At 37.8% G+C, this 70,903-nt stretch overlaps 8 protein-coding genes and 1 long non-coding RNA gene across 9 annotated transcripts in view; 6 read left to right on the plus strand and 3 right to left on the minus strand.

Moving 5' to 3' along the window:
- Positions 1–3,531: 3,531 nt before the first annotated feature.
- Positions 3,532–4,401, minus strand: LOC133738992 (uncharacterized). Its single transcript, XM_062166729.1, has one exon. The coding sequence runs from the start codon at positions 4,399–4,401 to the stop codon at positions 3,532–3,534; it is 870 nt and encodes a 289-aa protein (XP_062022713.1).
- An 18,435-nt stretch (positions 4,402–22,836) lies between these two features.
- Positions 22,837–24,430, plus strand: LOC133727162 (uncharacterized). The gene has a single exon (XM_062154785.1). It carries the CDS (start codon positions 23,409–23,411, stop codon positions 24,276–24,278), a length of 870 nt encoding a protein of 289 aa, XP_062010769.1. The 5' UTR covers positions 22,837–23,408; the 3' UTR covers positions 24,279–24,430.
- A 10,107-nt stretch (positions 24,431–34,537) lies between these two features.
- On the plus strand, positions 34,538–37,663 carry LOC133727163 (uncharacterized). Its single transcript, XM_062154786.1, has 10 exons — positions 34,538–34,733; positions 34,967–35,099; positions 35,539–35,642; positions 35,731–35,902; positions 36,041–36,181; positions 36,269–36,348; positions 36,432–36,485; positions 36,569–36,610; positions 36,705–36,746; positions 36,864–37,663. The coding sequence occupies exons 1-10, from the start codon at positions 34,642–34,644 to the stop codon at positions 37,444–37,446; spliced, it is 1,443 nt and encodes a 480-aa protein (XP_062010770.1). The 5' UTR covers positions 34,538–34,641; the 3' UTR covers positions 37,447–37,663.
- Positions 37,664–38,064: 401 nt separating this feature from the next.
- Positions 38,065–38,885, minus strand: LOC133727164 (small ribosomal subunit protein eS30z/eS30y/eS30x). The gene is made up of 3 exons (XM_062154787.1): positions 38,735–38,885; positions 38,491–38,628; positions 38,065–38,289 (listed from the first exon to the last, which is right to left on the minus strand). The coding sequence occupies exons 1-3, from the start codon at positions 38,736–38,738 to the stop codon at positions 38,243–38,245; spliced, it is 189 nt and encodes a 62-aa protein (XP_062010771.1). The 5' UTR covers positions 38,739–38,885; the 3' UTR covers positions 38,065–38,242.
- A 7,660-nt stretch (positions 38,886–46,545) lies between these two features.
- Positions 46,546–49,573, plus strand: LOC133715694 (lysine histidine transporter-like 8). The gene is made up of 4 exons (XM_062142303.1): positions 46,546–47,085; positions 47,227–47,791; positions 48,600–48,731; positions 48,812–49,573. The coding sequence occupies exons 1-4, from the start codon at positions 46,610–46,612 to the stop codon at positions 49,298–49,300; spliced, it is 1,662 nt and encodes a 553-aa protein (XP_061998287.1). The 5' UTR covers positions 46,546–46,609; the 3' UTR covers positions 49,301–49,573.
- Positions 49,574–50,657: 1,084 nt separating this feature from the next.
- LOC133715699 (protein S-acyltransferase 10) lies at positions 50,658–55,953 on the minus strand. The gene is made up of 11 exons (XM_062142316.1): positions 55,566–55,953; positions 55,250–55,364; positions 54,732–54,806; positions 54,542–54,613; positions 54,262–54,396; positions 53,538–53,571; positions 52,513–52,622; positions 51,898–51,984; positions 51,547–51,630; positions 51,381–51,446; positions 50,658–51,114 (listed from the first exon to the last, which is right to left on the minus strand). The coding sequence occupies exons 1-11, from the start codon at positions 55,657–55,659 to the stop codon at positions 50,940–50,942; spliced, it is 1,047 nt and encodes a 348-aa protein (XP_061998300.1). The 5' UTR covers positions 55,660–55,953; the 3' UTR covers positions 50,658–50,939.
- A 4,962-nt stretch (positions 55,954–60,915) lies between these two features.
- Positions 60,916–61,709, plus strand: LOC133724382 (uncharacterized). Its single transcript, XR_009853651.1, has 3 exons — positions 60,916–61,114; positions 61,208–61,457; positions 61,617–61,709. It is a non-coding gene; the product is annotated as an uncharacterized LOC133724382 (long non-coding RNA).
- Positions 61,710–62,358: 649 nt separating this feature from the next.
- LOC133727166 (GDSL esterase/lipase At5g55050-like) lies at positions 62,359–66,067 on the plus strand. The gene is made up of 5 exons (XM_062154788.1): positions 62,359–62,680; positions 62,901–63,055; positions 64,349–64,582; positions 64,665–64,914; positions 65,561–66,067. The coding sequence occupies exons 1-5, from the start codon at positions 62,425–62,427 to the stop codon at positions 65,782–65,784; spliced, it is 1,119 nt and encodes a 372-aa protein (XP_062010772.1). The 5' UTR covers positions 62,359–62,424; the 3' UTR covers positions 65,785–66,067.
- Positions 66,068–68,764: 2,697 nt separating this feature from the next.
- The window catches only part of LOC133739162 (GDSL esterase/lipase At5g18430-like), a 2,141-nt gene continuing 2 nt past the window's right edge, over positions 68,765–70,903 (plus strand). Inside the window, exons 1-4 of the mRNA XM_062166925.1 lie at positions 68,765–69,008; positions 70,131–70,282; positions 70,374–70,607; positions 70,774–70,903. The exon at positions 70,774–70,903 is cut by the window's right edge and continues 2 nt beyond it. Of these exons, the coding sequence (XP_062022909.1) occupies positions 68,765–69,008; positions 70,131–70,282; positions 70,374–70,607; positions 70,774–70,903 (760 nt within the window). The remainder of the gene's footprint in view (positions 69,009–70,130; positions 70,283–70,373; positions 70,608–70,773) is intronic.

The raw sequence follows: 70,903 nt of genomic DNA on the forward strand, positions 1-70,903 counted from the left end.
AGAGATGTTGTATTTTATAAGAGCATGTTCTATGCTGTTGCCGTGGATGGTACAACTATAGCTATTGATTCTTCTTTGGAGATGAAACTGATTGCGTCTCCGGTAGGTAAAAATTTGGAAATTACCACGACGACCATGTATTTGGTGGAATCACCGGGGGAGCTAGTTTTATGGCACGTTTACTTACTTGAAATGGAAAATAATCATGAATCGGAGATAAGTGGAATGAGAGAATAAAGGAATCAATACTTGATTTCTAAACTCATCTCCTCCCTTCGTAATCAAATTCCTGAGTATTTAGAAATCGATTCCTGATAAGGAGGTAGGACCACATCCATTCCGATTTCTCATGTGTTAGTAAATCCATGAATTCTTTTACCCGGAATCATTTCGATTCATTTATGTGTCAGTAAACGCATGAATGTTTTTACCCCGTAATTATTTTCTCCCATTCCAAGTAAGTAAACGTGCCATAATTAGTTAACAAATATATGATTATGACTTTTATACAGCAGCACGGTCCTCTTTTACGTTCATTCGGTGTTTACAAGTTGAACGCACCCGAAAAGCAATGGGTTCTCATGAGGAGCTTGAATGATGGAATATTATTTTTGGGTGATTCTGATGATGGTTGCTTTGCTGCTCCTGCTCAAGATTTTCCTGCTTGTCTTTCTCCCACAAATTTTTATTAAGCGGGTGTTAAATTCAAAGGAGTATGCAGGTATGTAGAACCCTCTGTCTTGCCTCATTTAGATGAATTTGAAGATGTTGCTGTAAAATCTCATGCCTCGTCATCAAATTGGCATGTGATCTCTTATAGAAGTTCCCGTTAATTACCTCCTGCGTAGATATGAAGCTGGATGCATATGTGCACAGATGAAGAAAATGAGTTTGAACTGTTTGCGAATAGAGTACTACTGATTTCAATCTGTTTTATGGTTCTAGCTTCTTTAGTATCCCTCATCTAGGAGATCGCTCAAATATGTACTGATTCTGTTGGCCTTGAATTTCTTTTGCAAGCGTGTTAGTCTTAATTCCTAATCTCCTGTTAACAAATGTAATTGATTGACTCCTTTTTTTTTTTTTTTAGAATAGTAACTGATTGAGTCTTAATTAATTTTTTAAGCTCTCTCATTCTCTCCAGACTCCACGGTCTCCACCACATGTTATTCCCACTCGTGGCAGGTCAATTAACTAGGTAGCTGACCCGTTGAACGCGACAATGCCTGCTTCATGGTCAATATTATTAGCTAGGTTTGTAGCCTCACATGTGATTATTCAGCTAGCTAGCTAGGGTTTATTATATAGTTCATGGCCTTATGGGGCGGCATACCATTATGCCTTGATGCAATTGATTGTTTGGTCTAGTCGTCTCTGCGTAAACAGCGTGGACCTGTCCCATGACTTGAGAGGATTAATATTTGTTTCACTTACGAAAAACATATGTTTATTATTGATCCCCGTATCGCCATATAATTAAGCACTTCTTGTATTTTTAGTATTTACAGTTTGGGAAATTGAGTAAGGATCAATATTGAAACTAGCTGGATGCAGCAGAAGAGAGAATATGATCTTAACTATTAGCTGCATGGGAGAAAGATATTTATTAGTTTATAGCCAGATTGATTTTTTGTTTTCTAGCTAGGTACATTCCAAAGACAATGTACTGGTCCATGGATGTTGATGAACCGGCAGTTAAATTAAGTTCTGCATTTGCAGGAGTTTCCGGCCCATAGGCTGTCGGAGACAGGAAGAATCGATCATGTTCCTCGTAGATAGAAATCGAATATGTGATGTATCCATGCCGTTCTGTATTCTGGCTACTTGCTTTCATTGAGTTGTTGTTTCATCGATCAGATAGAAAATTAATCAAGACATCCTTTGTCACATGAGTGTTACAAAAGAAGCTGTAGATTATTTTCTTACAAATACTTATATTACAATGCAATGATAACTTAAGATCAAAATAATAAAGATCAACAAGATGATAGACGTATATACGGTATAAAAATTGCAAATCATCTATCTTCCAGCAATAGCTGTAACCCGTCCACCCATCAAGCAGCTGGAGAAAAATTGCAATTTCCAATGCATGCATGTATATGGAGCAATACATATCTTCTGCCTTAATGCCTCCTTGTCTCTCCAAAGAACACCAACATCATCATGCATGACACAAATGTCAGACACTTCCATAATTCAGTGCCATATATATGGAAATAGTGCCAATTCGGAATAGATATACAAAGCATTGTTGTTGAAATTAAATTATGAGTTCCTGGCCTATAATTCATGGCCATTAATAGTACACAGCGCCTATCCAATAGTGCTCAGCATATACTCTCTGGGTTCTTTGAATTATGATGAAAGACACAGTCGACACTCCTGAGTCATGGATGATATGGATTCGATCATTGCAATAATATCGACAGTAGTATGAAAACTACGTCGTTGCACTCAGACAGCCATTCATCAAACATTTCTATATGTATACGTCAATGATTAAGATAAGATTATTTAGTTAGTGCAAAGAATTTTTATATAACTGATTAATAGGGATGGGATTAGTGATGAAATGATCATGCATGAACTCATCCATTAATCATCAAGCAAGTTTTTTTTTTATAAGAATCATCAAGCAAGTTGGGGAATCAAGAAAAGCCATACAATACAACAAGGCTAGCAATGCAGGCCGTTGTTCACGTTTTAAAGAATATATGCTGAGATAATGCATACCAATTATTGAATTCTCAAACCTAAGCCATTGATTATCTCATCTCATGCCAATTGGGACTTAGAAAAAGGGAAAATGAGGTCTTTTTCTCGTTTCTGTTGGCTAAAACCTAAGTTGCAGGGTACGTCTTCTCTAAAGAGAAGACGCCTCTTTAGAAAAGACGACTCATTGCGTGTATTAAAATCTTGAGTGACTTAAGAAAAAGACGATCAAGGCCGGCTAGCTTGAGTCATGTACGTCATGTTTTGTATAACACAGTACAAGATCAAGTATTTCAAGGAGACAGCAATGTCAAATTTAGGTCATTATTGTGGTCATTCGCTCAGAAGCTGATCACCTTCACAAAAAACTTAACCTTGTATTAATTATTTCAAGAAAAATGGAGATCACGATGTGCAAACTAGCTAGTTCGTTCTTGAACATGTATGGTACAACCCTATAAAGCGTGGGTTCCATGAGTCCATGACGTGCTAAAGTTAGTGAATACTATTTGTACGTGGAAGAATTTGAAATGAGGATTGAGTCAAATTCAATCTTATAACTATTGATCTTCTTTTGGATAGTGTTTTCTTATGGATACACATTAAAAGAAAATAACTTGGAAGATAATATAAGAGACATGAATATATGATTCAGAAACTAGGTTATCAATCATTCAATTGTATTAATTTCACTGTATAGCTATACATATCACAAGTTCTCTAAAAAAAATTGTAATATCAAAGGAAATCCTTATAATATGCGGATGCCTTGGATGATTTTGAGACAAAAGTGGTGGCCTTTGAGAATCCCACAAATCATTGTGAGATTATGTTCAATAGAGAAGCTCTTGTTTTGATCAAGCGCCTAAATACGCTTTCCAAACCACTCTCAAGACCTTCAATGCAGACTTCCAAAGCCTCCAATTTTTTATGTGCAATTTGAATCTTCTCAACTTCAGAAGATTTGCATAGTGAGGATAGAGCAGAATTCACACCATCCAACTCATGCCCTTTAATGTCTGCCTGAGATTCACATGCTACGACTCCTTTGTGCATCAACTTTGATACCAAAGACCACTTGTTTGACTTGGAAACTGGAACAGCCAAGAACACCAAGAGGGATTGGAAGATGGACATGTTCTTTGCACAAACTTGTCGAAGAACCCTAATCACTGCGGCGAGATGCTGATCTTGCTCTAGAAGTTGTGACGACCCAATCTTGATGTCTGCTTGTTTCAACTGTGAGATCAATTTCTTGGCATCCTTCTTCATTTTCTTGCTGAAGCTAGCGTAGTTGGCAATGCTAGTTTCAATGCTTGAGTCTCCCTTTCTTCTCCTAAGAGCAGACTGAAGAGCAAAGACATGTTCTTTGACTTGTAACATGAAATCCCTTGTGATCCCACATATGTCTAGAAGCTTCACTGATCCATCCAACAACTCATCCATGCATTTCTCTTGTTGGTGTTGAGAGAGTAGCTGTTGGGTTGATGCCATTTGGAGAAGATCATCAACACAATCATACAGCTCTTCAAGACCAGATAGACCTCCGCAGATTGAGTCTGATGTTGAAGCAGATGAAATTGACTCCCATGATTGGAGCCTGCTGAGCTCTTCTTCAACTCTAACAGTTGTTGGGTGAGACCTTGAAGGCAAGCTGATTGATCTGACATGGTACTTGGCAGCCATGGTCTTGCAACTGAACCTGTTTGATCAAATGCTCAAGTGAAGTTTGTAAGGCTTTTTGCTTTGTTTTTCACAAGAGCTGAATATTGAGTTGCTTGGTCTCAACATTTGCAGAGTTGGGTATATATAGGAACACACAGAGATCAAAGGAGAGAGAGAGAGATAGAGAGCATGTGGAGCCAGAGTGGGCATTTCTTGGGAGGACACATTGTCACTTATTGGGTAACACTGCAGCAATATATAATTGCTCTTTCTTTAACCCAAATGGTCTTGCATTGGGCATGAGGTGTCTGCAGAATCTTGTGAGAGCAAGTTCACCCGTAGTCAAGAAAAGTCGAGGCGTCGACCAGTCAAGTTACTGTTCACTATCACTGGACATGGGTTTCCACCCGTTTTCTTTCTTGACCAGTCAAGACTGTTCACTTTTACTGTTCATCCAATTTCATTGTTCAATTTTACTGTTCAATTTCACTGGAAAATAGAAAATATAAATTATTAATGGAAAATAGAAAATTACGTGGAGCGATCTGACCCATCCAATCCTCCACCGCTAAATCCCAGCCCTTGAAGCAAATTAAGTTTTGTGTATAAATAGCCCTTGATCTGATCAAGGCTCCAGATCACTCCAGAAGCAACCTGAAGCCTCGACCTGTGAATGGGGAGACTGCGACCCTACGCCGCGATCTGGCCGGTGCCCTACCGTCAGGCCACCTCCGGCTGCGCACGGCCACGGATCTTTTCCTATGGTCGTCGCCGTCACGTTTCCGGTCACTGTTCGCTCAATCGTCAGTTGTGGAGGGAGAATCGACGGTGAGAACATTGAAACTTTGCAGGCGGGTTCAGCGAATTCCGGCGACTCCGGCCACCGTTTGGGCTGCATGTGGTATGAAAATCGATCTTCTCGTCATCCTCTACATGTCTGTATGATTAGTTTTCGAATTCGATCAGGTTTTAATGATTTCCGTTTCTGGGTTGGTTTCGGCTCCGCCGTGTTCTTCAACGTCGGCGACTTCTCTGGCCTTTCTGGGCTTCATTTCTTGCTAGGCTGCACACATAGGCCAACAATTGAGAAGCTTGTTGAGCTTCTGGCCTGAGAATCACCAGTTCATCATCATCCTGGTCTCGGCAAGGAATTCTGGGAAGCAGAATGAGTTGCAGTCGATTCTCGAAGGTAGATTTTTGGGTTGTCTATCGCTGACGTCGGCCACGTCCGGCTTTGTCCAAGCTGGCGTCTCCTTCGACTGGTCATAATTTTAGTCAGGGCGTTGCCTTTTTTCTTGGCCTCGGTTAAGGAAAGCCAAACCTTGGCTGGGCAAAACTAAACCGGTGGAGGGATGATTTTCCCCTTGCCCGATCAACCCATCATCAATCCTTACTGGTGCCCGATCAAAACTACACCGGTGGACTTGCTCTGATGGGTAGCATTGGTTAGGGCAATAGCCTCAAGAGTCATTACCAACTTTGCCTCCCTCTCTGCCACATTAGCCCTTCATTATCATTTATTAAGTTGTGGCAGACCAATCCTCCAATAGCTGGCTTTGTCTGGATTGTCTCAGTTTTGAAGAGGTTATAGCTTCAACCCTAAAATTGCCTTTGTAGTAAACAAAAGGATCCAAAAGATATCATTGAGGTCTAGATCCATTGGGGACTATTATGAAAATGTAGCATATACCAACTACCAAGTATTCTCGGTGGTTAGAATGCAAGGATCAACATGGTCGATCATATTGCAAAATCAGTATCATTATTAAAAAGTGCACGACTGCTTTGTAGTACTCATGTCTCCATTTTAAATTTGCCAAAGGTGACCAAAATGTTTCATATGTAAAGGAGCTATGAGCCTATGTTGCTGCTTCTGAAGACGCGTGTCTGCGTTTGAGACAGGTGTTGCTCTATGCTTTGCTCTTTTCATCCGAGACATTTCACCAAATCATTGGAGTAGATTTCTTTCTCAAATTAATTAACTCTGTCATTTCACCAAATTATTGGAGCAGTATCTCCTATTGTAGGCATATGGATGTTCCTAGAAGGTTGGGACTCTGACTTCTCTCTGCTTGTTATGGAGTCATATTACTTTTTAAGGGAAATAAATTTATCAAAATTAAACTTTTCTTCTCAAATCAAATAAGGAAGTTACACATTGTACCAAAAAAAAAAAAGGAGTTACTCAACATTAATTCGAAAAAAAATCATATCAGATTAGTTTCTCAAAAATAAATATAAGAATTCGTAATCGTCTATCATGGCCTAAGAGTTAAGATTCAATTTGATATATCTTGTTTGCACATATACTCTTTTTTTTTTTAATTGAATCTTTCAAAGTCCATGTATGAAAAAGATTATTATTTTAAAATTTGGGGTGCATGAGTGATTTTATAATGTAGTATTTGTATTTATCTTGGATAATAAGTGGAACATTTATCATCCCGCTAAAACCAATAGGAGTTTCTCACGTTCCCACTACACATGTATAACAAATATTTAGCTGTTAGTGCATACAATATACCATTTAATTTAAACAATGAGCTAGAAATTCTAATATGATGGTATTTTTGGACCAATAGGCTAGGAAACCTGAGGATAAGAGATGAATGATCAATAGTATATGTTAACAAATTAAGTTTAATTAATACTTTAATAGTGCAATATGCTTTACTTTGGGTCTAACAATGCGGAGAGGATTCTACGCTAAAACAAACATATTCAACTATTAAAAAGACCTAGCTCTGCTAGGGTTTGTGAGTCGTCGTCCCTAGTGGACGTAGCTCTATACCTTCTCCTCTCCATGGATAAATCTGCAGGTCTTGGCCTGCTTTTCTTCTCTATGTTTCCTCTTGTTGGGGCTGGTGTTTTGCTGTGCTCGTGGATGGTGTGGACAGGTTTGTTTGCCGGTTTTGATCTGGTGGATGAACTGGTGTCTGTCGGCTGCTGGTGTCGATGTGAGGCTGATCGTGGTGGGGTTGTGATTGGCGGTAGCGGCGTTCGTCGGGGGGCGCCAGATCTGCGGTTCTGGAAGGCTGGGAACGAGGTCCTTCATTTGGATCTCAACTGCCTGGGTGTGCCTTGGTTGAGGCATAGTGGTCGTGGTGCAGAAGGGACTGAGGCTGTTGTGGTGCCGGGTTTGTCTTGCCGACAATGGATTTGGGTGGTGCACCTCACGTATCGGGTCTGGGACCGGGGCAAGAGTGTCCGGATTTGGGATCCGGGCGGGTCGGGGGCTTGGGCTCTGACCCACTCTTTTCGTTGGGATTTTGTTCAACAGTTGGAATGGCTTGGGGCCCCTACTTGCTACTGGTACTGGATTTGGGACCCAATGCTATGGTATTTGTTCGTGAAAGATCGTCTGCCAACATGGCCATGTTCTGACACCCTTGGCCGGCTTCGATCTTTAGGTGGGAGAGTGCCTTCATTCCGACGCCGAGTTGATTTTTGTCAATTTGTGCGTTGGGGTTCGATGGGTAGTCAAACCACCGACTACTCAATTCACTACACGGCTGCAATCCGTAGTGTAAAATTAGCTGGCGTTTCAACGTTGCTACCATTGCGATTTTCATATTTCTTTGTATTTCAGATGCAATTATTGCATCTTTTCCTTTCGTGTTGTTTATTTTCATTGTTGATGCATCTTTGCATCGTATCGTTGTAATCTTTCAATTTCAATAAAGGGCTGACCTCGTTTTACTCAAAAAAAAAAAAAATGCGGAGAGGATTCTATGCACCGACAGTGCACTTGCACTGACGAATATTTTAATATCAAAAAATAATCACAGTCATTCATTTACAGGCTCGGTTATCTATGTAATCTGAGCCGTCTATACATGTAAACTTTTTACTAACAGATGTTAACTTTGCTGAGATTGAATAAAAAAAAAAAAAATTGTCAAGAAGGTAAAATTGATAAATTGTAAAAACCATGGTAAGTTTTGGCTTGAAACCAACAGAGAGAGAGAGGGAGTAGAACAGTGGGTCGACCGTCGACGGCGAATTAAACCAACAGAGAGGGAGTAGAACAGTCGACCGGCGATATCATTATATTTGAGGTTTTGGGAATGGACGAATTGCTCTCTTTCTGGTTTCAATTTCAAAACTCCAACACTGCAAATTCACAGAGAGAGTGAATTATGGCAGGATTGCTATCATGGGCCGCAGACTTAGTCGGAGCCGGCGGCGGTCAAGGCGACGATGACAACAATCCCACTGATATTCAGATCGGAGCAACGTTTAACTTGTCCCATGGACCTTCAAGTTGAAGGAAGTCGTCGAAGAAGAGAGGCACAATAAGCAAACATGAATTCTGGGTTTTCTGGGCATCGTGGAGAGCTGCTGCATTATATACGGAAAGGAAGCAATATATCTCGTCAACTGTAATTGGTACAGCGGTAGATGCACATAATACATTAGCTGATGTGGGTTCGAACCGCGACAACGTCACAGTTTCATTCTATTTTATATTTCTTGCGTTTTCACCTTCTTCTTCTTTCTTTTTTTTTTCATTTTTTTTTTTCATAATTACAGTATTTTAAAAAGACCTCAAAATATATAAACAAACTACATTAATTAGTTTTTTATTTTTTTTATTTTGTTTTGTGTTTATCTTTATTTTTTTTAATAAACTACGATACTTAGACTTCGAAATACATAAATAAACAAACTACATTAATTGCAAAAATATGAAGTAAAAATATTTCATGGACATTTTTTTTAACTTTGAATATCATTTTCCCTCTCTAGGTTCGGGTTGCTTCGACCTCAAACTCTATGTTTGTTGTTTTTTCTTGAATAAAGAATATACTTAAATAAAATGTTATTGTTTCAATCATTAAAAATAAATAAATTATATAACCGCATTACTTGCTCGACCTCTTCTTAAAAAAATATTAAAAAAAAAAAAACACTCACACACACAAAAAAAAAAAATCATTCTTTAGAAACCTATGGTGCTTAAATAAAATTTTGGTTACGGCCATTTTAGTTTAATGGAATATAGTTGACAAATGTGGATCGATATCTAAACGAATACTGAATAGGGTAAATTTTATATCTAAACGAATACTGAATAGGGTAAATTTTTTACCGTAGCTATTTTATGCCATAGTGATCACATCCAACGGTCAAATTAGCAAATTTCTTTCTGTTCACGTTGTTTATCTTGGAAGATATACGTTTGTATATAAGTACTAAAAAAGTTTGACCACACTAGTTGGCATGTAGAGATTTTGTGCGATTTGAAACATTGATAATGACATAAAAGAGATTAGGCATTGTTTATATATTCAGCACATAGTAATATGCACCATGCGAAACAATTAGTCATGTTTGTCATCATTTAGGCCTTGACTGAGATAGTCAACCGTTAATTATGGTTTTTTACCAAAAAAAAAAAAATTTCTAAAATATTAACAAAACATTGAGAAAACAATTTTCAAAAAGTTTGCGATCACAAGCTTTAATGTCCAAGCTTCAACTATTATTGTACAAATTTTCAACCGAGTAGCTCATATGAATTAAATTGCTTGTTAAAAATTCTAATGAATAAATACAAGGGTATAAATTAATGAATAGTAGGTACATTCTAAAAAAAAAAAAAAAAAGAGTATAGTAGGTTGGATCGAGATCAAATAGAGAATGAATGTGGCTAAGATTTTTACCATATGCATGTAAAATCCTGATCGATCATCACATCCAACGGTTGATTCCTCACCAATTGTAACTGGTACAGTGGTAGAAGCACTCAAGCACATAATCATGCACTATCTTATGCTGGTTCGTATCACGATAGTGTCTGAATTTCTTTTTTTGTTTTCATTTTGTTTTATATTTCTTGTGTTTTTACTTTTTTTTTTTTTTCATAACTACAATATTTTAAAAAGACTTCAAAATACATATATAGACAAATTACTTTAATTATTTTTTCAATTTTTATTTATTTTATTTTGTGTTTATCTTTATTTTTTAATAATCTACGATACTTAGGCTTCGAAACACATAAATAAACAAACTATATTAGTTACAAAAATATGAAGTAAAAATATTTCATGGACATTTTATTTAACTTTGAATATCATTTTCCCTCTCTAGGTCGGGTTGCTTCGACCTCAACTCTTTGTTTGTTGTTTTTACTTTAATAAAGTTCATACTTAAATAAAATGTTGTTGTTTTAATCATTAAAAAAAATATAACTGCATTACTTGCTCGGCATTTTTTTTTAAAATAAAAAATAAAAAATAAAAAATTCTCTAGAAACCTATGGTGCTTAAATAAAATTTTGGTTACGGCCATTTTAGTTTAACAGAATATAGTTGACAAATGTGGATCAATACCTAAACGAATACTAAAGAGGGTAAATTTTTTAGCGTAACCATTCTATGCCATAGTGATCACATCTAACGGTCAAATTAGCAAATTTCTTATTTGTTCACTTTGTTTGTCTTGAAATATATACGTTTGTATATAACTACTGAAAAAGTTTGACCACACTAGTAGACATGTAGAGACTTCGTGTGATTTGAAACATCGATAATGAGATAAAAGAGATTTGGTATTGTTTATATATTCAGCACATAGTAATATGCACTGTGTGAAATAATTAGCCGTGTTTGTCATCATTTAGGCCTTGGCTGAGATAGTCAACCGTTAATTATGATTATTTATAAAGGAAAAAAAGTAATAATTTCTAATAATTGAGTCTATAGTCATAGTCCTTGGAAATATTTTCTGAATTTTTGTTGATGCAAAATCTCGAATTTATGGGCTCCATAATAAAATACGAAAGGAGATGAATCCGTGAGAATTTTCAGGAAATTTTTCTAACACTCGAGCTATTAATATGCGCCATATGAAATAATTAACAATGTCTGTCATCATTTAGGCTTTGATTGAGATAGTCAACCGTTAATTATGGTTATTTATAAAACAAAAAAGTAATAATTATTAGAAATTGAGGGGGGTGTATTGTATTTGGATTTGTGCAGATTTTTTTTTTAAATGACAGACTTTTTGAAAAGTCCACATACTCTTTAAAAAGTTGATAGACTGTTATGGATTTCTTAAAACCATTGATTTTAGCAACAGACTTTTATTGATTCATGAAAATCTATATACTTTATTATGAATGACTTCTACAGATTTCCTAGAATGTACAAAATATAAAAACGAAAAAACAAAACAAAAGCAGTCAAAACACAAAACAAGATAATAACTCGTTGTCTCTTCAATGCTCAAGTATCTTCTAATAGAAATTGACTCAAATGAATTATCGTTAGTCTGTCTAGCGAGTTTGTTCTCATTCTTAATCTCCCAACAACATAAATATGCAATATAGATCACTTGATGTTGATGGTTAATTATTCTCATCAATTTTGTTTTCGCCGATTAACATATATTGTAGCAAATATTGGTCAATGTCTTGATCTATAATCAATCAATTGAAATTCAATTGTTCAACCTTTCTTTGAACCATAATATAAATTCAAATTAATGAGAATAATTAATTAATAAGATAAAATTTAGTATGCCATAGCAACACTATTCAAGGTCTTAGGGGTAGACCACAATATTTGGGTTTTAGGGTTTCATAAATCATTTTTATTGCTATTAGGGTTCGAAGTATCACAATTGAAAAAAAAAAAATCACATTCAAGAACTACAATGAACATGTTGGGTTTCAAAAAACGTTGATATCATAAAAGATTAGAGAAAAAACAAAAAATTAAGAAAGAGAGATGATGAATGACCAACTTCTTTGTGCGTAGAGAGAAGAACTTTGATAGACCTTTTTTTTTTTTTTTTTTTAAGAGGAAACTTTGATAGACTTTTTCAAATCTTTGGTCTGGAGGCTGGAAAATTATTGGAGTTTGGTATGTATAGTTAACACTACAAAGTCCATGATTATCCATGATTTTCTAATTCCATAAGTATGAATGATATTTTGAATACATCTGTACTTTTATTCATTTTTAAAAATCCTAATTGAATACCCCTAGATTTTGGTGGAATTCATGAAGTCTTTAAAAATCCTAATTGAATACCTCAAGACTTTCATGGACTGTTAAAAGTCTATATTGAATACACCCAGACTTTTAAATTCCATAGATTTCTTTAAAAGTTTCACTAATTCCATATACAATACACCCCCCTGAGTCTATAGTCTCTGTCCTCGAAAATATTTTCTGAATTTTTGTTTATGCGAAATTTCAAATTTATGGGCTCCATAATAAAATACTCAAGGAGATGAATCTGTGAGAATTTTCAGAAAATTTTTCGGACACTCAAGCTATTTATTAGAGCAAGTGCACCCGTAGTCAAGAAAAGGCAAAGTCGAGAAGTCAAGAATTCGACCAGTCAAGTTACTGTTCACTGCCACTAGACATGGGTTTACACCCGTTGTTTTTCTTGACCGGTCAAGACTGTTCATCTTTCACTGTTCATCAATTTTAACTATATACATGTTAATTGTAAGCCATAGGATTTCCCATTTAATTGAAATGAAGGGCTGGGATTAATTGACCGTTAGGCCCAGATTTCAAATAGGACCAATGGCTACCTTCCACGTGGCATGCCGGCCCCCCTCTCTCTGTCGCTACGCGACAAGCGACTGGCTTCACCTTCTGTGGGTTGCGGCGCCACGCGTCGGCTTATTGTCCTCTACTTCCCTCCCTCGGCGCGTCGTTGGTTGCTGAGAAGTGCTAACGTCAGCCACGTGAAGGGCTTAGCTTGTGTGGCATGTGAGCTTGGCCGGTCATCAAAATAGTCATGGAGATGACTATTTCCTTGGCTGTAGTCATGAAGGGCTGGGTTTTGCCCGGTCAAACTTCTTCCGCTGCAAACTGATTTCTCCTTCAGTCGGTCACCACATCAGCAATAACTTGACTATGACCAGTCAAGTTCACACCGCTGAACTTGCTCTTATGATTCTCTGAAATTTCAAAATTATGAAAATTATTTAAAGATAAAGAAATTTATTGATGTAATCTGAATCGTCCACTTGATATGAACCGTTGTTTAAAATTTAAATGTGGGATATAAATACTTGATTCAGATCCAAGGGTTTAGAAGCAAAGGGCCGCTTAACCCGTTTTTTCTATTCGCGAAGCGCAGATGGTGACCCGATTGTATCTCCGCCATCGGGCGACATCGCGGCGGTGCACAGGTCCCATCCTACTCGTATCTCCATCCCCGACGTCCCATCCGACTTTAGTTTTATTTTCATAATATGTATGTATTTTTATATATGTATAGTGTCAATGTGTGTGTGTTTTTTTTTTCTTTTAAAACTTTTTTTTTTTACTTTTCTTTGGGTTTTAATCTCCACTCTCTCAATTCTCAAAAAAATAAAAATAAAAATTCTCCACTCTCTTATCAAAGTGTTATGACTGTAAACATATTAATTAGTCTAAGGGCATATTTGTCATTTCAGATGTGATCTAGTCCAGATGCTTCACCTCTCCCATCTTTCTCTCTACAATCGCGTTCTCTACCTCTCTCTGTATCATCCTTGCTCTTCCTCTCGCCAAAATTGATCATCAAACACCCAAAATCTTCGTTGTCTTCACCAAGGAAGGTCATCTACCAATTGATAGTTTTGGTGATCAAACTTAAGATTCAAATTTTGATCCTTGGCTTTCTCTCTCATCGGGTTCATCGCCGGAACCACCACCGTCCAATCAAGTCGCAGGCGATCCGGCTCAGATGACTCTCCATTCAGATCCACCACCACCGGCTCAGATGACTCTCCGTACTCTATCTTTGAATTGAAATTCAGAGTTGGTTTCTTTGATCTTCGGGTTTGAAGCTCCATTTTTGATGATATAAAACCCCAAATCAGCTTGTTCTTTGGTCTGTGAATTTGGTTATTGGGTTTTGATCTTATAATTTCTTCACTGGGATTTTCTGGGATAATAGAAAGAAAGGAGAGAGGAAGAGAACGGAGAGGAGGAGAGAGTAAGAAAACTGAGGGCAGTAAATTTTGCCAGTAAATTCGTTAGACAAACGGCGCGTGGTTTGCACGCGCTGTTAGCTTTTGACAGTGCAAATGCACTGCTAGTGCATGGAATATGCTCCCCTAACAATGGGCTACATGCATTTAAAAAAAGCTAGATATTTAGAAAGACCAAACTATCCATATCATCATGACATTGCATTGATGAGTCTTTAATTGGAGTTTAGAATATAGTAACCAAATGTTTACCTCGATTTTGAAGACTAGCTAGAACCTAACATGACATGGGTTTATTTTAAGAGAAATTCTTAGGTAGGGTAAACGTATTAGCCACGTGGTACATCTAGCCAATCATGTTACTCTATTTTTTAATTATATTTCAAAACAACTCATGTTTAATTATAATGAAATACTAAAAACACCTCATGCATAGAAAATGATTGACTGGGTGTTCCGTCACATGGCACGTCTGCTCTACTTAAGAATTTTAAACCGTGAATGATCAAGGAGGCCATATTCTATGGATAATATAGGGTTGTACCTCTGTATATATTATAAACCTTTTGGCATACAACCCGCCTTATAAAAGTTCTTTGATTCGTGCTTACCCAAAAAACCTACGGATATAATATTAGATCCCAAACATTATTGAGAGCACGTTTTTGAATATAGAAATGACAATTAGGTTAATGATCTGTGCTTAATTAGGAAAACAAAAGTGGTATAATGCCTTGTGCTTTTTTTCCGTGAACATGGTCACTCCACATGAAACTGATAAATTGATGATGATGCTCTATTTCTCTCATTACAATTGGCACTTGATTTGTTAATTAATCAACCTCAATTTAAGGACTGCAACGATCATTTGCATGCATGTGTCTAGTACTAGCATCTATTAGTTCCTAATTTCCTTATAATCAAAAGCAATTAAATTGGGTCGACCACACTCTTCAGTGTTCATCATGCGCAGAATTCATGCTTTGCCGGCCAGTGGTACTTGATATATTAATTTAGCAATTCAGCAAACTATATATGTATTATGGCCTTAATTACGGGACGGCAAAAGTACCTTATTGGAAGTTGAATTTATATTAGACTATGCGAGTAGACAACGTGGACCTGACCAGGACTTCAAATTAATTTATGGATGGGATGTAATATATATGTAAATATTCTCTTCTGTCTACTCAGAGAATATTTCATGTACGACTTAATTTAATTAAGCATGCATCCTCTATCATAGGGTTTGTGAAAGTTGAGACTAAAGATCAATTTAATAATCCCTTATTCTCTGTTAATGAGCTAGTGGCAATTAAGATTTCTGAGTTGCTGCAGAAGAGAGAATGTGATCTAAACGTCAATATTGTTCCTGCTTGGGACGAAGAAGATACATGTATTTATCACACACACACACACACACACACATATATATATATATATATACTGCCTACTTTCTAGGTACATTGCAAAGACAATGTACTGCCTACTGTCCCATGCAAATACAAGATGAGCCACTTAAGTTCATCATGCAGAAAGTTACTCTGCGAGCTAGCCAGCTAGGTTAGTTATAGCCAGTAGTAGGAGGGAGATCGACAAGAAGAATCATGCATGTCTCAATGGATATAAATGAGCATGTGCTCCATCTCATTCTGTGTAAACCAGAGGGTTAATTTTCTTAAGTTTCGGTCTGATGGGAATGGCCGGAGGTTCAATTAATCGATCTTTCTTCTTGCAAGAAATAGCTGAAAGCCGCCCACCCCTTACTGTTGAGTATGGATGTCTCTACTCTCTATATTTCTCTCACTACTAGAAGTATATATGTAGCATGCAATTTCCAAAGCATTATATATAAAGTTAGCTAGAGAGAGATCGATGGAGAAGAATATCTATGTACGTACTGCCTTAATGCTTCCTTGTCTCCCAAAAAAACCAAACACCGGCCATCATCTTCAAGATGACGGACACCCTTCATATACTACTGATATGATCATCAGTGTCACACTGCCATACAAATTTAATACAACTGCCATTTTTCATGTCCTAGGTCCTGGGATACAGTATTAGTACTATTAGTACTACAGTTCTTCATGGGAAGTTTATTTATCCCATGTCATGAAAAAGGTAAATTGATTACTTTCATTTTCGAGAACTAAACGAGAATACTGCTAGACTGCTCGAGTTAGTGAGGACTGAGGAGCAGCAATACTAGTGCTGCTGACTGCTGTGCGTAATGCTCGAGCTGAGCCTGGGTCTCACCCCAGTTGTTCACGTTTTAAAGAATATGTGCTAGCTAGCTGCATGCGTCATGCATGATATATTCATACCATCTTTATATAATTATTGTCAAACCTACGCCTTGATTATCTCATGTAATGCCCCCGGCCAATTGGGAATTAAAAAGAGTCCTTTTTGTCATTTCTGTTGGCCAAAATGTGTGAAGGCCGGGGTCACATCACAGATGACCACCTAGCTAGTAACACTAACATCGGTCATGCGTAGGATCTGCCGTGGAATGAATTATGGATTTAATTCCCATGCCGAAAGGTGTCTCAATTTTCCACAATATTAGGGGGCAGAAAATGAATTACCATTCCCTAATATATATATATATATATATATATATATATATATATAGCGGTTCTCCACTGCGGACGTCCGCAGTTTTTCGATCCGTACGGATTTCCAGTTTTGATCCACTTTTCGATCACATTTTCACATCTTAACCGTTCAGTTTTTAGGTCCTAATGTATAGATCACCTCTGCAAAATTTCAGCAAATTTGGTGATCATTAAGGCATTCAAAACTGCAAATTACAACAATATATACGAACGGTTCCGGTTTGACAGATTTGGTTCGTTCGTGTAAATTGCAGTTTTGAATGCCTTAACGATCACCAAATTGGCTGAAATTTTGCAGAGGTGATCTATACATTAGGACCTAAAAACTGAACGGTTAAGATGTGAATTTGTGATCGAAAAGTGGGGAAAAACACAATATCCGCACCTGAGCAAGATTATATATATATATATATATATTTTTTTTTTTTAAGGTTGGGATCAGAGTGGGCAGGGGACTTTGCTTGGGCGGAGTGGTGTTTGGTGGCAGTTGGTGGTCAACGGGCCGAGTTCGATGGACTAGATCGAATTTTGTCTGGTTGGCTGACGGTGGTGACTGGATGGTTGGCTCGGTTCTTGTGGTAGAGCTTTCGGGGGCTGTTAATATATAACAGAAGCATAATCATGAAGTGAGTACCTCACTAAGAACATATTCACAAATGTTATTGATCTTCAGTAACAAACAACAAGATGAACAATATTAAGAAAAAAAAGTGTGTGCAAGTATCCTAAAACTCAATTAAACACACTAAAATTAAATACGTCAAACATAAGTACAGACTCCATGTCAATTCCACAATGTGGCATATAATATTAATCAAGAACTCTACAGCCCAGGATATCAATTGGAAGGATTCGACTTCCAAATTTCTCAGTGATAAAGAAATGTATCTATCTCTCTCTCTTATAGCCTGAAATCAATATGCATTAGAAATTGATTCTGATCGAATAGAAAAATAGGAATTACCCATTTCAAATCCTTACAATTGCAGATTCACATTATATCTCTCTCACAGCCTGAAATCAACATGTAGAAAAATTAATCCCGATCGAATAGAAAAATAGAAAATTACCCATTTCAAATCCTGACAATTGCAGATTCTCATCGATCTCTCTCATTTCAATCCTTACTATTGTAGATCCTCATTTGTCTCTCTCTCTCTCTCTCTCTCTCTCTCTCCAAATGAACCAAATCTAACTAGATTGACGGATCTATCAATGATATAAGAATGGTACCTCTGTCAATTCGTCAATTAATTAATAACATAAACAAAAGAAAATATCTCGCATGAGATTTAGCAGACCGCAAGGGCTATCTAGGCAATCCGCATGGGAATCGACTAATGGGCCACTGGGCATGGTAAATATTTGGCTGGTTTTGTAGGTGTTTTTTTTTTTTTTAATATAAATTGATTTCAATAGTAATCAAGTCATAAAACAGGCCAGAGTCTAACAGAACTTACATAAGCAAAACCGGTAAAAAAACCGATAACCTATCTAAGCCAAGCTAAAACTCATTAAAGTCTAAGGGATGCTCGCATGAAGCAAGAAACCTCGCTTCCTAAGGAAGAAAATCATTCATCTAGCCTAAGCTGCCAGCACGCAATTGTGGTACAACTATAAACTAGAAACATCTCAGAAAGCATATAGAAGTTATTCCTACCTAAACATAGGCTTGCATCCAGATGTCAAAGGCATAAACTTAGATGAGGCCCAACTCCTTCCCCTTGGGGTTGGATTTGGCACCATCTTCTGCAGCTAACAAACCTCGGCAACAGGTTGGTCTTTTTGCATTTTCCGCTAGTCTTCTTTTCAGTATCAGTCTTAACATTTTTCCCTTTTCCGGCGGTGCCATAAGGCAGCTTATTCAGGCTTCCCACAGGCCGGCCTCTCTTCCTCTTCGATGGCATCGATGGCTCCACCAGACCCATGGTCACCGCATCCAAATTCTTCTTCCCAATAGCTAAACTGAGGCCCAACTTTTTGGGAGAAATTGTGATCTCATCTTCATCCCTAGCACGACGTTTCCCTGTGATTGGTTCACCGTCCGGGCTAGGTGCCTTTAATTCTCGAATCCGTATCTGCCTTCTAGCACGACGAGATGCCAAGATCGACTGAGGAAGAAAAGCTTCCGGAATGGATCGCGGGACTTAGGCCTTGAACACTAGGGTTTGGCCAGCAGCTAAAACCCTAGCTGTAGTAGAGCTTGAACCTGACTCTTCTCGCAAACATGCCAACGCATATGGCTGCACCTCCGTGCCCACCATCTCATCCTCCTCTTTCTGCAAATCCGGGCCAGAGCAAGGCAGGCCTACGTGTGTGACATAGCCACACCGCCCAAAGACCTTATCAAACTTGAATCTCACCAGAAATTGCACGTTGTCCTCCACCCAGAATCTGCGCTTGAACAGTAGCGGGTTAGCAAACTCAATCTCCACACGGATACGTAACACCCTAGTCCTGAAAGCTGTTCTATTGAATTCCATAACCTCCCCCAACGTACTCCCAATGAGTCGCATAATCCTTTCAGATCAAAAGGCCGGTGGAACTCCCAGCAATGTAATCCAGTGAGAAGATTTCTTCAAAGGCACCTCCGCAATCTGACGCACACCGTCATAATCAGCCAAAGCAATCGGAGCCCTATTAAAACCCCATGGTCCTCCTTTCCAGACTCGACCTCGATCAGCCGGGTCAGAGAAAGAAAACATAATCATGTCGTCTTCCCGGTGTTTGAACCCAAAATGAGCATTTTAGCCTGACAAGGCGTGTCTTGGAGAAATTGAGCCAATGTTAGTGGCTCAAGCTATATATTGTCGACAAGTTCGAAATATATTATTTAGAGGCTAAATAAAGCCTACTATGGAAGATTATGCGAGCTGCAAGAAAAGGAAAGATGGAAGCATGGAAATGAAAAGTCAACTTTAGCACATTTTCCTACTTCGACTAGGAGAAACCGAGCTAAACAAGGAAGGAGGGGCGGCAGACTAACCAAACTAAATCCAAATGAGCTAAAACTTTCCAGATTAATTCTAGACATCCCAATGATCATTTCTTATGAAGAGTTCCAGATCTAGTTTTGAGTGGAAAGCCTTCAAACAATCAGTCCAATTTTCTGCAGAAGCAAAACTGGAAAACTGGACTTCTAAGGAGTCCAGCAGCGTTTCCGGCCCAACCACATGGATTTAAGCTCTGAAATTTCACCAAAATGATCTACACTCATGGTAGATCATTTTATATGAAGAAGCCGAAGACCCATTTTGAGTTCTTGGTAGAGATATAATTGAAGGAATAAAGGAGCAGAAAGTGACTCAAACCTAACAATTCCATTAGTGTTTAAGTGCTTAACCCATCATGATTTGTTTAAGGCCAACCACCATGGCTTGGTAGCCTATATATAGAGGCTACAACAAGTAACAAAAGACAACACAATTCATCAAAGAATCTCTATGATCATCCAAGCCTCTCTAGAACAATCCCTCTCAGAGCAACCCCTCTCTTTCTCTTACCGGTGATTACACTCCAGTCCTAGTCTTCTCAGGAGCCGACTGTCAGTGCCACCAAACCCTCTGTCAAAGTGTTTCGGTCCTAGTCTCCTCGGGAGCCGACTATAGTACAGCGACCACAACGGTTACGGAACCAGCTAAGCAAGGGTAACGCCCTCGCAAACTAGCTAAGCTAAAGTCACGCTTTGGCAAGTTCTCTCTACTTCCCGATGATTTCGCTCTGCTCAACCTACAACATTGAGTATCGACTTGGTGACACAAGACAAAGTCCTCCAGCACGAGGCACAGAAGACCCCCACGACGAGGTTGGTGCTCTCCTCGTCTACAGTCGCTCAAAAGAAGTCAGGTTAAGGGACACCCCCGACGACCGTACCTGAACGGTGCTGACACGCCCGCGCAGAAAAGAGACTGTTGACCAGCTGCAACAAAACTGGAGCCAAACACCCGGTGTCTTCAACCCTAAGCGATCCATTGATCCTCCATGCAGATCGAAACATACCAAGAAGAGATCTGCGATTATACTCCCCTAGCAGTTAGGAGTTTCCCAAGCATGAAAACCTCAGGTTGCCTTAAACCCTTGGATGGACGAAGGTCCACCGGTTTTTTTCCATCAGCGATGGCGAGAGAGGAGGCTAAACGCGCAGCCATTGCATCAACGGAAGCCATTTGCTGTTGACAGAAGCTTCGCAAGCAAAAAACCCTAACCCTAGGGAGAGAGCGTTTGGTTGCGGCTAGACTCAGTATACTGTGGGCAATTATAACTGGTTTTGTAGGTGTTGGTAATTTACTAAATAAAGAATAGAGAAAAAAAAAAAGAAAAAAAAGAGAGGGGCATAATAGACATTTTAGACATTTTGTGTGAGAATTATAGAGAATAAGGACTAAACTATTTAATTTAAAAAGTTTTGAACTGAACAGTTTTAGGATTCAAAGTACACATAGTATTTAATCCTTTTTGTAATTAAAGAAAACTAACTTATATAGATAGGGTTGATAAATCCGGCATCAATCTCCCCATGAACTGATTACAGGAGCCAAAAAATAAATTACAAGCACTACCCCACGATTGATACAAAGTGTAACTGATGATGCATGTCGGGAGTTGTAGATTATTTCCAAAAAAAGATTAATTTGGATTCATAAATACAATTAAGAGTATGATCAAATTCCTGATATGTATATTCTTTACTGCTCACACCACCATACATATCTTATACTAGGATGAACTAATGATATATGGTGTAAAGACAAACCAATGTACAAGAATAAACGTATAATGCAAAAGATGAACTAACGAATCGACAGTTCAAACATCAACTAATAGTACAAGGGTGAACCAAAGATACAAGCATTAACCTATAACTAATCGATCACAATTATCATTTTGCAGATATAATAAATGATAGAACGTTTAAAAAAGTCTTCTTAAATGCAAAGGATTTTATAACTGTGGTTATTGGTTTAGCATACCATTCCACAACTACAACCACATTAGTTTTTACCAATTACTATGGTTATATTAAGTCTAATAATGATCCTAAAACCAAGTTCTTTTTGTTTTTTTTGAAAGGAACCAAGTTCTTTTTACCAATATGGTTATATTAGGTCTAATAATGATCCTAAACCAAGTTCTAATTTGGCATGCCAATGAGGTTATATCAAGTCCAATATCAGTGATCCTAAGTAGGTCTTAAATACAAAATAAAGATTGTAAATAACATGACGAGATATGTAAAAGAATGTACATATAGAGGGAAAACTTGTAGTGGTGACTTCCCCAAAGTCTTCTTAAGTTAACGAAGTAATTTATACATCCCAAATATTTGGTCATGATACTTCTATTTTATAACCAACTTCTGTTCCAAATTCCAATACCACCTCAATTATCCCACTCCAATGATTTGGAGGAAATGACTCAAATATTGGGAGAGCCAAGCAGAGAGCACGACATGTCTATTCCAAAGTTAAATTCACTAAAGAACTACTTCTCCAAAGTCCAAATCTCCCATGATTTGGTGAAATGACTCGGTTCATGAAAACCAAGCAGAAAGTGGTTATTTCGGTAAAGAAAGACTGCTTAAATGATTTGATGAAATAACAGAACGAAGTTAATTCAGTAAAGAAAGACTGCTCCAATGATTTGAGGAAATGCCTCATATATATGAAAGAGCAAAGCAGAGAGCACCACCTGTCTTAATCACTCCCACGCAAATACACGCGTCTGTATAAGCAGCAACCTACGCTTCGCAGCTCCTCTTCACATGAAACATTGAGGTCAATCTTCACCAAAATTTAAAGGCCGACCTGAATAGTACAAACAACTCGTGCACACATTATAATATGGTGTGGTGTTGATCGATATTGGCATTCTAACCACCATGTATTCTAGGGGCTATCTACATTTTCTTACTAATCCCTAGACCATATATAGATCTGGATCTCAATCGATCTCTTTTTCTTTTGGAAACCACTTGTTTAATGCAAATTTTTAGTGTTGAAGCTACCCTCTTCAAAAGAGAGACAACCCAGACAAGGCCACCTATTGGAGGATTGGTCTGCCACAATTTTATACAAGAAAATGAAGGGCTAATGTGGCACAAGCGGAGGCAAAGTTGGTGATGACTCTTCAGGCTATTGCCCTAACTAATGCTATCCATCACAAGATTCTGCAGACCTCATGCCCAATGCAAGACCATCTAAACCTAAAAAAATAGCAAATTATTGGTTCCATGTTACACAATAAGTGACAATGCATCCTTCTCCCAAGGACTGCCCACTCTGGCTCCACATGCCATTCTCTCTATCCTTAATCTCTTTGTGTGTTCCTATATATATCCAACTCTGCAATGTCGAGACCAAGCAACTCAAAATACATCTCTTCTCTGTAAAAAGCAAACACCCTTACAAACTTCACTTGAGAATTGAATTTCATCAAACAGGTTCAGTTGAAAAACCATGGCTGCCAAGTACCCTGTCAGATCAATCAGCTTGCCCTCAAGGTCTCACCCAACAACTGTTAGAGTTGAAGAAGAGCTCAGTAGGCTCCAACCATGGGAGTCAACTTCATCTGCTTCAACATCAGACTCAATCTGTAGAGGTCTATCTGGTCTTGAAGAGTTGTATGATTGTGTTGATGATCTTCTCCAAATGACATCAACCCAACAGCTACTCTCTCAACACCAACAAGAGAAATGCATGGATGAGTTGTTGGATGGATCAGTGAAGCTTCTAGACATATGTGGGATCACAAGGGATTTCATGTTACAAATCAAAGAACATGTCTTTGCTCTTCAATCTGCTCTTCGGAGAAGAAAGGGAGACTCAAGCATTGAAACTAGCATTGCCAACTACACTAGCTTCAGCAAGAAAATGAAGAAGGATGCCAAGAAATTGATCTCACAGTTGAAACAAGCAAACAATAAAATTGGATTATCACAACCTCTAGAGCAAGATCAGCATCTCGCCGCAGTGATTAGGGTTCTCCGACAAGTTTGTGCAAAGAACATGTCCATCTTCCAATCTCTCTTGGTGTTCTTGGCTGTTCCAGTTTCCAAGTCAAACAAGTGGTCTTTGGTGTCAAAGTTGATGCACAAAGGAGTCGTAGCATTTGAATCTCAAGCAGACATTAATGGGCATGAGCTGGATGGTGTGGATTCTGCTCTATCCTCACTATGCAAATCTGCTGAAGTTGAGAAGATTCAAAGTGCACATAAGAAATTGGAGGCTTTGGAAGACTGCATTGAAGGCCTTGAGAGTGGTTTGGAGAGTGTATTTAAGCGCTTGATCAAAACAAGAGCTTCTCTTTTGAACATAATCTCACAATGATTTGTGGGATTCTCGAATCCCATTATTTAGTCTTAAAAATTAAAATTATCCAAGGCATCCACATTTTATTAGGATTTCCTTTGAGATGACAATTTTTTGAGATATGTATATATAGCTATACAATGAAATACAATTGATACCCAAGTTTCTGAATCCCATCTGATGTTTCTTTTATTATCTTCTACATTATATTTCCTTTGATTTGTATCCAATATCGAGAAAACCCTAACAAAATCAAGACCAAATCACATGCATTGCTAAAGAAACTTGTACGGAAAGAAACAGAATACTTGGCAAGGAAGAGCAAAATCAATAGTTATAAAACTGGATTTGATTCAATCCACATTTCAGTCATCAAAAAAAAAAAAAAAAATCCACATTTCAAATCCCTCCACGGATTCTTTACTAATGTCAGTAATGTGCCAAAATCGACTTTATCTTTTTCAGTTTTTGCATAGTGTTAAATTAAAGCCTATCGTTATCCATCAAGAATCATATCCACTTCATATAAAAGATCCTAGCAGGCTTTTTTTCCAAAAAGTTTTTTTTTTTTTGAAGAGGCTTTTAAAGTTGATACTCATATGCAAACATTATAATTATATCCCAGGATTCTCAAATCCAAATAAGTCTCAAGTGTCCTCCACTAAGTCTCTATATTGTTAAAAAAAATAAACAAAAAAGGAGTTGTAATATTTTTTTCAGTTTTGTCATTCCTTTATGTCTTGTTCAACAAGGTTCATATCCACTTCATCTCAGAGATTCCTAAGGTTTTCCATATATTCAAATGTGGTTTTCTAAAGCCCAGACAACTCTTGATCGAATATACTCTTTGCCATGATATTCTTCAATGGGACAATGCAAATAAATCTTCCTCTCACAATCATTTCATCACATCATTCTTATATTATTGAATAAAAAATTAAAAAAAAAGCGAAAAGCGGCAATGTCTTATACTTTTTTTTTTAAATTCAAAAATAAAGACAAAAATAACATATTGGTTCGTATTTCAACTTCCCAACTTCTAGCCCTCACTTTCTGCATTTATCTGTAACTTTTCTTTTGTTCTTTTGCTAACCGGCCATCTCCTTCAATTGAGGAGTGATCATATATTATGAAGTGACTAGTATGGCCCGATCATTCATTTGATTGACAAATTAAAATTTCAATTATTCCATGATATAAATGCTACACTCATTTTCCTTATAAATTTGATGTTACTATTTGTGAGAATTAAGTCTACAATTTAGCTGTCCGCGCGGAGCTTGCAAAAGGGGACTTGGGAGAGAAGCTCAATTATTTTATGGTAATCAACCTTTACTCTAACATTAAGTTTCTATCAGTGTCTTTAATAATTTCTCTGTCTCTTTCCCAAGTAAAGGTACTCCATGAAAAGAATTTTGTAGATCTTCAAGCGATACGAATCTTCTCTGTTTTTGGCTCATATTAAGCAACGTTAACAACTTTTAATCAAGTCTAATGGTGGTTTGTCCTTGCATATATGCTTTTATAAACTTACTTTGAACGACTAATGCTAACTTGCCTCTTGCATTGCCTCAAAGTTTATTAACTTCAAATTAGTATCGTCCAAATGCTTCTACTTCAACCTTCTCTAGAAGTAATAAAAAATAAAATAAAAAAGTTTTATATCAAAGCCGATTTGGCTTGTCTTGTGAGTGTAGCAATTTTGCTAAAAGCCGCTTTAACGATAATTATTTTATAACAATACTTTAGTTTATGGGAATGAGGAAGTGCAGTTTTTTTGTTCAGTTTTATGCGTGATGATTTGGGCTTCACAACCAAAATCAATCAGTAATGGAAGGAGTTAAAGAGTTGAACCAAATCCTTACAAACCCACAGGCATGGTCCTCATTTCTCATGTTGAATCTATTTTCTCAACATGCCCCCACACGTGTAGTTAATTGGTTGCAATTCATAATCTCACACGTGTAGTTAATTGTTGGTTGTAATTCATAATCAAGTAATTTGGGTTTCTCAACAAAAACTAGTTGGGAATGAATGAAGTTGACCCAAATCCTTACAAATTCATAGGCAAGATCCATATTTTTTCACGAGGGACCTATATTCTCAACAATACGAAGTATTCAACAAAACAAGTACTTTACAGTTTACACTGTTAAAGTGTTTCTAACATCCGAAACCGTTTTTTAAGTTTGAGAAGCATAGCTCAACAAACAATTAGCTACCAATGTGCCACAATTTATTACATAGAATCCCCCTTCCTTACAGCCAAAGTAAGAAGAAAATTAAGGAAAATCCAGAGAACAAGACACTTTGATCAAGCAAGAAACATATTATACTAGTACCACATTATACATAATAATCAAGTACTACCTAAATCGACTAGGTTTTAATGGCATTTGGAAGGTTGCAAGACTCAAAGGGAACATAACAAAGACATGCCACTCGTGCAACCCATTATATGTATGAAAATGAATATTAGTCCCCCATTTCCAACCGAATTCCAAAAACGAATATAAAAACACAGTTCCAAGTCTTCAAGATCTTTCTCTGGATATTGTTCTCGTCGATATTCAAAGCTTCTCCCTATCCAAAGAACTTTGGAATGCCCCACTCTTTAGCTTACCACCAACTTCCATAAATTTGACCAACAATGGCGGTGCCGGTGGTGCATGAAAGGAGGAGAAAGCGAGAAAATGCCACATGAATCTGGCTTTTGATCCCAAAAACAAATACCCTATTTTTCTTTTTTGATCAAAAACAAAAACCCAATTTTTTCTTTTTTATTAGAAACAAAAACCCTATTTGCGGATAGCACCTCACCCAAATAACTACATGAAAGGTCATCTACAAAACTGGAGTCTTTGTTTTGTTTAGTAGGTGGCAGAAGTGACAACATAACACACCAATGACACCATCATAAAATAGCCCACATCGCCTTCACATGTTTATCACATTGACATAAGCACCCAAAAGATGCTCTTGGTCGATCGGTCCCCTAATGACCAATTCACCTAGGTATATATATGTGACTTTGAATCACACAACTTATTGAAATCCAATTCCAATTCTCAAATCTCAACTCCAAAATTCATATCTTTCTATGATGAAAAGAGCAACAATGGCTTCTTTCTCTCCAAAACCCACAAAGCGCTACAATGTCAGATCCATTAGTATGCCCACTAGATCACATCCCACCACACTCAGAATTGAAGAAGAGCTCAACAAGCTCAAGTCTTGGGAGGCAACTTCAACATCTTCATCTTCATCAAATTGTTCGAAGGCGGATTCACTATGCAAAGGACTAAGCGGCCTCAAAGATTTGTACACTTGCATTGAGGAGCTTCTTCACTTGCCATTGACACAAAAGGCACTAGCTTTGCACCAAAATGAGAAATGGGTGGAAGAATTGCTTGATGGCTCTGTTAAGTACTTGGATGTATGTGGCAACACAAGGGATGCCATCTTGACAATGAAGGAAAGCGTTCGAGTGCTTGAATCTGCTCTTCGACGAAGAATGGTCGGAGATTCGAGCATCGAAGACAGTGTCAATGCATACGTAAGCTTCAGAAAAAAGATGAAGAAGGAAGTTGTGAAGGTTTTGGCAGCATTGAAGCAAATGGATCAGAAACAGGAGGTCTTTCCTTTGGATCTAGATAACCATCTCGCCGCGGTGGTGAGGGTGCTTAGAGAGTCAAGTTTGATCACAAGCTCAATTTTTCAGTCACTTCTTTTGTTTCTTTCCACACCAATTTTGAAGCCGAGGGCCAGTAGATGGTCTTTGGTTTCAGTATTGATGCAAAAAGGGGTATTAGCGTGTGAGAGTTCCCAAAGCAAAAGCATGAATGAGATGGAAAGTGTGGATATTGCAATTAGCAATCTGTTTGTGGATAATGCAAGTGAAGATGTTGAGGGTCAGAAGATTGAATCTGCACAAAGAAAGTTGGAGCTTTTGGATGAAAGCATAGAAGGCCTTGAAAATGGGTTGGAGGGCTTGTTTAGGCTCTTGATCCACACTAGAGTTTCTCTCCTAAACATACTTTCTCATTAGGTTCATGATCATATCTGATCATTTCGATTTGTATCCGAATTTTAGAGGATCTGCATGCATATTGTTACTTCTCATCTTTTTCTGATTGTGCATTTATGTAGATGTATCTTAATGTATATACACACTTCTAATTAAAATCTGAATCTATATGTTTCCACTTACATTGAATCTTGTGTGGTCCCTTTTATATTTGTTGCAGTTCATCTTTTATTAATAGTAGAATCTTGAAAGGGTGTGCTTCCATATCTGTGAAAATCCAATTCTAATCTAAATCTGATATTTTCTTCTCAAAAAAAAAAAATCTAAATCTGATATTTGATTGGATCAATCCAACGATCATCCAAATCACTCTGAGAAAGGCAAAACATTCTTTCTGATTTGCGTGAGATATGAGTATATATCTATCTATGTTCACAAAAGAATCGGAAGTTTTCTCTGAGAAAAAATCACTTAACGATTACTTTCCTTATATCGACCTAGAATGGCATATAAAATTCAGACATATCAAATTAAAACCAAAAGCCAACCGAAGACTACTCCAACCAAACCCAACTCACACTTCGTCTGAAAACTCCGAAGAACAAGATGAAGCGTGGCCTCTCTCGTTTGCTTTCCGGATTCGACTCTTGCAAATGGTTCGTTTAGAACTCTGCCATTACCCTTCTGAATAAACAGAGGAGGCAATTGTTGATTTACTTTTTTGTGATACTAACTGAGAATGAATGGTGTGAAACAGTAAAGTTGCATTAAATATGGTACTGGCTAGAATAAAGGTTGTGTTGAACGAGAGAATGACAGAGGTGAAGCAGATGAGGCATGACATCGCTTCACTCCTTCAGAAAGGTCAAGAAGTCACTGCTCGTATCTTGGTACTCGTCATACTCATAATTTTTGCTTTTGGTTTACAGTATCGTTTAAATTATTTGCTATTTTGTTTACCCGAAATATCGTGTTACTCAAGGCTTGTATTCCTTCTTCATATAGGACTTATGGAACATGTGACTCTGCTATCTTTGTTCATTTGGTTAAAGAAATAGTTTTATGGTTGTGTAGATTGAACATTTGACAAGAGACCAGAATTCTTTGGCTGCCTATGAACTCATTAGGCTCTTCTGCCAATTGGTCGTGGAAAGACTTTTAATCATCGAAAAGCAAAGGTAACAACAATGATGCTGTATGTTTGTAGCATTTTACAGATGTTAAAAATAAATAGAATATGTATATATCTTATCCAACTCTACTGACATTTCTTACAGGCAATGTCCGCCTGATTTGAAAGAAGGGATTGCTAGTTTGATCTTTGCAGCCCCAAGGTGCTGCGAGATTCCGGAACTAATGACAGTCAGGAAATTTTTTGAGAAGAAATATGGAAGAGATTTTGTATCTGCAGCTAGTGATCTAAAACCCGAGTGTGGAGTGAATGGAAAGGTAATTAAGCATTGTCTTCCTGTAACACTACTAACTACTTCTATCAGTCACTTTTTTCTGTTTTGTTCTGTTTCAGTTCTATTTTAGTGTCCGAATGATTGTTGATTGCTTATGTGTTTCTTATAGGTGATTGAGAATCTCTCTATCAAAACCCCCAGTGGTGAAGTGAAGTTGAAACTCATGAAGGAAATAGCCAATCAGTATCGGGTTGAGTGGGATGCAACAAAATATGAAAAGGAGCTTTTCAAGCCTACAGAAGAACTTATAGTGCGTTCCTCCATCTCTCTCTCCCCCCCCAAACACACACACACACAGAAGCATTACTTCAAGACATTTTGCATCTTAAGATTAACGTTTACCTTATTTGATCCACAGGAAGGACCAAAAACTTTTGTTAGTGGTGTTACATTACCTCTGCAATCTGTTCAGTTGAACAAGTTCGAGAAAACAAGTGGTGGAGAAAGGGGAAATATGCATTATCAAGACGCACCATCAGCCGCGGAAGCAGCTGTGATATTTGCTAGTGAGGCAATGGCTGCTGCACAAGCTGCTGCAATTCTTGCCAATCGGGCATCATCTCAAGCACCTCATTGTGTTGATACTGTGTCCAAGACTCGAAACATCGATGATCATGAAGAATTAGCTGTTGATGAGGAAGAGACGCTTCTTAGTGATGATGAAATTTTTGCACGCTTTCAGGCGCTGAAGTTGCACAGATGATCACTTATACCTAATGCTATGTCTAGTAGTGTCCACTAGTTTAATTGTGTAATCTTTGTATAATTTGAAATTCAAGCCAAGAAGCAGATTGAAGAAACATGAGTTATATATGAAGATAATTGTTACAATCAGTTGATCACTTGAGTGCATAACAGCTTGAAGGAGAAACAATGGTCGCTACTTGTACCAATTCTTCTCCCATCCTCACATAAAAGGAAAAGCTGTCAATGTGCCAAAATTTCACACTTACAATTCTCCTCCCTCACTCATTATAGCTTTGATACGAGATTCATGACTTACCTGAGAATATGACTGGGCGGCACTAGTGTAGAAAATTTTCGGGAACAAATGCAACAAAAAAAGTCTATGGAGTTTCTTTCCAATATGTATCTCAAAACGACGCCTAGTATAGATAGATTTAAGGAAATAATATAAGAAAGAAAATGCATCGAGTTTTTTTCCTATCTATTTTAAGAATTTCGAGAATTAAGATATCTAATGATGCGTATGATTCCATCAGGTCAGAAGGCCACAAAAACGTGCACTCCGATAGTAACAAAATTGAAGCCTAAACAACAAGATCCAAGCATCAGTTCATTTAGTTTGACGTGTTTAAAGTAAATCAACTTTGAAAATTAAGCGTTTTTATTATAGTCTCTTGATCAAAGTCCTTGGGCTTTTTTTGGAGAAAGTCCTCGCCTTCTGCTCTTCAAACAATCCTAAACATCATACTATCAAAACGCCTCCCTTCTTGCTATGCCATCTCCTGAGGAAGTCTTTTCAGCTGTCAAGTGCATGGATGGCAAGAGCGCTCCCGGCCCAGATGGCTTCGGTGGGGATTTCTTCACTTTTTGTTGGCCAGTTGTCGCAAATGATGTTGTTAGGGCAACTCAAAGTTTCTTCCACAATGGCTTCATTCTCCCTCATTTTAATTCGAATACCCTTATCCTCATCCCAAAGGTAGACAACTCAGAGAGCATCTCTGACTTCCGCCCTATTGCTCTTGCTAATTTTGTTTTTAAAATCATCACAAGGATTGTTGCAGATAGACTTGGTCCCATAGCTTCGCGGATCATCTCCCCCAACCAGAGCGCATTTATCAAGGGGCGCTCCATCATTGACCCCATTGTCCTTACCTCTGAATGTATTAACTTGCTGGATCATAAATGCAAATATGGAAATATGGCTATTAAGTTTGATGTCCGCAAAGCTTTTGACACCCTGGATTGGAACTTCCTGCTACGTGTCTTAACTGCTTTCGGATTCAATGCGAATTTCGTGAGTTATATCCATGCCATCCTGAAATCAGCTTATCTATCTGTTAATGTCAATGGGCAGGCTCATGGCTACTTCACATGCTCCAGAGGAGTCAGACAAGGTGATCCTTTATCGCCTTTGCTCTTCTGCCTTGCTGAGGAGGTGCTAAGCCGAGGACTTTCCTCTCTTATCTCCACAAATAAGATTAAAAGTATTGCAGCGCCGTTAGGCATCTCCCCGCCTTCCCATGTGCTCTTTGCAGATGATATTATGGTGTTCGTGCAAGGTAAACCTTCTCATCTGCGGAACCTGCTTTCTTTTATGGATGAGTATGCTTTGAATTCTGGCCAGGTTATAAATAAAACGAAGTCTCATCTGTTCCTTGGGAAGCATGCTTTGTTGAGGCAACATAGCACTAGCCGGATTTTGGGGATTCATGTGGACAAACTTCCCTTCACATATCTTGGAGTCCCAATTTTCACTGGCCATCCGAAACCTGAGCACCTTGTTTCAATTGCGGACAAAGTGCGCTGTAAGCTAAGCTCTTGGAAAGGCAGGCAATTATCACAAGCAGGTAGAGTACAGCTCATTTCCTCAGTGATTCATGGCATTTTGATATACAGCTTTCAAGTTTACGAATGGCCCAAGGCCCTGCTAAAGAAAGTTCAAAGATGGATCAGGAACTTCTTTTGGAACGGGGACCCTCTCAAGGATGGCTCCGCCCTTATCGCCTGGAACACAGTCTGTACCCCAAAAGAGCAGGGGGGATTAGGACTAAAAAATATTTTCACTTTGAACAGGGCCTTGCTTCTCAAAAGGTGTTGGGACGTTGCCTCTCGAGCGTCCACCTCTGCCAACTTTTTGCATGATCGGTTTGTAAAAATTGGTCTGCATCCATACTCCTCTTATAAAAAATCTTCGGTTTGGCTAGGTCTCAAGAAGCTCTGGCCAAGGTTGCTGGAAGGGGCTCAGTGGCTTGTTGGTAATGGAAAATCCATTAGATTCTGGCGTGACAATTGGTTGGGGGAAACCCTTGCTACTTCCCTCAACTATGTTCAAGAGGTCCAAAAGTTATTGAATGACAAAGTGTCTTGCTTCATTGCGAATGGCCGGTGGAACTTACCATCAAGCTTCTGTCGCACCTTGCCTGCTCTTGCCCAGTCCATCCGCTCAATTGAGCTCCCAGAGGAGCCCTCCCCTGATCAGGTTATTTGGTCTGAAACGGCGTCAGGGTCATTGACATCCAGTGATGCTTACAACGCCTTGGATCCTTCTATGCCTGGCCCTTCATGGTGCAAGCACATTTGGCATGCTGCAATACAACCTAGAAAGAGTGTCACCACTTGGAAAGTCTTGCATGGAAAAATTCAAACCGATGATTTTCTTCAGAAACGGGGCACAAGTCTGTGTTCTAGATGCCTCTTTTGTGGGACAAATTCTGAATCACATATGCATCTCTTTCAGACTTGTGAGATCGCCAGTTCATTATGGCACTGGCTCCACCATCTCTTCAGATTGCGGTTCCCCCCAGGTGCGTCGCTCCATGATTTTTTCCTTGATAATTTGATATCCCTACTCGATTATTCCTCCAAGTTATTGTGGTACATAGCGGTCTGCAACCTCCTTTGGTGCATCTGGCAAGAAAGGAACAAAAGAAAGTTTGATGGGGGAGCTTTTTGTCTATCAAGATTTAAGCAGTTTTTCACCCTATCACTAAGGGAATCTGCAGGGCTAATTTTTGCCTCATCCTCCCTGGCATCCTCTGTAACCCCCATTTTCGGCCTATTGGGCATCTCCCCCCTCCGCCCCATGGCACCTCGTTATATTCCAGTCACATGGACTCCCCCGCCAGAGAATTGGTTCAAAGCAAATTCAGACGGCTCTTTTCGTGATCCCAATCATGCTGGCTTTGGAGGCATTTTTCGAAACAGTGATGCAGCTTTCTTAGGCGCCTTCTCATGTAAAGCAATTGTGCCATGGGCCATTGACACTGAGTTATTAGCAGTAATGGCGGTTGTTAAAGTGGCAAGTGATCGTAATTGGTTTCCTCTATGGTTAGAGACCGATTCAATGTTGGTTATGCACTATTTTAACAATCCATCCAGGGTGCCTTGGCGTCTTCGTACTAGATGGAAAAACTGTGTTGCTTCGATTCACCAATTGCAAGTGCACATCTCCCATATCTATAGAGAAGGGAACCGCGTGGCCGACAAGCTGGCTAATTTTGGAGCCACGAATGACAGTCCAACTTGGTGGGATTCAATTCCGCCTTTCCTGATTAGCGCTTTTGGTCATGACTATTCAGCCCAGACGGACTACCGGTTTCGCTAACTGGTTCAGTGCGTTAGTTTGGTTTCTTTAATTCAGGACAGCTGGATCTCAGTTTCTCTTTTCCTGTGATCTTAATTGGTTCTTTAGCCAGTGCTTTCATGGGCTCCTTTCAGGAGTTCCAACTTGTACTTTCCTTTTCAGATGCTTGATCTCCTGTGTAATGAGCTCGGGGTACAGGTTGTTATGTCCCCCCCGTTGCTTTCTTCCTTTATTAATTTGAACCGGGCGTGGGGCTGAGCCTCCCAGCTCGGCTGGGTTCCAAACCCTTTAAAAAAAAAAAAAAAAAAAAAAAAAAAAAAAAAAAAAAAAAAATTTCCAATGACCATAGTCCCATACGTGTCACTCTAGAAGTTGCAACAGTGCGTTTTGCATTGGATACTTCTCACACAATCCACCACTCTCCCCACACGTGTCAAATCTTAACGGCTATATCAGGTCGGTGGTCATCCTAGTAGTGGTAGGCCCTCATCCGATCACGACGCTTCAAGTCTCGCTTTTATTGCCTTTCCATCTCAGGCGACCGTTAGGACTCCTCCCCTAAACTCCCCAAACAAAACCCCAACACTCTCACTCAGCTTCAGCCTCTGTCTCTAGACCATGACCGTCGCCACCGCAGCCTCAACCCAAACCAAGAAGCTCATGAAGCTCGGCCTCTCTCTTTTCCGATGGGGCTTCAACTCCTCCAAATGGTACTCATTTCACTCTCTGTAAATTCCCCTTTCTGGGTTTCTCTTCTGTTTTTCTGGGGTTGCTTTAAAGTTGTTAAAGTTTGAAACTTTATTGAGCTAAATGGTTCATTCTTGTCTCTCTGCAATCCCCCTTTCTGGGTTTATCTTTAATTTTTCTGGGTTTGCTTTAAAATTGGTAAAGTTTGAAGCTTTATTGAACTATTTGTGTTTTTCTAATGGGAATGGTGAAACAGCAAAACAGCGGCGAAGATGGCGGTGGCGAGAATAAAGCTGCTGAGGAACAAGAGGCAGGTGGTGGTGAAGCAGATGAGGCGTGACATTGCTTCTCTGCTTCAGAAAGGTGAAGACGCCACTGCTCGTATCCGGGTACTTATCATTTTCATATCTCCAAAATCTAAGTTCAAAGTCTCATGCTTTTTTGCTTCTGGTTAATTGAGAATTGCCTGAAAAGATTTGCCTTGGATCCCCCAAGTCCCTAACCAAGTGATTAGAACAATTTCCTAATTCTAATGGATGTTCGATTTCTCTCTGTTGTGAGAATCCCGAGATGTTCATGTAGAAAATGAATACCAGAAGCTAAGCTGCATTAACCTAGTTCCTAAGTAAATATGAGTACCTAGATTAGTGGTCTAAAGATTTGGTTTTTCAGAAATCATTTTACTGAAGTCTCTTGTTTATTATAGTACTCAGAATGATGCTTATGCTTAAATTTGTTATGGGTTCTGAGTTTTGAGATGAAACATATGGCTAAGCCCTAAGGTTTGTGATAATGTAATCATGGTTAACATTTTTATGTACTTTGTAGGTTGAACATGTGATTAGAGAACAGAATGTTTTGGCTGCCAATGAGTTCATTGAGCTGTTCTGTGAGTTAATCGTGTCTAGACTTCAAATCATCGCTAAGCAAAGGTAAGGTTATAACAATGTAATATCTTTAGTGCATTTTTCTGGCTGTTAAAGGAGTTATATTTATGTGATGCTGCTCGGATTTGAACAGGGAGTGCCCGGCTGATCTCAAAGAAGGGATTGCTAGCTTAATCTTTGCAACACCAAGGTGCTCTGAGATTCCGGAACTGGTGGCACTAAGGAATATCTTTGAGAAGAAATATGGAAGAGATTTCGTAGCTGCAGCTACTGATTTGCGACCTGGATGTGGTGTGAATCGCATTGTAAGCATGGTCATCCTGTCATACCATTTATTAGAGCAGCCATACTTTTTTAATTTTTGAGTTGTAGATGTAATCATATTTCTATTCATTGGTTAGTCGCCTGTTGGATGATTGCTGTCTGCTTATGTATTCTTGTAGCTCATTGACAAGCTGTCTGTTAGAACCCCTACGGGTGAAGTAAAGCTGAAAATCATGAAGGAAATAGCGAAGGAATACCAGGTTGATTGGGATACAACAGAATCTGAACAAGAACTTCTCAAACCTCCAGAAGAGACTCTAGTATGTTCATCTCTCTCTGTCTCTCTCACACACAGCACGTACTAGATTCGAGGAATTTCCCGTTTTAAGTCTTCTGTTATTTCTCAGGATGGACCGCGTACTTTTGTTAGTGCTACCAGCTTGCCTGTGACAACCCAATCTTTTGAGTCTAACAAGTCAGAAACCAGGTAACTTGCTTGTTTGTAATTTGTACTCAACACATAAGTAATATAAGCAAAACAGTATGATGATTATTTATTTATTATATCAGGCTTTCTTCCAGTTCGTTGCGCAGAACAAGTGGTGGTGGACAGAGGGAAACCAGGTAGATTTTCGATGATACTTCTCTGTTTGTAATAATTTAACTCTACCCTTTAATCCATTGATTTATAATTCTATGTCTTACAGTTCTACGCGCAGAATGAGTGATGGTGGAGAAAGGGAAACTAGGTAACTTGGTTGTTGTAGTATTGTGCTCATCTCATTAAAATTTATACTCAACCATAACGTGTGTATTAATGTGCTCCATCCTACTCTTTTCCAGTTCCTTTCGCAGAACAAGCGGTGGTGGAGAAAGAGAAACCAGGTAAGTTGGCCCGTTGCGACAAACTATGAATATTAAATAAATCTGATTGTAATATGAATTCGACAAATTATGAATATTTATTTAATGTATCAGTGTTTCTTCTGGCTCTTTTCACAGAACAAGTGGTGGTGGAGAAAGGGGACATTTGCAATTTGCAGACTCGGCATCAGCTGCCGCAGCAGCTGCAAAATCTGCCAGTGATGCAATGGCGGCTGCACAAGTGGCTGCATTTCTGGCCAACAAAGACTCCAATCGGGCATCTGCTAATGAATTTAAAACCCTTTCGAGCAATTCCACCGGCCAACAAGGACCAGATAGTCCAGCTCTTGACTCTTATGACATGGATCATCAATATGAAGCTGAGGGAAAAACACACTGGGCGGAGAGTTTGGACAGGTCATATTCTTCAAACAATGACGTTAACCATGGAGGAGAGGGGAAGAATTTTGTCTATAGACGATACAGCTACAATGCTGCACCATCAGAAAATTCAGGTATCAAGTTTGATGAATCAGACACCGATGAAGAGATTGAAATGGAAGCACCTCCTAGTGGGAATTATCAAGGGCCCGAGCGTCCTCCACCACCAGTACCATCGGGAACTGTTAGGCAGGACTCACTTCATCGCGTTCATCCCAAATTGCCTGATTACGATACACTTGCTGCTCGCTTTGATGCCCTTAAGCATCATCACAAATAAACATGTAGTACAAGATCAAGTGCATCACTTTTGGTTGCTTGTAAAATTCATATATAGTTACTGGATGCGTAGCCCAATTCGCGAACACAATGTTTGGACTGCTTAAGCACCATATTTTAGCCGTCTTGTATAACTCATATGTTACATGTTGGATGCTTGTCGTTCTACCATGTTGATACTAAATAATACAAATTACAGATTTTGCTTATGCATCAAACCATTCTATCATGATCATTGACTTATTGTCTAAGTTAGCAACTGTATAACATCTCCCCAAGCAGCCAGTTGTCTTTGATTCTGAGCAAAAACACTGCTAATGCATCCAAAGCATGATGGTAAGAACTGAAAGAGACGCAAGAAAACCATTGTTTAGGCTAGAGAACACAACCTCCTCTCAGACCCTCCTCATCCAGCTGTTTTCACACAGGTAGTTTTCCGGTTCTCTTACATATGTTCTAGCAGCATTGCTAAATTCATTACCTTTATGATCCAAACTCATTCATATGCACTATTCCATCTCTTACCACTCTGATATCAAGAGGAAGCACTGATTTTAAACCCTCAATCATTCAAAACAAGCAAACAATGCAGAATCAACAAGAAATTTAGAACACAATAAATCCAGAAACAAAATCACATTACTTCCAAGTAAATCAGATTCAGAACACAAAAATCCAACATTGCCCAATACTTGAATCTCTATTAACTAACAACCAGCAGCATTAAGGGTCTTGTGAAAATGACATAAAAATTCAATATTAAACTACTAAGAGTTCTTCATCCTTTCAAAGCTTCTCTACTTCTCAGATGAGTTGGGTCCTCTCTTCTTGCCAAAGCCAACCACTGCAACATTAACACAAGATACAAGGAATCAAAACAAAATCCAAACAAGGGTCTCTTACAAATTGTAAATTCCTAAAGACCACTAATCCCTAAACTACCACATGGGTTTTTCAAAACTATTAAAACCCAAGTAAACCTAGCTCAGTAAGATTATGATAATCCTAAAGTTGTAGAAGGGAAATCAGAATAAGATGGTAGTACCAGCGGTGACGAAACGGCGATTGTATTGCATGCGCTTGTGGGCGCGTCCACGGGGCTTCTTCTTCTTGTCCTGCTTGGCCACCTTTGGGGTTTGGCCTCTCACCTTACCAGCACGAGCCAAAGAACCATGAACCTTTCCTGTAATTCACAGAAGCTAAACTCAATACAAAGAAGAACACAAAACAAAGTAAATGAATTGAACCCCTTTTGTGAAATTAGGGTGAGAAAGAGGTATTGAGCTGACCCATGATTGCCTACGAGAGCTTGAGAGTGGCGCAGTTGCTTGAGATCGCGAGAAGAGTGAACGGCGCTGTTGCAATGAGAATAAAAGAGTGGAAGCGATTAGGGTTTTAGGGGTATATGGGTTCTGGCGGTGGGTCAATTACTATGGACTGTTTACTGTTATAAGCCATCTCTTGGGCCCAATGAAATGTGGGCTTCACAAATTGTACATATTCAAGTTCTTTTAGTGGAAAACACAGCTTGTAGCGCAAATGTCCTATGCAACCAACTTTGAAAGATTCGACAAGATGAACACTGCTTACAGCTATGCGAGGACCCAACGTTACCAAATAGGTCCTTGAAGTTTTGTTTTTTTCTAGAAAAGTAGGGATGAAAGTAGACCTGTAAATGGACCGGATTTTGATCCGGACCCGCTCCAGATCCGTGGCTATTAGACGGGTTTGGATCGAAACTTTTGATCCATTGATCCGTTAAGGATCCGAATCCGTTAACCCGTTTATTTAACGGATCAAATACGGATTTAAGTCGATCCGATCCGTTAATGATCCGGCCCGTTTTCGTAATAATAAAATATTATTTTTTTATTAATATATTATTATTTTTTTAAAATATAAAATATAAAACATGAAGAATTTTTAATACAATTTTTTTGCAAAAATCTAAGGAACAGTTCATCACCCAAGATTCCAAGAAGCATTAAGAATTTTGATAATGTAATTCTACTTTTGGTGATACTTTTCATGTTGTTTTAATATTTTATTAATTATGAGGTATCATGATATAAATTTAATATTACTATTTAAAATTTTAAAATATTTAAAATTATAAACGGGTCGGATTAGCGGATCGGGTATTCGTTAATCCGGCGGATACGGATTTGGATCGAGCTATCAATGATCCGCCGGGTTAACGGAGCGGGTTTGGATCGAATTTTTTTTTAAGTAAACGGATTTGGATTTAGGTCGATCCGATCCAAATCCGGTCCATTTACAGGTTTAGATGAAAGTAATGGTTTTGTTTTAAAGTCAGAATGTTGTGGCTTAAAAGTTGAAATAATTTTTTCTTGAAGTAAAAACGAGATTTTTGTCGTCCAAATAGATTTCTAGTTGTCCGAGCATCTTACAAATGTTAAAAATGAATTCCAAGATCTTATCGCGGTAGGAAATTGAATAAACATGATTTTTACCAATACTTGAAATCCGACCTATTTCAATGTCTAGAATCTCATAATTCAATATCTTATAAGAGATTTGCGACTAATCAACTTAAGTACTTAACCGTTGTCCTATGAATTTGTCCTACCCAATCCGAATATCATTGAAGTTTTATGATGTATTGAAACTCACTAGATACATTGTCTTATAAATTGACAATATTAATTCTTCTAGGCTGCTGAGATTGTTATGTGGTAGAGGCCGCGCATCTGGGCATTCTGGATATGAATTATTAAACAGATGAAGTGATTGATAGGGACCATCTATGATAACCAAATAGCAGCAATTATTTAGTGCATGTACCTATTTTCTAATGGGGTTAGTCAATAGTATTGATATGTTTCTCAATCATCACAATAGATATTTTCAGATCATGGTCTTCATGCTTTGGGAAATAGGAATCTTATTTCTTCACCCCAGAATGTTCATGTATTAATTAAATGTACAGATATCACAAGTTGATATAGTTCGGTTAGACTTGCACATCTATCGGAGGACATATATAGTGATCAATCATTTGTTTATCTTATCGTCAAAAAAAAAAAATCATTTGTTTATCTATTTATTTATTCTCTTTGTTTTTTCTGGGCAGATCAATAATTTTTCATCTTGGATTTCTTTTTCTTCATGATATTAATTGTTGGTTGATGCTATATGTCAAGAAGGATGATATAACTACTTTTTTTTTTTTTTTTTTTTGAGAAAAGATGATATAACTACTTGACTTCTGGTGCTTTATCAATTTCTATGATCATCAGTAAGATCATGTTCTAGAACTTCAAAACTTTGAACCAAATGAAAGATTGTCCTTTAAATCTTCTTTCCACCGCATTATGTTGAAAAAAAATTACATACATACAGGCAGCCCAAATGAACCAGCACTTGACACTCTCCATTGACAAATTTCATAGCTAGCTATACTCTCATTTTGAAAATGGTTTGTAGTCAAATACTGCAATACAATGTGCATGCTAATTAATCTCATAGTGTATTGACCAAATAGAAAAAATCTGATATAGTACACAAGGAAAATGATTGTTGGCCTCAATGAAGCCTAAGATTTGTGGTCTCAATTCTATGTGTCATGTCATATCACCTAGGTATCATCATGTCATATCACCTGCACACATCACCTATTTGTCAAATCATGTCATGTAATTCTTGAGAAAAATATCATTTTATCATTCCAAAATCTAATGGTTTTAAATTATTTTGGCTTTCTTTTAAAAAAAAAAATATTTTGATTTTTTTTTTCATTATATTCATGCTTAGATTTAAACAATAATTTTTTTCTTCAATCAAGAATAGAAATTTTTTTATGTAATTCAGTCAATAGATTTGCACATACATTCGATCAATAGATTTGCATAACATATGTATATGAATTCAAACTTTATTGAGTTCCTGCAAATTTTGAAAATATAATGTGAAAAATACATACTCGTATGATTATATATATTCTTTTGTTCATTTTTTTTCTCTTTCTGTAGCTAGGGGTTAAATGTTAGAATTGAGTTTATTATTTTTTTGTTTATTTTTGTAGATGATAATTAATGGCTGCTACCAAGTCAATGTCAAATACAAGACGTTTTGGATTCAGAGTTAAAAATATTCACTCCTAAAACCTAGCAGCAGCGCCTCTCTGCTAGGGTTGGGGGTTTCACTTCACTACCTCAAGGCATGAAATTCCGACAAATCTCTTCTTCTTCGAAGGGAAATCTTCTCTTCACCGTCGCTAGGGTCGTTTGTTTTGGAGGGAGGGAATCGGCTTGTGCAAGGGCGATGAGGTTTGGAGGGAGTGCAATGGCGGAGTCCGATTGGTTTGAGATCGTTCTCTAAGCACTGTCTGCTTTGTGGAAGAGTTGCAGACGTGGTTGGTTTTGGCGGCGGTGTCTTTCTGCCTATGTGGGACACCTTTGCGGTCAGTGGTGATAGTGTTGGACGGGATTCTAGGGGTGGCAGCCCGGATGGTTGTAGCGGCTTCTCGGTCTTGGTTCTAGCTTTAAGGACTGGTGGATGGGCGGCTAGTTCGACAGTGAGAGATGCAGTGCTGAACGGGTTGCCGACGGCGGCTGCTCTGAGGATGGGGAGCCCAGTTGTGATGGCATGGTGATGGGATCTCCGACTGGGATCCAGATTTGGGACCCGGATCAGATCGGGATTCGAGTTTGGATCTGGGATCCTGGTTGGACCTAGGTTTGGGCCTGGCCTAAGATCTGGCATTTAGGCTGGATTTTAGTTTGGATAGGTACTTATTGGGCCTAGGGTCCATTTGGGCTTTTTTGGCTGTCGTTTATTTTTGCTTATTGTTACTTAGGCAAGATCAGTGACGGAAGGTTACCCCTTACTCGACACATTTCGGTGTGTGGAGTGATGGTGCACCATATTGTTTGTACATTTTTTTAGTTTCTTTCACAAGGTCGGTGATGGAAGGTTACTCGCTACTCAAAGCATATCTCTGCGTGGAGGTAGGGCGCACCATATCGTCGGTACCTTTTTACATAGCCCAGGGTCTGTCCGGTGCTTCATCAAATGCTTAATTGTATCCATTTTTGTTGTTTTTCGTACTGTATGTATTTCTCAATTCCATGTAGTTTATACATCTATCGGTTGTAATATTTTTATTTAAGAGTGCTTCTATTCAGACCTCCACATTTGTTATATGGACCTCTTTAGTTTTTTGTAAAAACTTATTTCCCATTTTGTCCCTATAGAAAACTGAAAGAGAAGGAAAAAAAAATTATGACCTAATGTTATCTTACATCTTCGCATCCCACTCTTTCGAATTCTCTATTTCTTCTCTCTTTCTCGTTGTCTCTGTTGTTTCACTTGTACACATTCTTCATCTTGTTTGGATGTGAAATAGCTTGGTGACTACTCTAGTAGAATTGGGTGATTGGATTTTGCAGTACTATCTTGTACATATCGAAGAGATCTTTAATACAGCGTTTGCTAAAGATGACCATGGATATTATATTCTTTGATTGAATTTAATACTTATCCAAATTGGAATAAAAATGAGGACTTTCAATTTGTATATTGGGGTTCTGTCAAATTTCAGCATTGGTTTGAAGATTAATGATTCATCTAAAATAAGCCCATATTCGCAATGGTTAGATTCAAATAAGAACTTGAATCATCATTGTTCTCAGGAACTTAATTAGTTTCCATAACCAAAGTCGGCACCGGAGTCGCAGTCTCCAACTCACTGTAAATTTTACCCCATGAAGAAAATTACGTGATCTACGAGTAGGAGAGAAAGAGGGGAGGGGGGGGGGGGGAGAGAGAGAGAGAGGAATGAATTTAGCAGAAAATAGAAAACAGTTGTGGAACTTGTGGTGTAAATTTTAATTTTATTTTTTTCAAATTTTCTAGAAGGACAAAATGGAAAATAAATATTTACAAACATTTAAGGAGGTCCATATATGAAATGTGGAGGTATGAATAGAACCACACTTTATTTAATAAAGGTCAGCTATTTCAAAAATAAAAATGGCTACTACTAACATGAAATATTTTCTTACTTGTTAATTTGGAAACACGTATTTTCCAAATTCAATTTATTAATGTTACTTCTTTGGATGAAATTAATCAATATTTGGAAAAGAATGGTTATTTCTTGTTACCTAATTCAATATATTAATGCTACTTGGAAAGAAAAATTATAGGAAAGAATTTAATTAAATGAAGAAAAATATTGGTCAAAGAATTTATAGATCCCTTAAATTAATACATATTTAATAGCAAATATTTTTTTATCACCTAATTAAATTCATCAATGTCATTGATTCACCCTGTAACATCTAGTCATCTAGGTATAAAGAATTTTGTAAAAATGAACCCTAGCAGAGCTCTGCTAGGGCTGAGAGAGCACTGCCCCCAGGCCTGGCGACTCTACACCTTCCTCCATTCTCAATGGCGGGCTATTTCTGCATCATCTTTGATGTCGTATCAATCGAGTACGGCTGTGGTCGTCTCTCATCATCCTATGAGTTTCTCGGAGCGACCGCAGCAGGAGCAGTCTTGTATCGCGGGCTTGGTTTTGCCAATCCAATCGGCTTTCTGTGGGAGATCTTTTCCTATTGCGCTTTGCATGGAGGAGTTTCCGGTCAGAACCATATTTGAAGTGGGTCGATTACGACCCAAACGTGGGCGACTAAAGTCGGTGTTAGGCCGCTGCATCACCGAGGGGGTAAAAGGTGAGGGTGACCCCTTATGGAGTGAGACGGCGACACGGCGACTGAGTCTTCTCCGGCGAGGGTTGGAGGCGTTGCGATTCTGGCATCGTCTGTGGATAAACTCGGAGATGTGCTTTTCCAGGTCATTCGCTCGACTGCTCTTCCCAAATTGCTCTCTTCCATCAGCATCGGCGGAGCGACGAGTTGTTTCAAGAAGGGACAGCGGTGTTGCTACTCAGATCGGTGATGGTTGAGTGCCCAGTTGCTTGGGTGGCCTGAGTATTTCCAAACGGGCTTACTCCTCTAGGGTGCCCAGTTGCCTGGGTGCGCAGAGCATCGCTTCTTGGGCTTGGGCTCTTTTTGCTGCATCAGTTTCATTTTTGACTTCAGACCGGATTTGGATCCGCATTTGGGACTCAGGTCGTACCCTAATTCGGATCTTGGATCCGAAACAACTGCTCATATTGTTCTGGTATTGGTTCTGGTTCTTGAGTTCGTCTGCCAACATCCGAGTTTCTGACACCCTCAGTTGCTTTCGATCTCTTGGTGAGCGAATCACCTCTCTTAGGTGGTCTTATCATCGGCTACAGTTACGGTTACTCTTCTATTTACACTGCTTTAGTGACACATGCAGTGCAGCGATGCCTTATGGCATCAAGTCACATGGTTACCTGGTTACCTTTCATTCTCGATACGATTATGCATCTAGTTATGCGTTTTTTTACTTTATCATAGATGCGGTTGTGCATCTCGTTATGTTTTATTGCTTTCTTTCGATGTTTTATGCATCGCTCCATGTACTCCTCAGTTTCATTTAATATAGTTTGTCGTCCTTCTTTCAAAAAAAAAAAAAAATGAAATATAAAAGGATAAAATTGGTGTTGCAAGAGTATGATGTGGCAAGATATAATGTGGAGGGAAAATTCCACAAATAGTCACTCAACTATGACTCATTCGACACTTTGGTCACTCAAGTTTCAAATATATCACTTTGGTCACTCAACTATTACACTGTCAATCACTTTAATCACTCAAGGGGCATTTTATCTCACTTTGATCACTTCTCCCATTCATTCTAATACATATTTCTCAATTTTTCACAATTGGTTGGACGAAAATATTATTAATATTGTGGCAAATAATTTTTTTTTAATGAAAAAAATTAAAGAAGTGACTAAAGTGAATAATATAGTTGAGTGACCAAAATGTCGAATAGGTAAAAGTTGAGTGACCAAAATGTCGAATAGGTAAAAGTTGAGTGACCATTTGTAATATTTTCCCTAATGGGGAATTGCAAATAAAATTTGTATTTGCTTACTTGACATGACACTTAGGATTTGAGACCACAAATCTCAGGCCTCGTTGAGACTCCATATCATTGCCCTAGTATCAAATTGGAGTGACAAGTGAATCCTATATATATTTCATCTTGATCAATTTACATCTTGGGGTTACCAAATAAGACAATCGACTTCTAAATTTCTGAAGTCTCTCAAACTCTGTTTTTTTTTTTTTTTTTTGGATCCGTTGTTTGCGTGTACTTACGAAATTTCGATAGAACCCATAGTTTAAAAAAAAGTGACATATTTAACTCATATTGTATGTCAAACAAGTGAAACAACATGTGTTTACATAAACTGGACAGATGCTAGCTCCTTTTCCTATAAGTTTCTGTTTGTAGATCAAATGAGTGAAACAAAAATCTACTTGGAAATAACAAACGTACACATAATCTATATAGATTTCACAAACAACTCATAATATCTAACCAAAAAAATAAAAATCACATTCCACATATTCTATTCCAAGAAGAGACCAATAGACTTGTTTTTCTTGCTTTCTTCTGGGTCCAATAAAGTCAAAAGACTCAAAACTCAAACGAACACATATATTGACTAGGTTGCACACCCCTTGAAAGCTGCAGCTCCCATATTTTGTTTTGCATATATTGACTTTTCTATTCTCACACCTCCAAAAACACCACATGGTATATTTTTACAGAATATAAATAAAAGCCTAATGAGGTGTGGGCTTTTTGGTTCTTTCTGCTTAGGAGCAATAGGTTGACCAAGTCCTACTCCATTATGAGATTATGAACCTAAATCCCAACCCATAATTACTATTACCAAACAATGAGCTCAAATTCTTATATGAAACTTTAAGAATATTGCAAAAAGCAAGAAAAAATTAACTAGCAGCCAATTTTGCCCGTCAAACAAATGCTTTTAATACTCCCCAACTAATTCTGATAGTCATAGAAAGCAGTCTAAATCGAACCAAGTAGAGTTCACAATAAGACCCACTCTGCAATTTCCAACCTACTTCGTATTTGGATTTTTATTTATATTAATTTATTTATTTTTTGGGTTAATATTATTCTGCATTGTTTTTTCTTCACCTATATATAGTCCCCATGTGGGTGTTCCAACCAAGACACAGAGGTAGAGCTTAAAGAGCAAGAATCCCACATCGGAGACAGCAACCATGAGTAACGAAGCAAATGAGATCAGTTCAGCTCCAATAACACCTCGGCCGGTGGCTCCTAAGCCTCCGGTGGCGTCTCAACAACAGCCGCCAGTGTCTTGTCCACCTTCCCAGTACAACTCTCCTTCTCTCTCCCGGTCACCGCTGCTCGAAGCTGCGGTGCCGGCTGCCAACCACCATGGAGGAGAAGAAGGCGAAGGCGCCGGTGCAATAGTTCCGAGCAAGACCCCGAAGGGAGCTAGAACTCCACTGGGGATAAGAACCCCGAGGATGTCTTTGACTCCGAGGTTCCTCACTCCCTTGGGTAGCCCGGTAAGGAAGGCCCTCAGGGCTACAAGGCTTGACCCTGAGGATGCCTGGCTACCCATCACCGAGTCCAGAAATGGCAACAAGTACTACGCTGCGTTTCACACTCTCTGCTCCGGTATTGGTATCCAAGCTTTGGTGCTTCCGGTGGCCTTCACTATCCTCGGCTGGTAAGCCCATCATTAATATTGTTATGTTGTTAGATTGTTATTCAATCCGAACTGTGCATTCACACAGATTGATAGTCCGATGATATAACTGAGAAACTTTCCGGCCATCTTCTTAACCTTTTTTTTGCTTTGATTTTTCAGGACATGGGGAATAATCTGTTTGACCATAGCATTCATATGGCAACTCTACACCCTCTATCTCCTTGTTCATCTCCACGAAAACATCGAAACTGGAGTCCGATACAGCAGGTACATGCAACTCTTCAGTCTCACGTTCGGCGATCGAACCGCAAATCTGCTAGGGCTATTCCCTATCATGTACCTCTCCGGCGGTACCTGTGTGGCCTTAATCGTCATTGGTGGATCGACCTCGAAACTCTTCTTCCAGACCGTCTGTGGGGCAACCTGCACTGCCAAGCCATTGACGACCGTTGAATGGTACTTGCTGTTTACGTGTTTCGCTGTGATGTTTTCCCTGTTGCCTAACTTGAACTCCATTGCTGGGGTTTCTTTGATTGGTGCAATCACTGCTGTTGGGTACTGTACCCTGATGTGGGTGGTATCTATAACTGAGGGTAGGCTTCCCGGTGTATCCTATGATCCCATTAGGGCAGGGACCAAAGTTGCAAGAGTGTTTGATGTGTTGAATGCCCTTGGAATCATCGCTTTCGCATTCAGAGGCCACAATCTTATCCTTGAGATTCAGGTAAATTATCGGAAGTATATGCTAATCACTATTCAATGCTTTTTAATATTGTGAGAAATGCTTTTTAATATTGTGAGAAAAACTTTGTATACATATGATACATTCAAACATTTATTTTGTAATTAACCAATCGTACCTAACTAATTAAATGGTTTTCAAAGTCTATGCATCATTTTTTTTTTGTGGAGACAAATTTTCTAACAGCAAGTCCTGGGTTATGAATTTATCAAATGAAGAAAAAGACATCGTATTGCTTTCACAAATTGACAATGTTGACCAGTTGAACATATCGTATGAATCGAAACCCAACTGTCAAAACTATAGAAAATGAGAGGTTGCTTAGACACTGTCCTTTGATGCAGTGAAATTCCAATAGAGTAGTAATACTATAAGGGTTTTAATTGCATATAGTTTTTAAATTGCTACCCACCATGACCAATCATGATTTTTTTTGTTTATACTATACTCTATTAGCTTTACATAATTAAAATATCTAACTAAATTCTGGACTCCTATCACATTCATAATGTTCCTATTATATGTTAGGGTATTACAATAATATATATTGTTGTAACATGCACTCTACTTCTAAAAGCTTATCTTTAAAGACTCCAAATGTTAAAATCAGAGGGAGGACTTTACCTTTAGTCCATCAAATCACAAAAGAAAATTAAGAATACAAGAATGGGGGCCTCTAGCGTCACTGATTATGATCATCACCATCACTTAGGTTTAGAGCTTTTAGAACTTTTAGAATTATTCATTCAATCATAGACTTAACTTTATGAATTTATGTTATGTGTTGCAGGCCACCATGCCTTCTAGTGAGAAACATCCCTCACATGTGCCAATGTGGAGAGGTGTCAAGGTGTCTTACACACTCATTGCTGCTTGCTTATACCCCATTGCCATTGGTGGCTACTGGGCCTATGGTCACTTGGTAAGCATCTAAACCTAACCTAGTACCGGATATCTGGAATGTTATGATCATACATATCTAACTTTGTTTTAATTTGATAGATTCCGAAAGAAGGAGGAATGCTCTCTGCCATTTACGGGTTCCATTCAAAAGATGTGTCGCAGTTCATTTTGGGACTACTGAGCTTGTTCGTGGTTGTAAACGCCGTGAGCTCATTCCAAATCTACGGGATGCCCATGTTTGACCACATGGAGTCCAAATACACTAGCCGAAAGAAGCAGCCATTGCCGTGGTGGCTTAGGTGCATTGGGAGAGCCATGTTCGGATTCGGGTGCTTCTTCATGGCTGTGGCAATCCCATTCTTGGGAAGTGTTGCCGGATTGATTGGAGGAATCGCATTGCCGGTGACATTGGTGTACCCATGTTGGATGTGGCTCAAGATCAAGAAGCCGAAGAAGTACGGCGTAAGTTGGTGGGTCAACTGGGTTCTTGGGGTCTTGGGAATGGGTCTCACTGTGCTTCTGATTGCAGCTGGACTCTATGTTGTTATTGACACTGGTATTAAAGTCAGTTTCTTCAAGCCTCACTAATAAGGCAACAAAACAGAATGAAATATGTGGGGGTCAAGTTGCTCTTATTAATTCGTTTGATTGATCCTTGTGAAAAAGAAAAATGTTATTTACAGTTGTAGTGGTTTGCTGCTCTGCTGCTGGCTTCTGAGCTTCAAAGGAAAAGAAAAGAATCACAATTATATATACAGTATTTTTTGTTCTTTTTGGCATGAGAATGTTGTAATTTGACATTATAGAATCTTTTAGGTGTGTAATAACAATTTTAGTGGAAATTTCATATTGAATCTTCAATCTCTCTCTCGATCATTCTGTATAATCTCCAATAAAAAAGTTTCATACATCTTTCTTAAACTCCCAACAAAAATAGGATAAACAAAAGCATCGAATGGGTAGTGAGGGTTACCATCAACCCTTTCCGGTTTCCCGGTAGGACGGGGAAAAGAAGAAGGTTGTGGGTGACTAGACAGCTTTCTAGAACTCGACTTTAATAAAGCTTTAGTATTACACTTGAACGTTGAAAGCAGTATTAGCCTGACTACAATGTGGATCATTAACAATGTGATACAGATTCCAAATGAGATGGATCAGAAGTCTTTCTGACCTACAGCCTTTGTTCTCTACAATCAAACTCCGGCTCTGAACTTTAACCCAAAAGGGTTCACGAAACTCAAACATGGCGGCACAAGTTGCTACGGCATCTAGCTCATGTCTTTTTCAACAAACACGGTCTGAGAAAGTGGCTCGAAGTTGATGGTCTGACATGAGGAAGCTGGACCAGAAGGTCAACCAGTGTGGCCGCACAAAAACTGTGCTCTTTATTTTGTCAAACTGAGTAACGTGAAGCTTAGAATTTTCAACTACTTGGTAAGATACAATGTCAGATGGTAGATGAATTCTACCAACCATTGGTCAAAAAGTAAAACTCTCAATAAGTAATGGATCCAGACCAGACGCATTGAAGTAAAAGTGTAAAACCTACTCTGGCTTCCATACAAATATAGTAATATACAATGTTTGTAAACGTACACTAATAAGGACCCTATTGACACTGTTTACCGATCGTATTGTGGTAGATCTCAATTATATCAAAGATGATGGAGGTGTCTGCTGAGTCCACAGCATTATTCCGATAAATCACTTTGGAGTGCCTTGATATGATTTGGAACTTTGGAGTAATGCTGCGGCATTATTTCGAGATATAACTTTAGAGGGCCTTCATATGATTTGACACTTTTAGAGATGTGATAGGGACACTCGTGGCATGTCCAACCTTATCAATACATTTTCTTTATTGAAATTCTCATGTACTATAATCCTAGCACTGGTTCAACATGTTTCTCCAAGTACTGCAAAAATTTGGAGAATGAATACAGTATTAATGGGAATTGTTCTCTGCTGTATAAACTGGCACAAACATTTTGAATCTTTCACCCAGCAAAGACCATGAGGTCAAAAACCGACTGTATAACAAGCCTAAAGATCTAGCCTCTAACGAAGTACAAACTATCAGCCATCAACCAGTTTCAACCCAAACTTCCGTGGTTGCCATATTTCGGGGCTATCTAAACAAATAAATGCAGATATGCCTCCGGATGGAGCTCTCAATAAACATCAGGTGAAAGAAAAAATAATAAAAATTAATGATACAATTTCAGTGTCAGCAACAACGACACGTTACAACATCCGTACATGTGTAAGGTCTTGATTTTTCTTCAAGTTCCAGAGCTGTTGGTAATGATTCCAATCTGTATTTACTGCTTGGAAGACAGCAAAACTCGTATAAATTTCTGCATGCTCCTTTACTGAAAGGATAAACTCTTTCAGGTATTCCCCTGTCGACCACAACAAAGTAAAAAAGCAATCAGAATCTAAAGCAAGAAGGTCAAATATCTTAATTCACATATTATTACACTCTATGCAGCCAAGTCTCTTCAGATAACCTTTATACTAAAGTAACACATGATACTACATATTTCAATACACCACCACTAGCAATCTAATAGTTATTATTATTTTATTTTTTTTGGTCAGTAGTTACTTTCATTATATAACATTACCAAAGTTATAGAGAAGAAGAGAATAAGTGGAGACAACTAACCTTAAATATGTGATCCGTCTACGTCTTACAAGCTCATAGGTAGTTTGATTGGTCAGAATAAGATAGCTGCCGGAAATAAAAATTAAAAAAGTCATGTCTTCAGTTATGCTTTTCATGTAAATGACTATTCATTATGGTAGTACTCGGTTAAATATAAACAGATTACCTGTGAAAAAGTAGCAAGAGGAGGAGAAAGATCAGGGAAATCGATAAGGTAACCAACAGCACAATCATGATTGCATCCTTCCACCTGACAATCAAAAAGTTTGAATAAGAACTCGGATTGATTGAGGACGCAAATTACAATTGAAAAGAAAACCCTAAATGACCAAATCAAAATTTAATAACTGAAAACCACAAGGGACACAAATATTTAATCGATGGTTTTTTTCTTTTTCTCTTGAATGTTTTATGGTGTGATTATAAGAACACCATATCTCATAGGCATGACATCACAATGGTAGGGTCGATATTTAAATCATTCTGATGAAATAAGACCTGAAAGAAGATGCCATACCAAGCGCTTAATATATTACTCTTCAGGTATGTGATATACTGGATGCCAGTCCAGAGGCACAATGCAGTCTCTTCACAAATGTACCACCTACAACATATAGATCAAACTACATATAAGTTCTTCATTGCTACTTTTAAGTTTGAAATGTATGTATAAAACTTGGCTATTTCAATCGGCAGAACTTAAGGACATAGATTAATTGTTTAAGGGTTTATGAACGGAAAAAACAAAAATTTCAAAAAGAGCATGACAAGTAACAGAAAACTATATATGACTGTAGGATTTCGTAAATGTTTAGACCAACTGACAAGCAGCGTACTTCAACCAAATTTAAACTAAAAATCTGTAAATAATAAATGCATTTGAAAATAACATGATTCAATATGAAAGTTCCTTTTCATAAAATTACATTAAACATACTTGGAGAAAAGAATACAGATTTTAATCAAGTAATTGCAATATTATACATATGTGCAATGCTAAACTCAACAACTGGTACTCATCTTAGCTTATCACACCACAAACAAAAGATATTTCCAGCCTGTTGCTGACATTAGAACTTAAGAATGCAAATTACAATAACCAAGTTTCTTATTAGTACCAAATTGCACTCACCAAAATTTACAATGATTACCCACACCAATGCATGTTCCAAGCCAAACACAATGGTGATCAAACTGAAGAACACATCTGTCACAATCATGACAATGCTTTGATCTCGGAGGCTGCATACAAGTCACAGTCAGAGCCAAGGTACATGATCATGAACTTTGCATTATATTAAGATAACAAATCATCAGAGTAATAGCAGAGGTAGATGTGAGATTCCCTTTCCACTAAACTTCTGCAAGGAAAGGGCGATAATACATGATTGTCTTTCTGCACAAGCTGTAACGTACTAAAGCTGGGGGAGTGTGACATGTAGAAGGTTACGGCAACAATCTTGTTTGCTAAGCTCCATATTATTTTGAATGTTCCAATGTCTCTCGTGGTTCAAGCTCATTTGACTGAATATTTTGTAAAGATACTTGTCCAGGAGAAAAAGGAGGAAAGTGATTTAAGTCGATAACAACAGAGAAGAATCTTTTGCTAGTTCTACTCGGATGGAAAGCTGACACTTGAATGCACCTAGTCTAAGAACACAGGTTTTCATGCCAAGCTGCTTAGCAAGAAATAGATATTCAGGCACTCTTATAATGCCACTGAACATAAGAAGATATTGCAGTACTAGAATCTTAATTTATGGAAAAAATAAATAAATAAAATTGGAACGCGATTTATTACACTTGTATATATAATATCTGTAGTGTCGTGCAACATTGTAATTGCTTGGACTGCAAGAAACAATGGTATTTTCAGGAGATGATAGGAGGAGGATTTTCTTTGGGGAGGAACAGATATCATCCTCCTTCATAGAAACATTTTGGGAACATTCCCTTTGGTTTGACCTACTTTGATGGCTTACTGAAGGGGGTGCTAATTATGGGGTTTCTGCTGTTAGTCTTATGAACCTGTTATCTTTCTTTCCTACTATCTTTTACTTTCTTATGAAATTTTTATTTTTGCTTGATAAATTTTTGATGGCAAGAGATCTAAAATAAATAAATGTATAAAATAAATAAGTAAAACTAAGACGGTACCTGCTCAACATTACAGTAGGAGCAAGTCAAACTTCTGCAATAAGGAAAAAGAAGCAATCAATAAAAACACTTGTGATATAGCCAAACTTTAAACTAAAATAAGAGCGCTTTTACTTGGCTGTCTTCATTTGATATTGAATTCAAGAGAAATTGGAATTCGAAATAAATCAACTAACAAATTGATCACCGTAAACTATAAGGCACTAATTATGTTTGTATTGCAAAAGATTATGAACTTAAAGATAAGACATCACCAAGTCTGGCAGAAAATAGGCATAAACTCTACCCAGTGATACAAGACGGAGAGCTAAAGACAAGCATTTAGACACTTTAAGCCACTTTGGCATAAAAACCAGAAAGGATGAGTGGGAGCCCTCTTAGCCTTCCTCCCTTTACAACTAATTATCTTTTGTTTTAATTTAGTGTTTCATGCATTTAAACAACATATTAAGAATAGGAAAACAAATTACTTGCAAGTATCAGTAAATAATGGATCTTTTAGCCAACCTATACAACACATTAAGAATACGATTGATAAGTCATTTCATCTATCTCAATAAAGACATGATGCAAACTAATGAAGGTTAACAAATAGTAATCAAAACTACTCTAAGTCTATAACTGAGCAGAATCAACCATCCAAGAGATATATGGAAAGATGAACAAGTTTAGCTTTAACATTTTAACTAGAAGAGCTCAATCAATCACATGATATACTGCCTACCTAACAGATGTTCCGGGAGGATACAAGTCCAACACAAGTTTGCTCCAAGGTGTTCCACTATCTTTAAGAAGAGGTCTTCCCAACTGACTGCCTTCCACTGTCACAACCACGCTTCCTTTGCTTGAAGCAGGCTGTCTTTGCTTAAACATTATCAATATTAAAATATGAAAGTAAGATGACATCAATGAATTAATTCACTTCAGAGTTTTGAGTTTGATATCTACTATGTCTGTCACATGCAAAAAGAGAAACAAGAGAAATAAAGGACAAAAACGCTTACTTTGATACTGTTGCTGTCTTTCTAAATATTGAATTCGCCTCATTCACAGTCCTCATTGCATCAATGACATAGCTAAAGACGTAGATAAAAAAAGAAAAGAAGAAGAAATGAGCTGAAACTGGAATACAATCACATGAAGTTTTCTGATTTACATTGACAACTGAGGCAGCACAAGTGCAATTAGATTTACCCAGGAGAAGAACCGGAAGTAACGAAGTATTGAACCAATGTAATGACATAAAGAGCCAAATATGTTCCTGTATACCTGAAAAAAGGATAGAATAAAAAAGACAAAGAAATAAGAAAGATGAAGCATGATGGAAAAACACTCATAGAGCAATTCAAATATGATGACCCAGTTAGTTGTGCCCTTCAAGTACATTCATTTTCACATTTCATAAGTTCCACCGATTTGTTTGTGATTATAAGTTGCCTGCTTTTATACACAACCCAATGCATACATTGCTGAATAACAAGCTCTGCCTTATCTGTTAAACTTCTGCTACACCATTTGAAACCCATCTGTGCATACATGTTAAAGTTAACTTCCTGGTCCTAAAATTTACATGTCTTTCCACTTCGATACAACTGGAACAGGGGATATCCATTTAGAGTAACCCAGTTGCACAAATAGGATATACTTTCCACTCCACAATCTGACATGCAATTAAAACACAAAATAAACAGAGTAAAGAAGAACTAGCATACCATGGTTCTCTTTTAGTCTTCTCTATCAAACCTCCATCAAACAGAAAAAGAACACCAGCATATATCAGATGCAGCATCACCAATGCAACTTTTAAACCCAAAGCAGACCTCCGAGCTAAACCCACCAACCAAAAACAAAAAGGAACAGTATTCCCATGTAAGAAAAAAGTCAAGCTCTACCTAACAAACAACACTAACAAAAAGAAACGATCTTTGGCTCAATTGGGATTCAACAGAACTAAGTAACAGTAAAGATTAATTTTTTAATTTCTGGGTTTATGACAAATCCAATAAGGGTATTGAAGAAAAAGCTCACCGGGATCGGAGAGGCAAGGAAGACACCGGCAGTACCGGTGGACTGCTCCGCCTGACGAGTCTCGGAGAGACCGGCAAACGTTTAAGATCGTCATCAAAGGAATTGAAAAAAATGAGAAACTGTTTGCATCAGTGTTATTTGAAGCACTGGTTTTTTTTTTTTTTTTGTCGGGAAAGTGTTTTGTTTTCGCTCGCAAAATTGAGGGTTCTGGATAGAAGTGATGGATTTGGATTAGAAACAAGAAAAAACCCAAGTCTGGTTAAACTGCCATAGCCTATGAGGCTACGGGAAGAAGGGTTTGGATTTGGTTTCGGGTTTGGATTGAAGTTTTTCAAAGACAGAAGGAAATTCTGGACACGTCTGTCTGTCAAACACTTCGATATTACGCATAGGATGATGATGATGTTCTAGTTTTATTTTTATTTTTTGAGGTGAAAAAAAGAAAAGAATAAAAAAGAAAAGGAGAAACTTTAATTTTTTTTTACTACTTTACCAAAAGTACGAGATACTAGATTCACTATTCTACGAGGCAAATGTCATTGAAAATCTTATTTATGTTATTTTTACATTGTTTGTTTATGAACATGTCTTTAAATATACTACAAAGATTTAGAAGGAAAAAAAAAGTACAAGTGAATAATAATAAGTGTCACAAAATAAAAATTAAAAAATACGATAAAGTACATTGCTTTCTGAAATAAATCAAATAATTATATTGCTACGGTGAATTTTGAGAAGTACAAGCTTTCATCCCTACAACATCATAGTCATACCAAATTGAACCCAAACGGGCATCATCAACCATGCACTACTACTGGAGACTGAATAACCTCTCAATGCCCCTTTAAAAAAGAAAAAAGAAAAAAAAACTCTCAATGCAAAAAGAGACAACAATGAACTCTTATTAGTTCTTTCATTCTCTGTTGTATTTAAATTAAATGAGGTTTACAATAAGCTTAAAGTTGATTAAGAAAATGTTGTTAGAAAATTTTGTTAACAATTCAAGACCAAGTGATTACAATGGTATTTCTCTCTATAATTGTGGACAAAGTGATGGATTTGGATTGCGTTGTTTCCTTTTTTTTCTTGGCATACAAGATGGAGAACAATGGTAGTGTGAATACATGAATCACGAGCTCACCCTAAGGCCATGTTTGTTTCTCGGAAAGTGGGTGTTGGGAAAGGAAATACTTTCCTTTCCTGCGTTTGGGGACAGCCAAGGAAGGGAAACACTTTCCCAAAGCAAAGGAAAAAGTGGAGGAATTTGGTTCCCTCCCCCCCTCCCTCTGGAAACACTTTCCCAAAGGAAAGGAAAGTGATTCCTTTCCTTTCCAGTCAACCAAACATGACCTAAATGGGAAATAAACAACACAGATGAAACTCATTGAAAATTTAATTGATGTCTAATTTTTCTTCCCTATCAAAAAAGAAGACCTGTCATTCTTAACCGCCCAGCTTCCACGGTTCGTATTATTCCACCAAATAAGTTAGTTAGTCATATCTGACCTACAGGTCTTTTAGGGTGCACTCCGGCCACCTAACTATGATATACTACTCAAACAATCACCACGACCCATGCAACCTTAATTACCAGTGCTGATACGAGCTTCACCAATCGTTCAATTGCAATCTCACTTCCATTCTCATAACCTCAAGCATCAGTACCACTGTTATGTACACACTGGACCATTCTATTATTAATTTGATCGATCATCACGTAATTAACCCTAAAGTAGAGCGATAACCACATTTTACATTTTTACGTAGACGGTAGACCTAGATTGCTAAACAAAAGTTAACTACATATGCTAGATCCTGTGATTGCTTATAGTTTTTTTTAACTAGTTGGTTGGTTAGTTATTGTCCTTTTAGTTATCCTGGTGAGTTGTGGCACTTTGGTGCTTAACCTTCATATCGTTTTGTCCGTTAAGGACACAAAGAATTGGCACAAGTACTAGTACGTAGTATCTTACCCCATAAAACGAAAAGTGGAACATGGAAATCTAAATATATATAGTAAGGTAATCAATGCAAGTATCAATCATCTAGCTAAGTAGATGCGCGCAATTGTCAGTTCTTGATACCCGTATGTTCATATAGGACCATAGGTCTCATGAGGGGTCTCACGCAGAACACATAAACTATATATAGAGCATCAAAGGTTATAATAAACCTTTTTTTTGTAAAATCTTGCCTACTAATCTAATCAATTTCTATTCCAACACAAAACGAAAATGACAACATACAGGATGGGCAGAAGAGGCTGCCTAGCTCGATCCATGGTCTCAACATCAAGAAATTAATGAAATCGCTTAAAAATCACACTTAACAAGGGAAGAAACTACTCATTGCTAGCTGTTGCAGTCACAACCAGTCGATCCTCTCTGAAATCATTTGTTAATTGCTAGCTGTTGCAGTTTGTTTTCCTAGTGTCTATGAGGCTTCTAGTTCTGGCCAAACTTGTTAGATAATTTGGGAGAACGACACCTTTCATGTCTTATATGAAGAGGCTAATTAACTTTGCCTCAGGAAGATCAGGCGGCTAGGCATTTAATTTGATTCTATCTACAACATTGTGTATTCAATAAATGAAGTATGTATTATTGACTTAATTATATATATATGTTGCAGAATCTGTTTGAGATAGAAGCCAGAAAATTTGGGATTATTAGCTTTGCACCGATATTGGGTGCCGCCCTATATACGAGCATCATTTTAGTGAACATGGTACCAGGACTACCAGCTACGAGGATATCAATGTGCAGTCTCAGTTCATTCATACGGCACTCCAAAGCTTCTTCCATAAATTGAGTTCAGATGCATGTAACATATGATCAAGCTTGTTCTTGAATCTTGATCGATCACCCTCTTCAATTTGGTAACTACTCATCTTAATTACACTCTATGGTGTGAGGTAAATCATCAATAAGGCCTCACGCCATAGAGGCATTTTAGCAAACTCGTTAATTAAGGGCAAGACCGGAAATTAGGCATTAAGAGTAAGCTGTTGATCATGCGTATGGGTCTCTATCACCATATAGAGATTGCACCACCGCGGACGCAAAATATATTTGACAATCGTCCTCGCTCTAAATAGCAAATCTTGATCAAGGCTTGAGGGCAGCCGCATCAGCCCTTTATTCAAAAAAAAAAAAATAGCAAAACTTGATCAAGTCTCGTATACAATATCAAGGATTCAAGGTACGTGACACATATATTTGAATGAGAGAGGACAAATCCATCCCCCCAAATTTATTAAAAAAGAAGAAAGGAAAACGACTAACTAGAGAAGGGGCCGTTGAGAATATATACATCCCATATAGGAAAAATGGGACCTTGCCTATGGGTTTATAAGGGTTTTGGCCACTCCATCCATTGCAAATTGATTTTGGATGTGAACCCTAGATTACTTTATCATGGTATCAGAGCCAGGTTATTCGCGGCCACGCGGGCTCCACGTCACCCAAAAGTTGTCCACGTGTATGACTTGAAAAATTCGCCACACGTGCGGGGGCGTGTTGAGAGTATATACATCCCACATGGGAAAAATGGGACCTTGCCTATGAGTTTATAAGGGTTTGGGCCACTCTATCCATTGTCAATTGGTTTTGGATGTGAAACCCATATTACTTTATCATGGTATCAGAGCTAGGTTACCCACGTGTGCATGCCTAACGGCCACACGGGCTCCACGTCACCCAAAGTTGTCCACGTGTATGGCTTGAAAATCCGCTACACGTGCGGGGGCGTGTTGAGAATATATGTCATCCCACATGGGAAAAATTGGACATTGCCTATGGGTTTATAAGGGTTTGGGCCACTCCATCCATTGCCAGGTTACCCACGTGTGCATGCCTAACGGCCACACGGGCTCCACGTCACCCAAAGTTGTCCACCTGTATGCTTGAAAATTCGCCACACGTGCGGGGGCGTGTTGAGAATATATGTCATCCCACATGGGAAAAATAGGACCTTGCCTGTGGGTTTATAAGGGTTTGGGCCACTCTATCCATTGCCAATTGGTTTTGGATGTGAACCACAGATTATGGGACATTGCCTATGAGTTTATAAGGGTTTGGGCCACTCCATCCATTGCCAATTGGTTTTGGATGTGAACCTCAGATTACTTTATTAGGGGCGACATGAAAAGTGGCACATAAATTAATTAAAGAACCTCTCAAATCACAATTTGTAAAAATTTAGATTCAAGAAGCAGAGTCTGATACGCTATAATATGGGATATCCTAAACTGTTGCAGATCATGGCATCTGCATGAGTTAAATACCAGATTACAGAAAATTCCGCCAACAAAATCAATCGAAGACAAAAAAAATCGTGATTAAATTTTTCTTTAATTTATATATGCGGCTTCTAGTTCTCAGTCTGGGAACTTAGGACAATGATCATTTAGATATCTTATTCTACTTCTAATTTGTTTCCTCGCCTTATACAAACTCGGCATGGCCAATAACAATGGGTGGACACCCTTGTTTTCTGTTTGGCTCTTTGTGTTTGTATATCTGGCCATGCTAGGTTTCCATGCATCCTCTTCACAGCAAATTGTGCCTGCAATTTACATATTTGGAGATTCTACAGGAGATGTTGGAACCAATAATTACTTGCCTGATTGTACTGCAAGGGCTGATATCCTCTATAATGGGATTGACTACCCTCACTCTAAACCAACAGGAAGATTTAGCAACGGTTACAACGTCGTAGATTACATCGGTATCAATTAATCTCCTCTGAGCATCATCATTGTTATTGCTAATTGGATTTTTATATTTGTACTTTAGCTTCGGCTATATTAAACTTCTTTTTTATGCATATTTCTATTCCATTGGTGTGTTAATTTACTTAATTAATTATTAGCCCAGTTTCTGGGTTACAAGAAGAGCCCGCCACCTTTTCTCTCTCTTTTAGACGAGAAGAAGCAATTTCCTAACAGGAAGGTTCCAAATAAGGGAGTTAACTTTGCGTCAGGAGGATCAGGACTTCTGGATGATACTGGTAAACTACAGTGGGTAGGCTTCAATTTTCACTCTTATTTTCTCTTGCTGAGCTCTCACAACTATGAACAATGCTCACCTAGTTACTAGAAATGCGTTTTTGTTTGTTGACTTTCATGTTATGGATCGTCAAATTTTTTTTAGTCCATATCCATCCTGTCATTGTTTTATACCAAATTTTACATAAATTAATTTGTACATCTAACATGCATTTGTGTTGATACATTGTTTTGTGAGTACATTTAAAACATTGATCGATATATACTTGAAAATTTTCTACAAGAATTAAAATCTTATGTGTGCGTACAACAGGGAAATGTCATTTCCTTGGGGGAACAAGTGAAGCAATTCCAAACTTTACGGAACAAAATCTCAGAATTATTGGGTGCTGGTGGATTGGCTAATATTTCTCAGTCTCTCTTTGTCATCAGCGTTGGAAGCAACGACATCTTTGAATTATTCGCTGCTAATAACCTGACTAAAAGAACCGAGCAAGACTACTTGAGCATACTCATCTCCTCTTACGAAACTCATTTAAGGGTTTGACAGTACTGCTAGTATTAATTTGTCCTCTTGCTAATTACATTCATTCTAAACCTTTTTAATTTATGGTTTTAATTAACTCATTTGCAGAACTTATTTATGCTCGGAGCAAGGAAGTTTGGGATTATCAGCGTCTCACAAATTGGGTGCTGCCCTGCCCAGCGAAAGCTCAGTGAAAGAGGCGGGTGTTTGGAGGCCATGAATGCTTATGCACACTTGTTCTATACGTCACTCCAAGTCCTCTTGCAGAAGTTGAGCTTACAATGCAGAGGGATGATCTACGCACTTGGAGATACATATAAAATGACCCAAGTTATTATGGAAAATCCTCTTCCATTTGGTAATTATAAGCATCTTATGTGACAGACATGCAAAAAACATTATCTTCATTATTTTGTAAATTTGTTATCTCAACTTCCACATAAAGTATCGTTATTAACAATTTAAATATACCCTAAATGTCAATATATACAGCCAAAATGAACTTTATTTTCTGTAGGGTTGGTGGAGGTGAATAAGGCTTGTTGTGGTAAAGGGAAATTGAATGCAGAGTTTCCATGTGAACCAGATTCGGATTTGTGTGAAAATCGCCGTAGCTACTTGTTCTGGGATCAATACCATTCAACAGAGGCTGCGTCTGGAATCCTAGCCATATATCTGTTTGGTGGTGCTCCGGTTTTGGTGACACCCATGAGTTTCGGTCAATTGGCCCTCCTTGCATAGTTGCATAAATATGCTTTATACAGTGACTAAATGGATTAATAAAACCGAATACCAAGTGAATGATCTCATCGATCCACTTTGATTTTCCCAATTATCAACCTTAGAAATAAAATAAAGAAAATTAGAAAGACACTGAATACTTGGTAGTACTCAAAAGCAAAACTGATCAATTCACCTATTAAGATGGCACACTGGAAAATAATAGCTTAAAAATCATGTTTAACAAGGGTAGAAGCACAGATTAATGTGCATCTTATAGAAAATGCCAAGTATGAGTCATCCATTTGGTTAAATCGATAGTTAATTAGAAAATTCCGCCTCTAAAATCAAAACAAAACCCTTTCTATATACTTTTTGTACAAGGAAAGTTGTACATATATAAAGATGCGGCTCCAAGTACTTCCAGCCAGATTACAACTTTGGATGATGACCATTTTTAGTATATTTCTTTTCGATTCTAGTACATTCTTCATTCATTTTTAACTTGTCCCGTAAAATTGCTATATTTAAACCAAGCTAGCTTCGTATCAGAAGCATAGCTCAGAGTATCAGCAACACTAGCCAGCTTAGCTAGTACAATTACCATGGCCAAGTCTGCAATGTTTTCTCTTTGGCTCAATATTATTGTGTATCTCGGCATACTTGGATTGCAAGTCTCACACTCTCAGCCATCTGTGCCAGCACTTTACATATTTGGTGACTCCACAGCTGATGTTGGAACCAACAATTATTTGCCCGGTTCTAGGGCGAGGGCTGATTTCCCTTATAACGGGATTGATTTTCCTCAATCTAAACCAACTGGGAGATTTAGCAACGGTTTCAACACTATTGATTATCTAGGTATTACATCCTTTGCTGCTGATTGTAATTAGTGACAGTATAGTGCATGTGGTACGTAGCCGTTCATATTGCACTTGATCAATTGCACATATAGCATGAAAATCTCTTTACTCTGGTCGCTCATTAGCTATTAGGTGTTGTTTGGCTACTTAATTAACTATTTGGGCAAGTTTCTTTTAGTCTCTACTAATTTCTTTAATCTGGCCTGGTGGCTCATTAGCCCAGTTTCTGAAATTCTATGAAAGCCCGCCGCCTTTTCTCTCTTTTTCGGACGGCAATATTTCGCAATTTCTCATCAAGACTGTTCCAACGAAGGGAATCAATTTTGCTTCAGGAGGGTCAGGACTTCTGAATTCTACAGGACAACATCAGTATGTAAGTAAGCTTCTCCTCTTTCAAACCCTTGTTAGTAATATATATATATATATATATATATATATATATATACAGATCTTATCTAGAGTGGAGCTCCGCTTTGAAAATTAACGTGTGAAGTTCGAGTTTTGGGTCACTTTTCGGTTGCATATCCACATCTCGACCGTTCAGTTTTTAAGTACTAGTGTATAGATCGTCTCTGCAAATTTTCAGCTAAAATGATGATCGCTAAGGCATTGATAATTGCCTTAAAGCTAGTACGGTTTAGGTTGACAGATTCAGTCCGTCCATTGGTTTAAGCGAGTTAGATACCTTAACGATCATCAATTTGGCTGAAAATTTGCAGAGATGATCTATACACTAGTACCTAAAAACTGAACGGTCGAGATGTGGATATGCGACCAAAAAGTGGCCCAAAACTCGAACTTCACACGTTAATTTCAAAGCGGAGCTCCGCTCTGGATTGGATCTATATATATATATATATATATATATATATACAGGAGCGGACGTCCTACAGGCTGAAAAAATGCGCAGTCATCCATTGGTTGAGTTGCTAAACTCATTAGCACGCAGCCCCACCCACTACTGAATCATCTTCCTAACACCCAAGGATCTCATAGCCCAGAGAACACCAAAAAGGTCTCAAATGGCCAATGTTTGTTCTTTATTAATCTAAATGATGTAAGCTTGCTAGCATCAAACATCTACAAGAATGGAACAGTTTTCTATTAATATTGGAGTAACTGATATAAAGCTTTCTAATTGAATCACAACCAAGCAAACCCAAACAGATCTGTAAATCCAAACTTGAATTTCCAATTAATAGAGTTGAGCCCAGAAACTGATCCCAGAAATTAGAAAAGTCCTTTAGCTGAGAAACTGATGCCCAGAAAACTCAAAAAGGGAGGACATGTATCTGAGAGACAGAGATTAGCAGAGAAGTCTAGAGGAGATCACTACCAAACTACCAACCCAGAAGAAAAGAAAAAAGAAAAAGAAAAATCTTCTATGTCGAGCTTCATCAGTGAGATGCAACCATGGAAACGTGATGGCCGGTAGGAAGGACTGAAATTTGAGATGAGTCTGCTTTTAACGTCGTTCCGCCTCAAGAAAAACACCGGGATCGAACCGGCCACCATGCACGAGTCCGACTCAGATATAAGCTTTGAAAATTAAGTTGACTCGTTGAAATTTCAACAACCAACCAACAGCTGACACGTCAGCCTCTGATCCTTGCTCTATTTTTCTGCGTCATTAATTGTGGGTTATGTTTACAAAAATATGTTACAGGGAATGGTGATTTCTTTTGGAGAACAAATCCAACAATTTGGAAGTGTTCGCAGCCATATTTCAGAATTATTGGGTGCGAGTGCAGTCGCTAATATCTCCAAGTCTCTCTTCATCATCAGCGTCGGAAGCAATGACATATTCGAACATTTTGATTATAACTACACTAGTAACCCTATTGTTACTGGGCAAAACTACATCGCCCCTCTCATCTCCACCTACGAAACTCATCTAAGGGTCTGTCACTACATATTTCTTCTTTCCTTAGCTATCTTAATTCTAAAATAAAAGCTGAACTTTTTGTTTCTTTCAATTGCAGAATTTATATGGGCTAGGAGCCAGAAGATTTGGGATTATTAGTGTTGGGGCAATTGGGTGCTGTCCGTGTCAACGTAATTCGAGTAGATCTGGTGACTGTTTCGAGGCCATGAATGTGGATGCTCAGTTGTTCTACACTGCACTCCGACGTCTCTTGCAAAAGTTGAGTTCAGAGTGTGAGGGGTTGATGTATGCACTTGGAGATTCATATAAAATGACAAGATCTATTATCGACGACCCCGATCAGTCTGGTAATTAATGATGTATTGAAACATATATGCTTGCTGAGAAAATTATTGCTATACATATATATATATCATTCTCACAATATATTAACTCATGCCAAAAACTTTTTGCTATGGATTAGAGATAAAAAAAAAAAATTATGATATTGAATATACATATATCTATCTATCTATATATTTATTTATTTATTTATTTATATACTATAAAGTCAAGAGCTTAGGCTTCACCAAATTGTGAACTACCTAAAATATCCTAGAAAATCATTTAAAATAATTCACATCGTGAAATAAAAATAATAATAAATACATAATATGAAGATATTGAAGAAGTAGGTGATAAGGAAAAAGGAAATTTTCACGCTCTTCTTCCATTCATTAACAACACGTGCATCGAGTATTAGGCTAGTTTATATATAATCTGCATGCATGTATAAATTGACTTGCTTGATCTACCACATGAGGCATTTTGATCATTACCCATAGTCATCATAAACCCTAAAGATTACCTGAACCCTAGTTAATGGATTTAGAAATAAAATATTGGCATTGAATATTGATAGACTCTTGATCAAAGGCATTTAATCAAAATTTGATATAATTGATTCTTTTTTAAAGCATTTTGATGGTATATACAAAGTTTATGTTCTTGTAGTTTTTCCCGAGATAAAAAAAGCTTGCTGTGGAAAAGGAAAGTTGAAAGCAGAGGATGCATGTAAACGGGATTCGGATCTGTGTGGAGATCGCACAACCCACTTGTTTTGGGACCGGTACCATCCAACACAGACCGCTTCTAATCTCGCAGCCTCCGGTCTTTATTTTGGTAACAAATCATACGTGGTGCCCATGAATTTTGCTGAATTGGCCCTTCAGCCATAATAAATATCTGTACGTGTGTATACTAATAATAATGATAATATTATAAACCATGCAACAAGGAGTTCTCTTCATTTTGTTCGGAAAGTTTTATATCATATAGGTTGTGGATAGTGTAAGACATTAAGAAGATAAAGAGTCTACTGATGAGACTAAGATTTGTACTTGCTTAATTAAATTTTCAGGCTTTTAGCCCTCCGTGTAACCGAAAAATAAAAAAAGTTTCATACCATGTAGGCGTAAGACCTACAATATATATAGAATTTACAAAATACAATTATTGGCACCTGTCTTTATTTTTATTTTTTTTTATTTTTTTAACATGTGTGATTGCATGGGTGTAGGGAAGTTGCTCGATCTTACACTCAAGTTTCAATATTTCTCCTGCCTATTGGTACGAAAAACAGAGAATTATTTACTACCTCAATCTCCTTATTAACTCCTATAACCTAATTGAACGAAATTGACAAATTAAGTAGCATTGATACTAGCTAGAGGGTGTCACACTATCACCCATGCATAATGAGGATTTTTCTTTATTAATTACCAATGTCGATCATTAAAAGAGACTGCCTATGACAACCTGGTTAGTGATTTTGCTTTATTACTAAAAGGAATAATGATCAAAGGAGATCGACGAGGAGGAAACCCTCTTATACCTGGCATCGTTCCAAACTAACGAAGAAGTATATCCTAATTAAAGAAACAAAGACAACAATTTGAAGGACCAACAATCATATATTTTTGTAATTTTTAAGATGTAAACTGGACATTCAGTTTATGTCTTAGAGACACGCGGCACTGTGGCATGCTCAAATTGATGAGGTGCAGTTTGGGGCGTTACAAGTTTTAATTCGTCTTCAATTTCATTATTCAAAACCCACCATGATATATACAATTCTTGATTTAAAAGTGTTTTTAATATTTTATTTCATTGTCCGATGTGGAATCGATGAGACCCAAACCGCACCGTTTGCTGTGAGAGTAGGATTCAATGTCTTCGACCAGTAATTGATTGCCAGTTATCGAGCTCCTTAAAGGTCGGCGAGCCCCGTATGTTTTTCCCTTTTTTTGTATTATTTTTTTTCTCCTTACTCGTCGCCATTGCTGGTTTGCAAAATACCATTATTGGCACCTAGTGTTTTATTTTTATTTTTTTATTATTATTTTTTTTTTTCAAGCATGTGTGATTGCATGGGGTGGGTGAGGGAAGCCGAAGTTGCAACTCGATCTTACACAAGTTTCAATATTTCTCCTGCCTATTGGATCCAAAAACAGAGAATTATTTACTACCTCAATCTCCTTATTAACTCCTATAACCTAATTGAACGAAATTGACAAATTAAGTAGCCTTGATACTAGCTAGAGGGTGTCACCCATGCCTAATGAGGATTTTTCTTTATTAATTACCAAGGTCATTAAAAGTGATTGCCTATGACAACCTGGTTAGTGATTTTGCTTTATTACTAAAAGGAATAATGATCAAAGGAGATCGACGAGGAGGAAACCCTCTTATAGCTGGCATCGTTCCAAACTAGGGAAGACTTATATCCTAATTAAAGAAACAAAGACAACAATTTGAAGGACCAACAATCATATATATATGTTTGTAATTTTCATATTTTTCCAGCCAAAAACCATGATCTCTCAGGCATTTGTCGCTATAATTGAAAATGAAGAGAAGCTCAAGATGCTACGAGGGACAATGATGGTATATTGGTATACAAAATGTTAGAAAATTCGGGTCACTTTCTGAATTCTCTAGCCCAAGATCAAAAGTGAATGAAGATAGTAATCACAAACTATGCAAGCAAACATAACAAATTGTTGACGAGGTTCAGTCCAAATGATGGCCGAATGATGATGATGGTGATGATGATGACCGATCCACTGGACAAGAAGAAGATTACAACTTGAAGTACAATTTGGTTCTTCCTACTCTAGAATAATCTCTCTCCTCACAACACAAATTCTCAATAGAGAACTCCCAAATACACCCATTCTCTAAACGCGATGTCTCAAGGGCACCCTCCATAGTGGGTCTCTTTCAACCTAGAATGTGAGAATCTTCAAACCCTCACATCTTCCCTAAAGGTGTCTTCCAATCTCCGAAAGTGCACACACTAGAGAAATATCTCTGAATGCTTATTCATAGGCTCACAGTTAGTCCGACTCCCAATAGGATCCTCAATCAAAATTTTTTATTTAGAATAATAGGATCTTTATTAATCCTAAACCACTGCTTCTAAAGAAAATCTCCAAGAGTCTTAGATACATTAGAACAAGTTTCCCAAAGCCTTACGATGTAAATAATTCAAAACCAACAAAAAAGTAGTTTTGAGCCGCAACTCTAATTTAAAGTTGATCGGGTTTAAGGATTAATCAAGTTGGGTGCTCGAGCTTTCTTTTATTGAATATCCAAATCAGTCATTAGTTAGTCAAGCTCTCTGTACATTTTCAAATTTTCGATTCACAGCGATAAACTCGTATCCGAGTATTAAGGCTTTGAATCAGTACGTCGAGGCTAAACCCTAGTACGTCGAGCTACGTTTAATAAAAGAAGAAAGAAAAAAAAGGGATCTCAGTTTAATAACACAAGTAAGGTCGACTAATTAATTAAGCTAAGCAACAGAAGCTAGGGCATGCATTAGATATGGTTATTAATTAATTAACTTTTTAGTTTGATCATATTCTAGGGAATTAGGATCTCTGCAGCAAGAGTACACACACATATAAACACACGTGCATGGGTATTATCACTAGGCAAATTCGCCAGAAAAGAATCAATTCAAGTTCATTGTTAATATAGAGGCCGCGACAACGACAACATTAACACTACCTGGTTGTTCATTTCCGAGGCCTCCCGTAATATAAATGAGCAATTAAAAAACCTAGTTCATCATCACCTTCATACAGAAAAGGTAGCGAGAATCGGAACCTTTGCCGGCAAGAGCTACGTACACAGGTCTAGCCCTAGGGCACCATGGCAAAGTCGAAGCTGATGATGCTTTTTGTTTCATTTTGTTTGTTATCTGTGTTTAGTGCATTTGAGGTAGTTTCTCCTGCGGCCATTTTTATATTTGGAGACTCAACTGTGGATGTTGGCACCAATACCTTGCTGCTCCAAAGTGGAGCAAGGGCTGATTTCTCTCCAAATGGGGTTGATTTTCCTTATTCTGTGCCTACTGGGAGGTTCAGCAATGGCCTTAACAGCGCTGATCAAATCGGTACAACGTACCATCGTAAAACTATAGTATTGTGTATATCATCTATATATAATTCTATAGATCATGCATGCATTGACCCATATTATATATACTAACCTCATGCCCGTGCGATTCACACGTGATTGATGAAGACTCTTCAATTGTTATCCACTTCTTTAGAAGAAAACAAAATTGTATTTATTTATTTATAAATAATTTCATTATCTGTTTTTAGACTAAAAGGTATTTTGGGCATTTAAAATTTGGTGAAGCTTTTAAGTAGTTAGCTAGTGCGTGCGTGTGTGTATATATATATTTAGATTTTTGATATTTTAAGGAAAAAAAATTTAATATGAAGCAATACAATTTAAATAAAGGTAAAAGTTAGAAATGATCCATGCATGTGATTTGGGGTGATACTCAATATTAACCTTGTGGTTTCAAAATGTTTAATTTTACCCTTGTGATTTGTGAAATTGATCAAAATTGGTCCAAAATAAAAAACTTTGCCATGTGCAAGTCATGTGTAAGGATAAGTTTGTCATCTCAATAAAAAAAATAAAACGAAAACAAAATTAATTATAGGAAATGAAATTAAAAATAAATAAAAACCAGAATTCCTCAACCTCCTGTTTTTTTAGTTTCATTTTTCAAATACTATTTAATTTAATTTCTTTTACTATTTTAAATTAAAATGACAAATTTATTCTTGCACATGAGGGGTTTTTGTCAAAAATAACATTTGGATCAATATTAATTAACTCTAATTAGTTGGTGGCCTTATGGCTAAAAAAACATTCAAAGATGCACTTATATGTAATTAACTCTAATTAGTTTCGCAAACCACAGGGATAAAATTACATATTTTTAAACCACAAGGTTAATTTTGAGCAGCACTCCAAACTACAAGAACTATTTATAACTTTTACCCTTTAAATAAAATGATACACCACATACACATATATAACTAACGTGTCGATACACTATAATTAATACTTTAATTGGACCATCGGATGATGTGGAAGGATTTAGCTTGGCCTTAAGTATGACAGTGTGAAACAAATTGTCCCGTAGCGCTAGAAGTAAGCAACAGCTAATTCATATTATTCTAATTGATGATTTTGGTAGTGTTGGTGTTTGCAGTGAAACTATTTGGATGCCATTGCCAGAAAAGTCCACCACCTTTCCTGTATGCTGCGAGTCATATGTCCACTTTTAAAAGGGATATACTGCAGGGTGTCAACTTTGCTTCAGCAGGAAGCGGCATCTTCCAAGACACGGGAATAAAAAGATGGGTAAGCACGGATAAATAAATTAATGCTAATTAGTTAGTAACTTAACTATAGTCAATAATTAATCCACGAAACTTACTTTGCACTTTTGCAGACAGAAGTTGTGTCACTGGGAAATCAGATCCAACAATTTGCAGCGGTGCGTGGAAATTTCACAGAGATGGTTGGTTTCAAAACAACCGATACCGTGCTTTCCAAGTCTTTGTTCATCATCAGTATCGGAAGCAACAATCTTTTCGAATTAGTTGAGTACTTTCCAAATGCCACGGACTTGTATAAGGCGAAACTCATGGAACGTCTTCAGCTAATGTACAAGAATCATTTGAAGGTGTGTGTCAATTACTTTATATGAGTAATGTTAGATGAACCACCTTTCTGGTTACCACCTACATATATCCCACCTTATGTAGCATTATTCTTATTTTATTTTCCTTCGGTTCATTTTTAATTAACTCAGTTAGCAAAGAAATATTGTATCTATCACTTGATTTCAGAATTTATACAAGCTGGGAGCTCGGAAATTCAGGATTATAAGTGTTCCTCCAATTGGATGTTATCCATATGCGCGTGTTCAACCAAATGTCGACCCTATAGTGTTTGTGACTTTGTGTGAAGGAACTAATT

This window comes from Rosa rugosa, chromosome 1, assembly GCF_958449725.1.
Source record: "Rosa rugosa chromosome 1, drRosRugo1.1, whole genome shotgun sequence".
NCBI lineage: Eukaryota > Viridiplantae > Streptophyta > Magnoliopsida > Rosales > Rosaceae > Rosa > Rosa rugosa.

Coding starts and splice junctions, on each gene's coding strand:
- LOC133715699 (XM_062142316.1), bottom strand. CDS start 55,659: ATGACGATCTTAAACGTTTGCCGGTCTCTCCGAGACTCGTCAGGCGGA. Junction 54,614..54,731: donor ACTTCCGGTTCTTCTCCTGG/GTAAATCTAATT, acceptor CTACGTCTTTAG/CTATGTCATTGATGCAATGA. Junction 52,623..53,537: donor CCTACTGTAATGTTGAGCAG/GTACCGTCTTAG, acceptor ACTTGTATGCAG/CCTCCGAGATCAAAGCATTG.
- LOC133715694 (XM_062142303.1), top strand. CDS start 46,610: ATGAGTAACGAAGCAAATGAGATCAGTTCAGCTCCAATAACACCTCGG. Junction 47,792..48,599: donor ATCTTATCCTTGAGATTCAG/GTAAATTATCGG, acceptor TATGTGTTGCAG/GCCACCATGCCTTCTAGTGA. Junction 48,732..48,811: donor ACTGGGCCTATGGTCACTTG/GTAAGCATCTAA, acceptor TTAATTTGATAG/ATTCCGAAAGAAGGAGGAAT.
- LOC133727166 (XM_062154788.1), top strand. CDS start 62,425: ATGGCCAAGTCTGCAATGTTTTCTCTTTGGCTCAATATTATTGTGTAT. Junction 62,681..62,900: donor CAACACTATTGATTATCTAG/GTATTACATCCT, acceptor GTGGCTCATTAG/CCCAGTTTCTGAAATTCTAT. Junction 63,056..64,348: donor CTACAGGACAACATCAGTAT/GTAAGTAAGCTT, acceptor AATATGTTACAG/GGAATGGTGATTTCTTTTGG.
- LOC133727164 (XM_062154787.1), bottom strand. Junction 38,290..38,490: donor TCGCCGTTTCGTCACCGCTG/GTACTACCATCT, acceptor TTAATGTTGCAG/TGGTTGGCTTTGGCAAGAAG.
- LOC133727163 (XM_062154786.1), top strand. CDS start 34,642: ATGACCGTCGCCACCGCAGCCTCAACCCAAACCAAGAAGCTCATGAAG. Junction 34,734..34,966: donor GGCTTCAACTCCTCCAAATG/GTACTCATTTCA, acceptor ATGGTGAAACAG/CAAAACAGCGGCGAAGATGG. Junction 36,182..36,268: donor AACCTCCAGAAGAGACTCTA/GTATGTTCATCT, acceptor GTTATTTCTCAG/GATGGACCGCGTACTTTTGT.
- LOC133727162 (XM_062154785.1), top strand. CDS start 23,409: ATGGCTGCCAAGTACCCTGTCAGATCAATCAGCTTGCCCTCAAGGTCT.
- LOC133738992 (XM_062166729.1), bottom strand. CDS start 4,401: ATGGCTGCCAAGTACCATGTCAGATCAATCAGCTTGCCTTCAAGGTCT.